Raw genomic sequence first — 53,898 nt, 5'->3', positions numbered from 1 at the left:
ACAAGGACTGCTGGGGGCCTGCCAAGCCTCCCAGCATACCTCAGGCTAGGGATAAGGGCCCCGGTATGGGGCCTCCCCAAACCCTATACCTGGCAAGAGCTAGCTGTTTCCTAATTTTTAGATTATTAGAGGAGCCATCTTGATTTCTGTAAATATGGGTGTGTACTGCAAAATTACTCCATTGGTATGGCTGTAGATTGCTTCTTACATTGTGCAGAAATGGAATTCAGGGGTTACAAGGTATGCTGTGCTGCAGAGCTTTTCGGGTGTGGGTCCTGGAGAGATTACAGTCCTTGGTGTCTGTAGGCTGGCTCAGCAGAAAAGAGGCAGAGAGCATGGCCGCTGTTCTTTATAAGTCTCTGGGTTCCCAATCACACGGCAGGAATTGGCCCCACCTTCATTGGGCGGGGACATCTTACCGGGTGTGGGTCCTAGAGAGATTACAGTCCTTGGTGTCTGTAGGCTGGCTCAGCAGAAAAGAGCAAGATTATTATTTTAATTTAATTTTATTTTTTTGGATTTTGGGTCACACCCGGCGGCGCTTTGGGGTGACTCCTGACTGTGTGCTCAGAAATCACTCCTGGCAGGCATGGGGGACCATCTGGGATGCCGGGATTCGAACCACCATCTGTCCTGGATTGGCTGCGTGCAAGGCAAAAGCCCTACCGTTATGCTATCTCTCCATCCTCCCCCATTTATTTATTTATTTGGTTTTTGAAGTAGAAATTCTTTTTGTTTTTGTTTTTGTTTTTGTTTTTGGGCCACACCCGGCGTTGCTCAGGGGTTACTCCTGGCTGTCTGCTCAGAAATAGCTCCTGGCAGGCACGGGGGACCATATGGGACACCGGCATTCGAACCAACCACCTTTGGTCCTGGATCGGCTGCTTGCAAGGCAAACGCCGCTGTGCTATCTCTCCGGGCCCTGAAGTAGAAATTCTTGAGATGCAAAGTAAGCAGCTCCCTTTCTAGGAATCTCTCCAGAGCTGGGCATGAGATTCAGAACCCCCAAACCCAAGGGTCCTTCTTTTCTCCAACACCCTGAGCTCCAAACCTCTCCTTTCTCCTTTCCTAGGAGCCTCGGTTCATCCCTTCTCGACCTGAACCCTCTGTCCTGGCCCCCTCACCCATGGATATCATCAGCATTCGGACCTTGGGCCTGGTCTTCGGCCTGATCGTCTTCGTCTTCATCTTCTGGGGCCAACTAGCCAGGTTGCAGAACCAGCTGCTGGCCCTGGGCACCCCACTTTGGGACTCCTCCTCCCAGGATCTCATCTGCCGGTCCCTCAACAGCTCCATTTCAGGGCCTGGGCCCTCCACTACATGCTCAGGAGTTTGGACCATCATTCCCTTAGGTCGCCTGGGGAACCAGATGGGCCAGTATGCCACCCTGCTCGCCCTGGCTCAGCTGCATGGACGCCAGGCCTTCATCTCCCCTAAAATGCACAAGATGCTGGCACCCATCTTCCGCATCCACCTGCCCGTGCTGTACCCAGAGGCCTACAAGAAGATGCCCTGGACCCACCTGCGGCTGCACGACTGGATGTCACCTGAGTACCAGAACCTGCAGGAGCCTTGGCTCAAGTTCTCGGGCTACACCTCTTCCTGGACCTTCTTCCATCACATCAGGGCACAGATCCTTCAAGAATTCACTTTGCATAGCCACCTGCGGGAGGCGGCCCAGACACAGCTCCGGGCCTTGAGGGTGCGTGGGGGCCGGCCTGAGACCTTCGTGGGTGTCCACGTGCGCCGCGGGGACTATGTGCGGGTGATGCCACGGCGTTGGCGGGGTGTAGTGGCCGATCGGGGCTACCTGCAGCAGGCCCTAGACTGGTTCCGAGCCCGTCACCCCAACCCGGTCTTCGTGGTGGCCAGCAACGACATGGCCTGGTGTCGACAGAACATTGACACATCCCAGGGCGACGTGGTGTTCGCGGGGGACGGCCGGGAAGGGTCCCCCGGGCCGGACCTGGCATTGCTCACCCAGTGCAACCACACCATCATGACCATCGGCACCTTCGGCTTCTGGGCCGCCTACTTGACCGGCGGTGACACGGTTTATCTGGCCAACTTCACCCTACCCGACTCCCCATTCCTCAAGGTCTTTAAGCCCAAGGCGGCCTTCCTGCCTGAATGGGTGGGCATCCCCGCTGACCTGTCCTCCCTTCATTAGAAATTCTTTTTGTTTTTTTTTTTTTGGGGGGGGGGGTCACACCCGGTGGCACTCAGGGGTTACTCCTGGCTCTAGGCTCAGAAATGGCTCCTGGCAGGCTCAGGGGACCATAGTGGGCACCAGGGATCAAATCGGGACCAGTTGCATAGTATGGCTCTGGCCCCAGAAAAGGATTTTTGGCTTTGTTGTGTATGTAAATTTTTATGGGATTATTATGTTACTGACCCTACCCTGATCGGTGATTGTGCCCTACCCTAGGGTGTGACCCGGCATTCTGCCCCCACCCTAGGGTAGTACCTGATTCTGCTCCCACCATTGGGTGGTATCTGATCCCACCATTGGGTGGTACCTGATTCTGGGGGATAAAAACAAGGGTCTGGGCCCGGAGAGATAGCACAGCGGTGTTTGCCTTGCAAGCAGCTGATCCAGGACCAAAGGTGGTTGGTCCGAATCCCGGTGTCCCATATGGTCCCCCGTGCCTGCCAGGAGCTATTTCTGAGCAGACAGCCAGGAGTAACCCCTGAGCACTGCCGGGTGTGGCCCAAACCCCCCTCCAAAAAAAAAAAAAAAAACAACAAGGGTCTGTGGAAGGCGAGGGGCTTTTGGCTGGAACTGATGCTGAGGCTTTGAACTTCAGTCTTGCCCACCGAATAAAGCTAATATTTCCACAAGCCTGACTGCGAGCTGTTTACCCGCCACTTCACCTCAGAACCACCGGCTGAGCAGGGTGGCAGACGCGTGCTCCGAGCTGGAGGGGAAAGACCTCATCCTCCATCCCTCCATCAGTCAACCTCTTCAGGGCTGACTTGCAACAGGCTTCAGTTTCAGGAGTGCCCAGATGAAAGTGTTTAAATAGTGTCTTTATTCCAGCCAGCTTGATTCTTACCCTTCATGCATTCAGGAAAGAACTGGGGGGGGGGGGGGGGGGATATCCCTTTTCTAGTCTTCTTAGGGAGTCAGGGACCATTTCTTTTCCAGATCCCAGAGGTGGGAGCGAGGAGGGAAGACTTAAACATCTATGGCACCAACCAGATTTTCTTGGAGCAGCGTGCTTGTGTGTGAAAGAGCATGAGGAACTACGGTGCAGAAATTCCATTAGGCTAAATTACTCAAATCTCACGCAATTATCAGTCTCAGATCCAGCAGTTGGAGCTTCTTCTTCTTCTTTTTTGTTTTGTTTTTGGTCACACCCGGCAGTGCTCAGGGTTTCCTCCTGGCTCTACGCCCAGAAATCGCTCCTAGCAGGCTTGGGAGACCCTATGGGATGCTGGGATTCGAACCACCGTCCTTCTGCATGCAAGGCAAACGTCCTACCTTCATCTCCGTGCTATCTCTCTGGTCCCTGGAGCTTCGTTTTTGAGTAGGAAGCACAGTGGTAGAGGGTTGCTGTGTCAAGTTTGCTCCTTGACTGGTAATCGATGGGTCCTCAAAGATCTCCCAGAAGGAGAAATTAATTCCCATTCCCCTATCCTCCAGGAAGGGAAGAGATCTTGGTAATATTTGTCTGCGGCAAATCATCCACACAGACAGGAGGGTAAAAGGACAAGAAGGTCGGTTGCAGAGTTCTACCTGTCAGCCTACTCTCACCTACCAAAAAACCTTGAGCTAGCTCGTTAGCTGCCCCAACAGACCCTGAGCACCTCGCTCCCCAACTGTTTATTAGGCTCTCAACAGCGCCCCCACCTGGAAGGTCGTAGGTGGGACAACAGGCAGAGATAATGAAATGCTTTCATATATAACAAGTCCCCCTTCTTTTGTAAAGCAATAATAATAAGACCCAAAAGTAAGTGACATTTTCTATAATCACAAAAGGAACAACTAAGCAAAAAGAAAAGGGCGGTTGTTTGCATAAGCGCATCACAGAGAAAAGTAAAATAAAACTTCTAACCTAAACATAGTGTCCAAAACCAGAAACATGCATTAAGGAATCAACTGCAAGCCCCAAAGATGATAGATCTATGATGTGCCAGATGAAGAATTCCAAGTAAGTTCTTCCTTGGAAGATCAAGTGGAGTATCCTGGATTCAATAATCAAAGATCTAGTAGGCGATGGAGAGCTCCTGAGGCAATCAAAAAGCCCAGTTGTAATCCAGAGGCAGAGATCCTTCGAAGAGATGCTAGAAAGGCTGTGTAGCAGGCGGGATGAAGCACATTTTCCATTCATGTCCAGGCTGACCAGGAAGCCCATATTTGGGGGCACTGAATTAGGCCCCTATTTAGGAGGAGGAGGCACACCCCCATGATCACTAGGGGGAGGGGCAACTGTAATGATTTATCAGTAGGTATCTGAAAGGTCTGAAAATTTATGTACAAAGTATGGCCGATTATTCATTGATGGGAGCTTAAGTCACAAATCAAAATAAAATGTTTCAGGCCGTGAATATAGATAAATAACTTGAGGCTCCACCCAAAATGGATAGAACCTTCTTTTGAATCTACTATATTTTTCCTATGATACACCCAAGCAAAAAACCATAAGAACAGATAAAAATATCACTTAGGAAATTTTTTTTTGTTTTTGTTTTTGAGTCACACCCGTCAGCTCTATACTCAGAAATCGCCCCTGGCAGGCACAGGGGACCATATGGGATGCCAGGATTCAAACCACTGTACTTCTGCATGAAAGGCAAACACCTTACCTCCATGCTATCTCTCTGGCTCCGTCTTAGGAAATTATTAACAGTACATCCAACCCACTAACCTAAAGTTAAGAAAGCAAAAACTTTAAAGTAACACATCAGTTCCTAAAAGTAAAATTAAAATGGGGAGGGGCCGGGCGGTGGCGCTAGAGGTAAGGTGCCTGCCTTGCCTGCGCTAGCCTAGGACAGACCGCGGTTCGATCCCCCGGCGTCCCATATGGTTCCCCAAGCCAGGAGCAACTTCTGAGCGCATAGCCAGGAGTAACCCCTGAGCGTCACCGGGTGTGGCCCAAAAACCAAAAAAAAAAAAAAAATGGGGAAGAACATTAATTACAATATTCAAAAGAAGGCTAGTATCCAATATAAATTCAAAGGATTACAGTCCTAAGAAAAATACTAAAGGGGCCCGGAGAGATAGCACAGCGGCGTTTGCCTTGCAAGCAGCCGATCCAGGACCCAAGGTGGTTGGTTCGAATCCCGGTGTCCCACATGGTCCCCCGTGCCTGCCAGGAGCTATTTCTGAGCAAACAGCCAGGAGTAACCCCTGAGCACCGCCGGGTGTGGCCCAAAAACCAAAAAAAAAAAAAAAAAAGAAAAAAAAAGAAAAAAAGAAAAATACAAAAGGTGAATTTTCTACAGAGTCCAATACCAATCTGTAACAATGAGGGGTCTGGAACTCTGAAAAGTCCTACCAAAGACAATTGAAGAGTCTGGAAAAGCAGGTCACAGCTTGGTACAGGATAAGAAACCCCAAAAGCCAAGGATTTCTTCCTATGGCCGAAATCAGGAGGCTTGTAGTTGCGGGTGAAGGAGGTGATTTGCATAGATGAAGGAATTCCTAAAAAATGAATATTAAGGACTAGGGGAGAGAGGGAAGCATAAGGAAGAAAGAATAAATCGGGGAAGAGAAAGTTAATTTAAAAGAACTACAGGGGGGGGCCGGGCGGTGGCGCTGGAGGTAAGGTGCCTGCCTTGCCTGCGCTAACCTAGGACGGACCGCGGTTCGATCCCCCGGCGTCCCATATGGTCCCCCAAGAAGCCAGGAGCAACTTCTGAGCGCATAGCCAGGAGTAACCCCTGAGCCTCACAGGGTGTGGCCCAAAAACCAAAAAAAAAAAAAAAGAACTACAGGGGCCGGGAAGGTGGCGCTAGAGGTAAGGTGTCTGCCTTGCAAGTGCTAGCGTAGGACGGACCGCAGTTCAATCCCAGTGTCCCATATGGTCCCCCCAAGCCAGGAGCGACTTCTGAGCGCATAGCCAGGAGTAACCCCTGAGTATCAAACGGGTGTGGCCCAAAAACCAGAAAAAAAAAAAAAAAAAGAACTACATACAAAATATACAAAATGAACAGGGGCCGGAGAGATAGCATGGAGGTAAGGCATTTACCTTTCATGCAGAAGGTCATCGGTTCGAATCCCGGCGTCCCATATGGTCCCCCGTGCATGCCAGGAGCAATTTCTGAGCACGGAGCCAGGAAAAAACCCCTGAGCATTGCCGGGTGTGAACCAAAAACTACAAAAAAAAAAAAAAAAAAAAAAAAAAAGAATTAACAAAATGAACAGACACGTAACAAGACAAATACAGAAATCACCAAAATCATGGCCACCAAACTCACTCATACTTACAAAAAAATTTTTTTAACCAAAAAGCTGATGAAATGGATCCAAAATAGAGCAAAAAAAAAAAAAAAATTTCAGCTGAATCGACACAAAGCACTTCAAGATATAATAGTCACCAGACTGGTTAGATGAATAACTTCAAATTTATAAAATATTTTTTTCCAGGGGTCGGAGAGATAGCATGGAGGTAAGGCGTTTGCCTTTCATGCAGAAGGTCATCAGTTCGAATCCCAGAGTCCCATATGGTCCCCCGTGCCTACCAGGAGCAATTTCTGAGTATGGAGCCTGGAGTAACCCCTGAGCACTGCCGGGTGTGACCCAAAAACCACAACAACAAAAAAAAATTTTTTTCCAAAAGCAGAGTAGAGCAGATCTAAAAGAGAATTTCTTGCACAATACAAACATAGAAAACAACACTATAAGTATTGAATGGTAACTCTATAATAATCAAACATAGATAAGGAGCATTGTGAAGGGAGTCCACCTAATAAGTATCGTCATGCCAAAATTAATGTATTCACTTTTGTTTTGAAATCTAAATTGAGGAAAATAAAGCAGTGATGTTAGAATAAAAGAATGAAAGTCGGAGGCCTGAGGGATTGCATGGAGGTAGACGTTTGCCTTGCATGCAGGAGGTCAGTGATTCGTGAGGGGTGTAAAGTGGGATGGAGAGATTCAGGAAAGGATTGAGGGAGAGCCTGAGAAAGTGGCTGGATGGAGAGATGGGAGATGGTTGGGTGCAGAGAGGCTGTTTAGCTTAGAAGCCACACATGATGGCTAGGGCCCTTAATAAAGCTGTTTGTCTTCTGACTGCTACTGATTGTTTGTGGATCATTTCCTCTCTGTTATCCTAAACCCTAAGACATCCCCCTGCTGGAAGGAATGCAGGCGTTTGGCCTGGCCCTGTCCAAAAAGGATCCACCATCATCCACTGCCATCCAGAACTCTTTTTTTTTTTTTTTTTTTTTTTTGGTTTTTTGGGCCACACCCGGTAACGCTCAGGGGTTACTCCTGGCTATGCGCTCAGAAGTTGCTCCTGGCTCGGGGGACCATATGGGACACCGGGGGATCGAACCGCGGTCTGTCCAAGGCTAGCGCAGGCAAGGCAGGCACCTTACCTTTAGCGCCACCACCCTGCCCCCAGAACTCTTTTTAATTTAATTAATACAATAGAGCGTTTGCTTTGCCTGCAGTCGATCCTGGATGGACGGTGGTTCAAACCCTAGCATCCCATATGGTCCCCTGAGCATGCCTGCCAGGGGCAATTTCTGAGCTCAGAGCCTGGAGTAACCCCTGAGCATCACCAGGTATGACAACTCCCCCCACCCCCCCAAAAAAAAATAAATAAACAGTAAAGGTGGAAGAGAAACCTGGGGGGAGAGTGTCTCAGCAACTACTAAACGAATGTCCTGTAAATTAAAGGCCCTGGGTTCTGGTCCCGGAGAGATAGCACAGCAGTGTTTGCCTTGCAAGCAGCTGATTCAGGACCTAAGGTTGTTGGTTCGAATCCCGGCGTCCTATATGGTCCCCCGTGCCTGCCAGGAGCTACTTCTGAGCAGACAGCCAGGAGTAACCCCTGAGCACCGCCGGGTGTGGCCCAAAAACCAAAAAAAAAAAAAAAAAAAAGGCCCTGGGTTCTATTCCTGAAACCGCCCATATGTGCTAGGGGCTGGTGGGAAGCTGAAAGCACTGAGCTCAAGTGGACGAGCGCAGCAGATCTGCCACCCACAACAATGCAATATCAAGGTGGGATGGGGTTGAGGTTGAACAATTTTTTTGGTGGGGGGTTCACACCCGGCAGCGATCAGGGGTTCCTCCTGGCTCTGCACTGAGAAATCACGCCTGGCAGGCTCGGGGGTGGGGGTGGGGACCATATGGGATGCTGGAATTCGAACCACCATCCGTACAGGATCAGCTGCTACTTGCAAGGCAAACGCCCCCACCGGCCCTGGGTTGAATAAGCTTGAACTACATTTCCCATGGAGCTTTGCGTCTGGTTTTTGCAATCTGGCCGGATCATTGTAGGGAATCCAGACCCCAGAGCCTTCTGGGAAATGTAGTTCCAAGTGGAGCAATCTCCGCACCGGGTTCCAGGTCCAAGAGCTACGTGTACAGGGTATCCTGTATTCGGCCAGAAGCCCGAATGAATAGATCCTGACTTCCGGGGAAGGTAGAAAGCCGAAGGTTAAAGATCTGAATGCTCCTGGCTCTGGATGTCGGCGTAGAAGACGAGGGAACAGCATCCCAGAGGTGCTGGAAAAGCGGCCGTCGGAAAAGAAGTCTGGCCTCTGTGACATCAGGGTAGTGGGCGGAGCTTATTGGTTTTGAGCCAATCAGGCTTCAGAGCCGGGCTTGTGGGCGGGGCTAAGAAAACCCTGGGGCTTCACCCTACTGTCCCCATGTGGGAAACTGGGCGGCGGAGGTGGCGGGTGATCAAGGTGACAGTCAGAAAGTTCCCGAAAGCTCGCCCCCGACCCCGCTGTCGCTGCAACGAAGAGCCTTCCTGGGAGCCGTGGGGGAGCGGAAGAACGACCCTCCGGGTTTGGGGTCCTTCCCGCAGCTGCCGGGACGCGCCTGGGGCCTCGGCTCTCGGGCGCCCCCTAGCGTTGGGGTAGATATCGACCTGTCATTGCAGCCCGGGGCCTGTTGTGCATCGTGGGGGGACCGCGCTCTCCCGGGTCTGGGGGGAGGCTTTCCTTCTGTCCGTCTAGCGCTCGCTTCCTCGCGGATCCGGGGACAGGACGGACGCCCCTCGAGCCTCATGGGCCCGCGGCTCCCGGCTCTTCTGATCGTGGTCCTGGCCGGCCGCCTGCTTCCAGCCCGGGGCTGCGTCATGTGCGATCCCAACGTGCGAAAGATGGTGGACCACTTAGAGACGACTTACCTGCCCGGTCACCTAGAAACCCAGTATCATGAAGACTTTTTGACCAGGGTCAAGCAGGCCTTGGAGGATTTCAAGGACCTGCCGATTGACGAGGATGCCTATATGGGGGTCATTGGTGAGGGCAGCGCCGACTCCTGGGTCCCGGGAACATCGGGAGGACTTCCGGATGCAGGGAAGAACACAACTAGAAAGAAGCCTTCTGGGTCCTGTCGTAGAGAAAGGCTGGGGGTGCAAGATTTGGGAGGTTCCCCAGGACTGGCAAGTGTGGTCCACTATTCCTTCGCCTGGCGAGTTACTGCAATAAAACTACAACTCCCAGAAGGCAACGGGCGGAGAAATCCCTTTACCAGGCTTAGGCTTGCCCAGTAGGCCTGCTGGGTATTGTAGTTTCGGAGACTAGTCGCGTGGTCAAAGCAGCTACACCAGTGGGGTTCTGTCTCCCTCCACAGACCAGCCTACCCTGGAAAAGGTATCCTGGAGTTTGATCAAGGATATCAAACGCATGACGGAAAGTGATGTAAAAGGTACAAATACGCAGAGGAGTAAAAAATTAATCCCCCAGGAAATGATCGATGGCCAGTGTCGCCTGTGCGGAACCCATAGGGGCTCTGGCGACAGAACCCCTGGGTTCAGAGCCCAGTTCTGTTAGTGGCCCTGTGAGCGATTTTGCAGCTTTTTCAACTCTACGTGGTGTGGCCAACAGCAGTCCATCCCTGTAGCAGCATTTCTTTTCTTTCTTTTCTTTCTTTCTTTCTTTCTTTCTTTCTTTCTTTCTTTCTTTCTTTCTTTCTTTCTTTCTTTCTTTCTTTCTTTCTTTCTTTCTTTCTTTCTTTCTTTCTTTCTTTCTTTCTTTCTTTCTTTCTCTTTCTTTCTTTCTTCTTTCTTTTTCTTCCTTCCTTCCTTCCTCCTTCCTTCCTCCCTTCCTTTCTTCCTTCCTTTCTTCCTTCCTTCCTTCCTTCCTTCCTCTTTCTTTCTTTCTTTCTTCTTCTTTCTTTCTTTCTTTCTTTCTTTCTTCTTTCTTTCTTTCTTTCTTTTCTTTCTTTCTTTCTCTCTTCCTTCCTTCCTTCTCCTTCTTCCTTCCTTCCTTCTCCTTCTTCCTTCCTTCCTTCCTTCCTTCCTTCCTTCCTTCCTTCCTTTCTTTCTTTCTTTCTTTCTTTCTTTCTTTCTTTCTTTCTTTCTTTCTTTCTTTCTTTCTTTCTTTCTTTCTTTCTTTCTTTCTTTCTCTCTCCCTCCCTCCCTCCCTCCCTCCCTCCCATCCATCCTTCCTTCCTTCCTTCCTTCCTTCCTTCCTTCCTTCCTTCCTTCCTTCCTTCCTTCCTTCCTTCCTTCCTTCCTTCCTTTTTTTCTCTGTCACTCCAGACTCTGTGCTTAAGGGGTCATTCCTGGCCATGCTTGGGGACTCTGTGAGATGCTGGTGATTGAACAGGATTGACTATGTGCAAGGCAAATGCCCTACCTGCTTTGCTATTACATTGATCCCCAGAACCTTTTTTTTTTCTTTTTGGGGGGTTGGGGCCACACCCGGTGGTGTTTGGGGCTTACTCCTGGCTCTGCCCTCAGAAATTGCTCCTAGCAGGCTCAGGGGACCCTATGGGATGCCGGGAATCAAACCTGGGGTTGGGGCTGGAGAGATAGCATGGTAGTAGAGCGTTTGCCTTGCATGCAGAAGGACGGTGGTTCGAATTCTGGCATCCCATAGGATCCCCTGAACCTGCCAGGGGCAATTTCTAAGCATAGAGCCAGGAGGAACCCCTGAATGCTGCCGGGTGTGACCCAAAAATCAAAACAAACAAACCTGAGGTTGTCCCGGGTCAGCAGTGTGTAAGGCAAATACCCTACTGCTATGCTATCTCTCTGGCCCCTCCAGAGCCTTTTCTTGTGATCATTCCGTCTTACTTCTGTACCTCACAGAAATACAAAAAGGAAATGCCAGGCTCCGCAGAACCAGTCAGACTTTCCATATTCTCATATCTGGGTGGGCTGGAGGGACCCATCTGCTCCCCCTTTTCCCTGCAGCAACCTGCTTCTTCCCAGGTGAACTCTTCGTGAAAGAGTTTTTATGGATGCTGAAGATGGAGAAGGACATCTTTGCTCGAGTTGTGGGTCGGTTTCAAAGACAAGGTAAAAGAAGATGGGAGTCCCAGACCCCACGGCCCTCTTTATAGCTACCCAGTCACTGTCCCCAGTTCTTTGCTTCTGAGGCTGGTCTGGTCCCTGCATCTCTTCCACTCTTCCTTCCAATCTGCAGACACCCGATCCTTGCCTCCTCAGCCCCCCAGAACCCCTTCTATTGCCCACCCCTTTCTCTTTTCCTTTGTCTTAGCGATTGATTCTCAGATTCCTATTTCTTTCTCCCGAGGCAGCTTTCTGTCCCAACAAATGTGGTGAGTCTGGATTGCAGAAGCTGGTCTTCGGTCCCTCATCCCTACCCCTACAGACGGCCCCATCTTTTTCTTCTTTCCCGTTGGGGTCTCAATATCTCTTCATGCTCCGCCGATGAGAGGCTCCAAATTTCATTTCGTACCTCTGATTTGCTGGGGAGTCTATTTTGTTTTTGTTTTTGTTTTTTTTTTTGGCCACACCCATTAGATGCTCAGGGGTTACTCCTAGCTAAGCACTCAGAAATTACCCCTGGCTTGGGGGGACCATATGGGATGCCGGGGAATCGAACCGCAGTCCTTCCTTTGTTAGCACTTGCAAGGCAGACACCTTACCTCTAGCGCCACCTCACCGGCCCCTGGGGAGTCTATTTTGGCCATGCCGAGCTGAGCTCTGGTCCCCCCACACCCTGACCTGCCCCATCTCTTGCTCCCTCTCTGTTTTTTTTTATTTTCGTTTTGGGGCCACACCGGCGGTACTCAGGGGTTACTCCTGCCTTTCCATTTAGGAATCACACTTGGTGGGGGCTCTGAGGAACATATGTGGTGCTGGGGGTTGAAGCTGGGTGGGCTGTGTGCAAGGCAAGGGCTCTCCTCATTGTGCTATGCTTCGGTTTTCCCCCCATGGCATGGCAATTGCCCCTCTCTTGAGGGACAAATACAGGCTTGACCTTGCCCCCTCAGGAACCATGTTGCAGACCTTGATTTGGTGCAGAACCTGCAAGAAGCAGGTTCACGCCTGTCACAAGTCCATGGATTGCGGGGGTGAGAGAGTGGGCCCAGCCCCAGGAGACAGGGCCGGAGGAGAGGCAGCACCTAGGGAGGGCAGAGCCAGCGGATAGGAGAAGGGGGCCCAGGAGTGGAGGTGACAGCACATGGAAGGGGAGGCGACAATCCTCCCTGGCCCGGGAAGGAGCATCTCAGTTCCTTGCTCCCCAGAACGACACATCAGCGTCCATCTCTTGGAAGATTTGGTCCTGAACTGCGAGCTGAACTGGCATCAAGCCTCTGAGGGTCTGACCACATACAGCTTCTACAGGGTGGGGCCCTCCAGCTCTCCTGCACCTCCCCCCTCCATCACCCACCGGCTACCCACCCACCTTCCTGGAACTCACTCCACCCCTGACCACCCTGGACTCCCAGTCTCCCATTCCGGAGGTCCCTCGATTTTCTCATCCCGGTACTCCCCCACCCCCTGAATCCCCCAGGCCGCTGTGACCCCTTGAGCTTGGGTCTAGGTTTGGGAGAACAACACTAAGACGTTGCTGTCCGAGGGGAAGGAGCCCACCCTTTCCAAGCCCATGGTGGGGCCAGAAGATGAAGGGAAATACAGCTGCGTGCTAGGATCCGTGCAAAACACCCCAGCCACGATCCTGCACTATAGAGTCAAAGGTCAGCGCAGAGAAATCTGGGTTTTCGAGAGAACTGCCAGTGGGCGTGGCTTTGGGGACAGGGCGTGGCCATTGATTAATGGGCGGGGTCACCTGTTGGGGCCTTTGGCCTAGGCTAGGGTTTGGCCAACCTGTTGGGGCTGGCTGTATGGGCGTGGCTTTGGACAGGGGTGTGGCCAGTGGGTGTGTTATGTGGGCGTGGCGTTAGGCCCAGGGGTGTGGCTACCTGTTGGGGTTGGCGTTGTGGGCGTGGCCTTTTGAAAGAGGTGTGGCCACCGTTTAGGGTGGGCCGTGTGGGCGTGGCGTTCGACCCAGGGGTGTGACTGCCTTGTTGGGGCTGGTGTTGTGGGCGTGGCCTTTGGGTGGGGTGTGGCCATCCTTTGTGGGTGTGGCAGTGGGCGTGGTATCTGGCCCAGGTTGTCACCCATGGGAGGAGTCGTGTGGGCGTGGCCTTTGGTCTAGGGGTGTGGTCATCTGCTAGGGGCGGGGCCTCCTGCTCTGTCAGACTGGAGGGAAGATCAGCTTTTCACCCCAGGAGGCTTGATTCTCCCCTGGAGGGTTCCAGAGCCAGTTGGGGGTGCGGAAGAGACCCTCCTCAGCAGCCCTCCCAGCATGGCTTTGTGCCCCCCATCAGTGTTGCCCAAAAGCCGCGAAGATGAGATTGTGCCAGCTGATGCGGATAAACGCATTACCAGCCGCCCGCTCCCTGGCTCCAACTCTCACATCATGGACCACACGCCGACCGAGTCCCTGACTCCGGAACCGAAGAAGTTGCAAAAATCCCTCATCACCATTCTGATCTGGACCTCCCTGGTGCTGATACTGGCCCTTGCGTTCATGTAAGCCGCCCGCTAAGAAGGCAGGGCTGGGAGAGGAGGATCTGGCCTGCCACTACACTGGAGGGGGTCTGGGAGCTACGGGCACCCCAATGCTGGGTTCCTTTTTGTTGTTTTGTTTTGGTTTTTGGGTCACACCGGCGGCGCTCAGGGGTTACTCCTAGCTCTGCGCTCAGAAATCGCTCCTGGCAGGCATGGGGGACCATATGGGATGCCTGGGTTCGAAGCACTGTCTGTCCTGAATCGGCTGTGTGCAAGGCAAACGCCCTACCACTGTGCTATCTGTCCAGCCCCTCAATGCTGGGTTTCTTTGGGGGAGATGGAGCTTAGGAAAAATCGGGGGTGGTGCTAACTTAGGCTAGTTTGCATGATTGCTAGATCCAATTGAGGGAGGGTGGGTGGGACGGGCTTGACTACCCACTGGCCAGGCTTGCAATCTTCCCCCCCCCCTTTTTTCATCCCCTCCCCATCCCCAGATTATTTTGCTTTCGTTTCACGGAGGTGGCTGAGTGGCTCCACTTCGCATTTGGGGCTGCCCCAAAGCAGAAGGTTCCAGAAGAAAAGGACCAGGACAACCTGGACGAAACAGTCGAGGACAGTGCCCAGGACAAGGCAGAGGTCAAGGACAAGACAGAGGTCAAGAACAAGGCAAAGGTCAAGGACAAGGCAGCGGTCAAGAACAAGTCAAAGATCATGGGCAAGGCAGAAGTTAAGGACAAAGCAGAGGTCCAAGACATGCCAGAGGTCAAAGACAACGTGGATGATGTGGGCAAGGACAAGGACCAGGGCACGGATGACATCTCTACAACAATTCAGGAGTAAAAGAGGAAATAAAAAAAAAAATCCCAGAATAAAGAGATCTGATTGTGGTCCTCCTCCCTGATTCTCATTTGGGTCCTTCGAGGCTTCTGGGGTTGGGGTCCGGCCTGCAGCGGCACCCCCAAGTCCCGGGCCCTGGAAAGAAGGGCACAACCGGAGTGGGTATAATTCCAGGACTGGGGCGTGGGGCAGGACCTGCCCTCCCCAGGTCTCCTCCCCCAGGCCTGGTCCCCTCACAGGACGCCCCCTCCCCGCTCTTCCTGACCGGTTTCCTCTCGCCTTTTCCTGTCCCCCACCCAGTGCTGGGAGCTGGGACACAGACGCAGGCTGAAGGAGGGAGCAGAGGGGTCAGAAATCAAGCCAGGCCGACGGAGCCAGGCCCCCCCTGGGAGCTGCCAGCACCCCAAGCAGGGTAAGGAAAGACTCAGGCTCCCTACACCCCAGACCCAGCCCCTGTCTTCACCCCCCTGGGGGGCGTCCACGTTCCCATTCTCACTCCCCACTGGCAGGTGAGAGTTTGAGTCCTAACTTCCCTCCCCAGAATTTGGCATCCCAGGTCCCCTTGGGCCCCCCCCATCCCCACCACTCAGGATTTAAAGTGTGGGGGGCTCCCCTACCCATCCTCAGGGCCATGCTATCTGGAGAACGGAAGGAGGGCGGAAGCCCCCGCTTTGGAAAACTCCATCTCCCCGTGGGCCTGTGGATCAATTCACCCCGAAAACAACTAGCCAAGTTGGGGCGGCGCTGGCCCAGTGCTGCCTCGGTCAAGTGAGTAGCCCCCTATCCCCCCTGCCCACCACCCCACTCCTCTCGCAAACAACCCTCTTGCTTCTTGAGCCCTAGCCCTGCTGTAGGAGTGCTGGGGGGAACCCCCACCCAGAAATCTTGGCCTTGTCTTGAAAGCCCAAAGGCAGCAGGCAGGCAGGCAGGCAGGCGGGAGGGGACACTGGCCCCAGGAATCCAGAGCCCAGTAGGGGGGAAATGGCCAGCCGGATGGACACAGGGTTGGGGTCACACAGATGGAGTCGTCTCTGATTCACTTTCCTTCCTCCGCCGCCCTGGCCACCTCTTGGGACTTCCTTCTGCGGGGTTCGCCTTTCTGTTGACTTAAGGGCCAGTGCTCTTGTGTGGTTTTACTTTTTATTTTTATGCATTAATTGTTTTTCGCAATTGTGTTTTTTGTTTTTGGTAATCATTAGCCGTCTCTCTTTCTCTCTCTCTTCTCCCCCCACCCCACAATCTCCGTTCCCCCCGCATCTCTGCTCATTCTGGGTCTCTCCCCGGGGGGCTTCGCACGCCACCCTCTGATCTCCCTCCCCCGACTGCGTCTGTCTCTGGGGACCCCCCAACCCACCCCTGCTGCCCGCCACCACGTCCCAGGTCGTCGTCGTCCGACACGGGGAGCCGCAGCAGCGAGCCGCTGCCCCCGCCGCCGCCGCACGTGGAGCTGCGGCGGGTGGGCGCGGTGAAGGCGGCCGGCGGCGCGTCGGGGAGCCGGGCCAAGCGCATCTCGCAGCTGTTCCGGGGCTCGGGCACCGGGGCCGGCGGCGCGGGGGCCCCGGGCTCGCCGGGGGGCGCGCAGCGCTGGGCCAGCGAGAAGAAGCTGCCCGAGCTGGCGGCGGGCGTGGTGCCCGAGCCCGCGCTGGCCACCCGCGCCACGGCGCCGCCGGGCGTGCTCAAGATCTTCGGCGCGGGGCTGGCGTCGGGCGCCAACTACAAGAGCGTGCTGGCCACGGCGCGCTCCACGGCGCGGGAGCTGGTGGCCGAGGCGCTGGAGCGCTACGGGCTGGCGGGCGGCCCCGGCGGCGGCGCGGGCGACAGCGGCTCCTGCGCGGACGGCTTCGCGCTGTGCGACGCGCTGGGCCGGCCGGCGGCGGGCGCGGGCGGCGGCGAGTGGCGGGCCGAGCACCTGCGCGTGCTGGGCGACCTGGAGCGGCCGCTGCTGGTGCAGGAGCTGTGGCGGGCGCGGCCCGGCTGGGCGCGGCGCTTCGAGCTGCGCGGCCGCGAGGAGGCGCGGCGCCTGGAGCAGGAAATCTTCGGGGCGGCGGACGGCGACGGTGAGCAGCCGCGAGCGGGCAGGGCCGGGCCGGGGGCGGGGCCGGCGGGAGGGGGGGACTGTGGGCGTGGTTTTGAGGGCGGACCAATGATCTGTCGATGGGCGTGTTTTGAGGGTGGGCCAATGGGATGTGTCAGTGGGAAGGCGTGGCGGCGGGCGTGGTTTGAGGACGGACCAATGAGCTTTGAGGCGGGGCCAGAGGAGGCCGTGGCTAGAGGGTGGACCAATGAGATGCCTGTGAGGCGTGGTCAGTGAGGTGGTTGAGGGTGAGCCAATGAGATGGTGCCCGTGGGGAGGAGTCAGTGGGAGGGCGGGGCTGTGGGCGTGGTTTTGAGGGTGGGCCAATGGGATGTGTCAGTGGGAAGGCGTGGCGGTGGGCGTGGTTTAAGGACGGACCAATGAGCTTTGAGGCGGGGCCAGAGGAGGCCGTGGCTAGAGGGTGGACCAATGAGATGCCTGTGAGGCGTGGTCAGTGAGGCGTTGTTGGAGGGTGAGCCAATGAGATGGTGCCCGTGGGGAGGAGTCGGTGGGAGGGTGTGGCGGTGGGCGTGGTGTGAGGGCGGGCCAATGAGATATCCGTGGGGCAGGGCCAGTAGGGTGGGGGGAAGTGGGCGTGCTTTGAGGATGGACCAATGAGTTGATGCCCGTGGGGAGGGGTCAGTGGGAGGACGTGGGCGTGGCGGTGGCGTGGTTTGAGAGTGGGTCAATGGGTCACCTATGAGGCAGGCCAGTGTAGGCGTGGTTGGGTCGACCAATGAGATGATGTCCATGGGGAGGAGTCGGTGGGAGGGTGTGGCTGTGGGCGTGGCCTTATGGTAGCCCAATGAGATGACGCCTTGGGGAGGGGCCAGTGGGGGCGTGGCTGTGGCCAATGAGATGGTTCCTGTGGGGCGCGGTTGTGGTTTGGGGGCATGGTCAATCTCCCTCCTGGGTGGGAGGTCTTTAGAGGTGTAATTTGCAAGGGGTGGAGCCAGTGAAAGGGCGTGGCTTGTATGTGGGCGGGGCTAGGAGAAGTTGGTGCTTGGTCGGTGCCAGAGGTAGGAAGGATCTGTGCTGAGGGATCCTTAGCTGAGCATGGGAACCCTCTGGGGAGACTGGACAAGACCACAGGGGGAAGATGGTGCCCTGAGAAGTCAACTTCTTCCCTTGGGGGAAGCCCAATGGGCGGGGTCGGTGATGCCTGGCAGAGCTTGGGGGAGAGTAGCCTGAAGTCGGAGGTGCAGGTGAGGCTGAGGTTGATGAAGGACCCTTGGTTGGAGGTCTTGCAACTGGAGGTCCAAGATCCAAGCTCAGCTGGAGGTTTCAAGGCAGACATCCGTGGATGGAGCCTAGAAAAGGAATGATCGGTGGGAACAAGGTCATGCACTGCTAGGCCAGAGCTTAAAATGGGGGGCAGTGGTTTTAAATTACGTGGGCTGTGAAGGTTAGATAGTGGGGGATAGAGGTTTGAGGGTGGCACCTGGGAAAGGAAGAGATATTCGTAGGGGTCAAAGCCCAGGCTCCCAAGGGTCTCCCCATCTTCCCAAACACTTCAGAACAAGCAGCTGGTTGTGATGGTGAAATAGTAGGAACAGGACAAGCCTGGATCAGTGAGAATGAGGGGCCACTCAGAGGGCCCCCAGTTTGCTTTTCTGTGATTGAGTCTTGTGGGCTTTGAACTTAGGCTTGGGTTTCAACCCATTTCGATGTCAGTTAAACTTAGCAAGATCCTAGGTGAAAATTCAATACGATGATGTGTATTGGGGCCTTGGGTCAATGGGTCACCTATGAGGTGGGCCAGTGAGGCCTTGGTTGTGGGCAAGTAAGGCCTTGGATGCAGCTGACCCGGGACAAACCTGTGTTGGATCCCCAGCATTCGATATGGTCCCCCAAGTCTGCCAGGGGTGATTTTATGTTTTGTTTTGTTTGTGATGCTCAGGGGTTACTCCTGGCTATGCGCTCAGAAATCGTTCTTGGCTTGGGGGACAATATAGGACATTGGGGAATTGAACCGTGGTTCTCCTAGGTTAGCTGCATACAAGGCAAATGCCCTACTGCTTGTGCCACTGCTCCGGCCCCTCAGGAGCGATTTCTAAGTGCAGAGCCAGGACTGACCCAAAAATAAAAACAAACAAGCAAAGAAAGATGCTGTGTTTCTATAGTGTTTAGCACACAACTCAGCACTTCGTAGTGGCTTGATTAAAAAAAAAAAAAGATGATGGGCCCGGAGAGATAGCACAACGGTGTTTGCCTTGCAAGCAGCCGATCCAGGAACAAAGGTGGTTGGTTCAAATCCCGGTGTCCCATATGGTCCCCGTGCCAGCCAGGAGCTATTTCTGAGCAGATAGCCAGGAGTAACCCCTGAGCACGCTGGGTGTAGCCCAAAAACAAAAAAAAAAAAAAAGATGATGATCATTTGGGGCTGGAGCAATGGCACTTGCCTTGCAAGCAGTTGACCTAGGTTATACCACATATGGTCCCCCCCCCCAAGCTGGTCAGAAATGACCCCTGAAATGCAGAGCCAGGAGTAAGCCTTGAGCACATCACCAAGACCAAAAATATATAAATAAATATTTAATAAAATAAATCCTCTTTATCTCTCCACCCCCTTAGGCACGGGCGGCCCCTCATGGCGGCCACAGAAAAACCGCTCCCGGGCAGCGTCTGGGGGGGCTGCGCTGGCCAGTCCCAGCCAGGTTTCGGGATCCGGGACCCCATCGGGGTCCAGTGGCAAAGAGCGCTCGGAAAACCTGTCCCTGCGACGCAGCGTCTCGGAGCTCAGCTTGCAGGGCCGGAGGCGGCGGCAGCAGGAGCGCAGGCAGCAGGCTCTTAGCATGGCTCCTGGGGCAGCCGACACCCAGATTGTCCCTGTGGACCCCAACGACTTTGACCAGTTAACCCAGTGCCTCATCCAAGCCCCCAACAACCGACCATACTTCCTGCTGCTCCAGGGCTACCAGGATGCTCAGGTAAGCAGAAGAGCTACCCCACCCCTTTATGGGGTGAAGGGTCCCAAATGAAACATCCTCCCAGAATCCTGAGTGACACAGGTGTATAGGACAGCTGGGAAGGTGGCAGACCTGGGTTCCATATCCCTGTATCTCATCTGGTCCCCTGAGCATCGTCAGCCGTGCTTCCTGAGTAGAGAGCCAGGAGTGACCCCTCAGTATCTCTGGGTATGGCCCAGTGCCTCCCCACCCCCCCAAAAAAAACACCCCTAAAAACAAGTGTGGGGAAGACTGGATGTAACATGGACAGAGTCTTGCCAGCGAGATGGTGGATGGTGGAGGAAGTTTGGTTAGATCTGGAATCTTGTTCTGGATAAACTTGTATTCTTTGGGAAGGAGTAATCCATATTTATTTTATTTTATTTTGGCTTTTTGGTGTCACATCCAGCAGTGCTTAGGGCTAACTCTGGGATTACTGTGCTCAGGGATTACTCATGGCAAGACTCAGAGAGCCATATGGGGTCCCAGAAATCAAACCCGGGTCAGCTGCTTGAAAAACAAGGGCCCTAAAAAAAAAAAAAGAAAGAAAAGAAAAAAGAAAAACAAGGGCCCTACATACTGTACTCTCACTCCAAATTTTTTTTTCTTAGTTTGGGGCCACACCTGTCAGTGCTCAGGCATTATGCTCCTGGCAGGCTTGGGGGACCTTTTGTTATGCCGGGAATTGAACTAGGGTCTGTCCTGGGTTGGTTACGTGCAAGGCAAATGCCCTACTGCTATGCTATTGCTCTGGCCCTCCAACCCAATATTTTAATGGATAAATGCACTTTTTTTTTTAGTTTTGGTTTTGGGGCCATAACTGGTGATGCTCAGGGATTACTCCTGGCTATTCAGTCAGAAATTGCCTCTGGCTTGAGGGACCATATAGGATGCCGGGGGATCGCCCTGTGCCACTGATCTGGCCTCATAAATCCACCTTTTATGTTTAGGGTTTTTTTTGTTTGTTTGTTTTTGGGGGGGCCTCACTGGCAGTGCTCAGGGTTTTCTCCTGCTTCTGTGCTCAGGGGTCATTTCTGGCGGTGTTCAGGGACCGTATAGGACACTGGGTATCAAATGTGGGTCAGCTGCATGCAAAGCGAATGCCATCCCCACCTATTGCTATTACTATGGCACCTCTGTTTAAGTTTTTAGGGGGCCAAACCTGGCAGTGCTCAGGGGTTACTCCTGGCTCTATGCCCAGAAATCACTCCTGGCAGACTTGGGGGATCATATGGGATGCCGGGATTTGAACCACTGTCCTGCATGCAAGGCAAATGCCCTACCTCCATGCTATCTGTCCAGCCCCCTATTTTTATATTTTTATTTTTGTTTTTTGGACCACATGCAGTGGCACTCAGGGGTTACTCCTGGCTCTGCACTTAGAAGTTGCTCCTGGCAGGCTTGGGGGGACCATATGGGATGCCAGGAATTGAACCAGGGTCCATCTGGGGTTGCATGCAAGGCAAATGCCCTACCTGATATGTTATCACTCTGGCCCCTCCCAGTCTACTTTAAAAAAAATGGTTGGGGCCGGTGAGATAGCACAGCTATCTCTGAGCACACCCTGAGTACCACCTGGTGTGACCCATAAAACAAAACAAAACAAAATTATGGTTTTCATTACAAGGACTGGTTGGGAGTCCTTGTAAACACATAAGTGAGTAGAATAAAAGTGATTAGGGATTAGGGTTCATGGGAATTGTTTCATTGTATAGTATTGTAAAATATTGGCAATTCTCATTTTTTCTGTGGGGTGGGTGGGCCATATCCAGGGGTGTTCAGGAGTCACTCCTAGGGATGTTTGGAATATCAAATTGAGGTTGGCTGCATACAAGACAAGTACATTAACCCTTACATTATCTCTCTAGTCCTGGAACAACTCAGTTTTGTTTTGTTTTGTTTTGTTTTGGTTTTGGTTTTCTTTTAGGGGTGCCACAACCAGCAATGCTCAGGGGTTTCTCCTGGCTCTGCACTCAGAAATCACCCCTGGCAGTGCTTAACTAGATTGGTTGCATGCAAGACAAGCACCCTGTTCCGTTATACTATGGCTCCAGTCCCAAGAACCACTCAATTTTGTTTGTAATTAGAGGGGGTCCCCTTTGAGGTGTCATACCCCTGTACCCCTCTGGCTAACACTGGCATAGAAGTGTTATAGCAACAGGCCTAGCCAGGATCATGGGAAAATTGCATGTGCTGCCAAAAGGCAGCTTGACGGGACCGTTTGATATAGAAGCCAGGAATGTGGTCACTTCTTGGCTGTGAATATGGGTAAGAGGTGAAGGCTGTTGGAAGAAGGGACTGGAGAGATAGTACGGGAGTTAATGCATTTAATCCCTGATTCAATCTCGGCACCGCATAGGTCTCAGCGCAGAGCCAGGATTAAGCTCCAAGCGTCACCAGGTGTGGCCCAAAAACCCAATTCTTAGACCAGGGCAATAGCACAGTGGGGAGGGCCTTTTCCTTGTATGCAACTGACCCAGGTTCGATCCCTGGCATCCCACAGTGCAGAGAGCCTGCCAGGGATAATAACAGAGCCAGGTATAACCCCTGAGCACTGCCAGGTGTGACCCGAAAATCAGAAACTGGGAAGAAGGGGGACAGATGAGGACTGTGAGGGGAGAGGGGAGGCACTGTCGGAGGTTGTCTGTATGTCTGCATCCACGAGTGTATGTGTGTGACCCCCAGAACCAAAAATAAATCCCCTATCCAATTTCCCCATAAAAGAGTCTTCCTTTTGGGGCAAGGGATAAGGGTAACTCATCCTTGGAAGTGATTTGCTTCTAATGGTTCAACCCTCCAGCCAATGTGGGCCAATGGGAATGTCTGATAAGGTTGATCAAAGGTTAGGATCTAGTCTGGAAGAGGGTCACCCACAGTGGGGAATGGGGAATTAGAAACATTTTTTGGTGGTGGGTGGGGAGTTCAAGAGAAATCTTGAAGAATGCAGCTGCGTTGAGGGCTGGAGTAATAGTACAGTGTTCAGAGCATTTGCCTTGCACATAGCTGTTCCAGTTTCAGTCGCCTAACACCCTCTACTGTCCCCTGAGCCTACCAGGAGTGATTTCTGAGCACAGAGCCAGGAGTAAAGCCTGAGCACCACCAAATGTGGCCCCAAAACCAAATTAAAAAATAAAGAAATGCATTGGGGACCCAGAGAGATAGCACAGCGGTGTTTGCCTGGCAAACAGCTGATCCAGGACCTATGGTGATTGTTCGAATCCCAGTGTCCCATATGGTCCCCCGTGCCTGCCAGGAGCTATTTCTGAGCAGACAGCCAGGAGTAACCCCTGAGCACCGCCGGGTGTGGCCCAAAAACCAAAAAAAGTAAAAAAGAAAAAAAAAAGAAGAAATGCATTGGAAGGGCTGATGCATTTGAAAGTCTCAATCAGACAGGGCTTCAAAAACAGGCGAGTAGGGCAGGAGGTGGGGTTAGGGAGAGCTCCCCCCCAGAAAGATTTCCAAGAAAGGGTTTGTTCTTGGCCTGGGAGGGTCATGGCTGAGGTTATCTTCTGGGAGTGAGGTAACCCATGACACTTGCATTCTCGGGTAAATCCAAGGTCGGAAGAGAAATTTGCCTTGAAAGAGTCCAAAGGGGGGGAAAGATGGTACGGTTCACTGGAAATAGATTTCCTGGAAAGCATTCTTGCTTTGAGGAGGGCGGGAACTGGCAGAGCCCATGGCAAAAATAAATAAATAAATAAAAGTGTGTGTGTGTGTGTGTGTGTGCGTGCCCTTGAGCTAGAGAGATAGCGGGTAGGACACATGCCATTAATGCATGTTCTATCTCTGGCACCACTTATGGTGCCCCAGTTCCACCATGTGTGGCTCAAAAATAAAAGGGGGGGTGTCCTTATAAGTTCCCAGTCTTCAAGATGATGTTAGGGGAAGTGAGTGAAGGTTCAGCACTTTGGAGAGTTCTCTTGGATCTGCTTAGAAGCATTCTATTATTTTTCTTGTGTTTTGGGGGGCACACTTGGCAATGCTCAGGGGTTACCCTAGCTCTGTTCAGGGAAACATAGGGGATGCTGGAAATCGAACCCGGGTCTGCCACTGTTCTATTGCTCTAGCACCTTAGGAAACATTCTTTTTTGGGGGAGACACACTTGGCAGCTCTCAGCCATTTCTCCTGGCTCTGTGCTGAGAAATTCCTCCTGGCAGACTCAAGGAACCCTGTGCGATGCCGGGGATCGAACCTGGGTTGATTGCATGCAAGGCAAACGCCCTCCTCACTGTGCTATGACTCTAGCCCCCGTCTCCTTGGGAAGCATTCTTAAATTTTTGGTGTTTGGGCCTCAGACTGCAGCGCCTCTGCCCTCAGAAATAGCTCCTGCGCTCTGAAATCGCTCCTGGCAGGCTCGGGGGACCATTTGGGATGCCAGGGATTGAACCCAGGTTTACCTACCTCAGTAAGAAAAACACCCTCCCCACTGTGCTATGGCTCCAAATCCTGACCCCTGGGGAAACATTCTTTTTTGTTTGTTTTGGCTGCACCTGGAGGCTCCTCTGTGCTCAGAAATCACTCCTGGCAGGTTCAGGGGACCATAGGGGATGCCAGGGATCAAACTCAGGTCAACCTCATGCAAGGCAAACGCCCTCCCTGCAGTGCAATCGCTCCAACCACCCTCCCACCCTTGGGAAACCTTCTTGAAGGGGGTCCTGGGCTTGTGGGGAGCCTCCCCAGAAGGATGCCCAGGTCCTGAGCCACTCCTAGAACGAACCCCTGTGCACCTCCTCCTTCCTCCAGGACTTCGTGGTGTATGTGATGACCCGGGAGCAGCACGTGTTCGGCCGTGGAGGCAACAACTCGGGCCGCAATGGGTCCCCGGCCCCATACGTGGACACCTTCCTCAGTGCCCCTGACATCCTGCCCCGCCACTGCACCGTGCGAGCAGGGCCTGAGCCCCCCGCTATGGTGCGCCCATCTCGGGGTGCCCCGGTCACGCACAATGGGTGCCTGCTGCTGCGGGAGGCCGAGCTGCACCCGGGCGATGTCCTGGGGCTGGGGGAGCATTTCCTCTTCATGTACAAGGATCCCCGCAATGGGGGCTCGGGGTCAGCGAGGCCCCCCTGGTTGCCCTCCAGGCCGGGGGCCGCACCCCCAGGCCCTGGCTGGGCCTTCTCGTGCCGCCTGTGTGGCCGAGGCCTGCAGGAGCGTGGGGAGGCCCTGGCAGCCTACCTGGACGGCCGGGAGCCCGTCTTGCGCTTCCGACCCCGCGAAGAGGAGGCACTTTTGGGGGAGATCGTGAGGGCTGCGGCTGCAGGAGCCGGGGAGCTGCCTCCCCTCGGGCCTGCCACTCTGCTGGCGCTGTGCGTGCAGCACTCGGCCCGGGAGCTGGAGCTGGGCCACCTGCCACGTCTGCTGGGCCGCCTGGCCCGTCTCATCAAGGAAGCTGTTTGGGTGAGAGTCACTCCCAAGACCCAGTTTGGGGGGCAGGTGGGAGAAAACTACATCTCCCAGGAATGCCTTTCCGAGGGCAGCAGGTGTCAAGGATGCCCGGAGGCCCATGGCTGCCATGTTGCTAGCCATGGTGGTACCAGGCCTTGAGAATTCTGCAGGAGGGATGAAGGCATTCTGGGAGATAGGGAGAGGTTCCCTGATGTGGGAGATGGTTGGGGCAAGGTTTGGGAGAGAGAGGTAGGTGATGGGGCCTCAAGTTTGGAGCTGTATTGGGGGAAGTCATTCATGGAGGTGAGGAAAACAGGGCCATTGGCTCTGTTGGCCAGAAACAACAGGTTAGATCTGTTTAGTGGGAGAAGCAGAGGAGGGAGGGAGAGGAGGCTTTCTTTTGTTGGTTTGATTCATAGTTTGACATTCAATTTTGATTCAAAGTTTTATTCAAGTTTGATTCAAAAGTTTGAAGGTTAAGGATGATGCTATAGTGGTAGAAGGGGCTAGCTTTGAACAGGAATGGGTTAGGAGACATGGGCCAGTGCAAAGCATAGGGTTGTGTGTTTTGAAAATTCACAAAGAGAACTTTCTCAGGCTAGGCTTAGACAACATTACTAAAGTGGACAAAACGATCAAAGAAGCACGTCTAGAAAAAGCTAATATCGCATTCCTAAGTTTTTCTCCCTAACTCACCTTGACTCTGGCCTTACTCTTTCACAGGAAAAGATTAAGGAAATTGGAGACCGTCAGCCCGAGAAGTAAGAGCGATATTGGGCAGAGTGGGTGGGCTGTGGGCTGGCCAGCTGCTGCATATGTGTTCCCTGCATGTCTGTCTGCATAAACTAACTTTCTCCCTTGGGGTTGGACTTTTGCTCTCTGAAATGATCCCCCACTGGCAAGATTTGAGGCCTGGTGGGAGTTGGGCCAGAGAGAGATCAAGGTCTCTTCCACTTTTCTTAGCCACCCTGAGGGGGTCCCAGAAGTGCCCTTGACCCCCGAGGCCGTGTCTGTGGAGCTACGCCCACTTATGCTGTGGATGGCCAACACCACGGAGCTGCTGAGTTTCGTGCAAGAGAAGGTCCTAGAGATGGAGAAGGAAGCCGACCAGGAGGGTGAGCACTGAGTCAGGCCCAGGCCCATCCAGGTCCCCTAGTATTTCCCCCTCATCTTGAGGACTGGGCATCTCCCTGCCAGCTTCTGGTTCTCCTTCTCACCCCTAGGCTTGTCCTCAGACCCGCAGCTCTGCAACGACTTGGAATTGTGTGATGAGGCCATGGCCCTCATGGATGAGGTTATCATGTGTACCTTCCAGCAGTCTGTCTACTACCTCACCAAGGTAGGTCTTGCTCCCTAACTTCCTGTTTGCCATGGCACCACTTCCGGTTCTGAAGACCTCACTGTAGCTGCCTTGCCATTGCTTCCGAGTTGCCCTCACCCGATTTGTTCAGCTTCTTTAAGGTCCTTTCCCCTTTCACACTATTCAGATACCGCTTCCTGTTTGAGGGGCCATCATTTCCTGTCTTTCTGGCTTCACTTCCTGTCTTGGCTCCTCATGTCTTGTGACAGGATATGCTCACATGCCTGGGGATTTGGCTATTTCCACTTTCTCCAGCTCTCGTTTTCTGAGTCCAGGCTTCATTCTCCGGTCTCTCCTGGCTAGAGGAATGAGGAGAGACAGTTTTGTTGCTGTAAGTTGAGGAAGATGCACTGTCAACCACATTCCCCTTTCCTCTAGGAGTTCAATGGTCATTCCATTTTCTGACCTACACAATCTTTTCTGTGGTCAAATCCTGCAGAAACGCTTCAATAATCTGGCCCTTGCCCTTTTGATATTATTTTATTGGTTTGGGGGCCACATCTGGCAGTTCTCAGGGATCACTCAGGGCAATTGAACCCAGGTGAATCACATGCAAGGCAAATGTCCTGCCAGCTGTGCTTTTACCCTGTTCCCTGATATTATTTCTTGTGAATTCTCAGGATTTTCTGGCTTTGTGTCATCCTGACTCCGAAGAATTTCATATTCCTTTTAAGCAGCCTTGATTTGTGACACTCTTTCCTCAAGGCCTCCCTTCCTGTGCATTGCTTCCAACTGTGCTTTTTCTTTCTTCTCTGGCTCTGACTTCATTTCCTGTCCTTGGTCTGATCTCACTTTCCACTGGCCTAGGGCCACACCACTCCCACTTCCTCACTCTCCATTCTTCTTCTTTCCTTTGAGAATTCGGGATAAATGATTCTTGATCAAAGTGGGCCTCAGTTCAGTATCCTTTGTCCTCCTTAAGCTCCCTCTGCTGAGAACTACAAGCTCCATAAGACACCAAAGATGGGCCTGTAAATATCCCAGAAACTCCTGGAAACTTCTAGAAAATTATATATATATATATATATATATATATATATATATATATATATATATATATATATCTGGGCAGTGAGGCAGAGTTAGGGGGATCAAACAAACTTCTAGAAACTTCTAGAAAATTTATATATATATATATATATATATATATATATATATATATATATATATATATATCTGGGCAGTAAGGCAGAGTTAGGGGGATCAAACAATAGTGTTGATGATTGACCCAGGAGGCTGATATTCAAAGCTTTGAGTCATCTTCCTGGCCTGGAAAAAGGCTTCTTAAGAATTTAAGTTGACTTAGGCCTGTTGAATGCTAGAAATCCCTCCGGAAAGTAGTTATTTGCATAACACACTTCAAGAGGCAAAATGGACTACAACTCCTAGAAGGTCTTGCTTCCTGTTCTCTGTCCTAGCACCCTGCAGCTTCCAAGGAATCCTAGCCAACACTTTGTTTTATTATGTCTTTACTTCCCCAGACTCTGTATTCAACGCTGCCTGCTCTCCTGGACAGTAACCCATTCACAGCCGGAGCTGAACTGCCAGGGCCTGGTGCCGAGCTGGGGGCCATGCCCCCAGGGTTGAGACCCACCCTAGGCGTATTCCAGGCTGCCCTGGAGCTGACCAGCCAGTGTGAGCTGCACCCCGACCTCGTGTCTCAGACATTCGGCTACTTGTTCTTCTTCTCCAATGCATCCCTCCTCAACTCACTAATGGAGCGGGGTGAGGAACAGACAGGGGAACTGGGTGGGGTTGTGTCAGATTTTCCGAGGCTCAGGGCTCATCTTTGGGGACACCCCCAGGTAATAAAGTTCCAGATTACCCCCCTCAACTGAGGAAAAAGGTCTATCCATGGCTCATCTCTTCCCCCCACCCCAGGTCAAGGCCGGCCTTTCTATCAGTGGTCCCGAGCTGTCCAGATCCGAACCAACCTGGACCTGGTGCTGGATTGGCTGCAGGGGGCAGGGCTGGGCGACATTGCCAACGAGTTCTTTCGGAAACTCTCCGTGGCTGTGAACCTGCTGTGTGTGCCCCGCACCTCCCTGCTCAAGGTGAACCCTAACTTCCCACATCTCACATGGGGCTTGCCAACCTCTGGGCATCTTCTGTTCCAGTTCATAGTGCCAATGTGGGTGTCAGGTGTCGGGGACCCCTACAAGGAAACTGGGAACTACAGTGGAACTTTTGCTTGTTTAGGAGGTCACACCCTACAGTTCTCATGGGTTACTCCTGGCTTTGTGCTCAGAAATCACTATTGGTAGGGAGGAGTGATAGCATAACAGGGAATGTTTTTTGCCTTGCATACTGTTTACCTGGGTTCCATCCTTGGCATCCCATATAGTCCCTGAAACTGCCAGGAGTGAATTCCCAAGTACAGAACCAGGAGTAATCTCTGAACACAGCTGGGTGTGACCAATAACAAAACAAAACAAAAAACCCAAACAAGGGCCCGGGGAGATAGCACAGCGGCCGTTTGCCTTGCAAGCAGCCGATCCAGGACCAAAAGTGATTGGTTCAAATCCCGGTGTCCCACATGGTCCCCCGTGCCTGCCAGGAGCTATTTCTGAGCAGACAGCCAGGAGTAACCCCTGAGCACTGCCGGGTGTGACCCAAAAACCAAAAACCAAAAAAACAAAAAAACCCAAACTAACAAAAAAGAATCACTCCTGATGGTGCTCAGGGAACCATATGGAATGCTGGGGATCAAACCCAGGTCGGTCTGTCCTATCCACTATACTATCTCTCTGGCCCCAGCTCTAGCCTTTTAGTGAAGAACATGCCTTTCCCCACAATAATTTAAATGACAACCAGAGCGAGCACAAAATACTCGGTCTTCTCGCTGAACCCTCCTCCTTAAAGAGGGTGCCCCTTTAGGGATCCTTCTGCTGATATAAAATCTCAATGCCTCTCCCAAACCCCTAGGCTACATGGAGCAGTCTGCGAGCTGATTATCCAACGCTGACCCCAGCTCAGCTCCATCATATGCTGAGCCACTACCAGCTGGGACCTGGCCGCGGGCCACCCCCTACCTGGGACCCTCCGCCTGCAGAGCGCGATGCAGTGGACACAGGCAAGACGGGGTGATGTGGGTATTGGGGCTTCCAGCTCCCTCAGAAGCTCAAAAGCTGCATCTCTGGCCCTTTCATCCTTTTTATTTTTTGGGTTTTTGGGTCACACCCTGCAGCGCTCAGGGGTTCCTCCTGGCTCTGCACTCAGAAATCAACCCTGGCAGTCTGGGAGACCATATGGGATGCTGGGTTTCAAACCACCGCCCTTCTGCATGCAAGGCAAATGCCCTACCTCCATGCTATCTTTCCAGCCCTAATTTTTTCTGTTTTTGCGGGCCACACCCGTTTGATGCTCAGGGGTTACTCCTGGCTAAGTGCTCAGAAATTGCCCCTAGCTTGGGGGAACCATATGGGACGCCGGGGGATCGAACCGCGGTCCTTCCTTGGCTAGCGCTTGCAAGGCAGACACCTTACCTCTAGCACCACCTTGCCGGCCCTCCAGCCCTAATTTTTTTTATTTATTTTATTTTATTTTATTTTATTTTATTTTATTTTGGTTTTGGGGTCACACCTGGTGGTGCTCAGAGGTTACTCCTGGCTCTGCGCTCAGAAATCACCCCTGGCAGGCTGGGAGACCATATGGGATGCCGGGATTTGAACCACTGTCTTTCTGCATGCAAGGCAAACGCCTTACCTCCATGCTATCTCTCAGGCCCCCTTTCATCCTTTTAATGAACATCTGAACCCCTCACCATCCTCCACCACCACCCCACTACATTTTAGCTCAACTTCCTAGCTATGCAGGGTTCCAGTCTCTTCCCCCTGCCCACTGTTTCCCAGCCCAGGGAGGGGCCTTTCCTAGCCTTTAGGACTACAACTCCCATGATGACCCGGGAACACCCAGAGTCGACTCAAGGGGGCTCCTGCCCCAAGGGCTTCTGGGAATTGAAGTTTCTTTTCTCCTTCGGCGCTCCTGCCCAGTCTCCACTTTTTGCAAACCTAACTTCGATCCGACTTGCTTCGGTTTCCTAGGCGACATCTTCGAGAGCTTCTCCTCCCACCCTCCCCTCATCCTGCCCTTGGGCAGCTCGCGCCTGCGCCTAACGGGCCCGGTGACGGACGACACCTTGCACCGCGAACTGCGCAGGCTCCGCCGGCTGCTCTGGGATCTTGAGCAGCAGGAACTTCCGGCCAATCACCGCCACGGGCCTCCGGTGACCACGCCCCCTTAGGAAGAGCCAATAGCAGACGAGCGCGCCAACCTTGAAAAAAGTCGCCGCGGGGATTGCTGGGATTTGTAGTTCTCTCCGGCGTGGACTCCTGGGAGTTGTAGTTTTCGCGTCGCCGAGGCTGGGACGGTGGTGGGCTGAGTGGGTTTGGGGTTTGAGCGGCGGGAGCAATAAAAGTGTTTGTTTGTTTGACATTTGGCGACGCCTTTGCTGGTGACACGCTAGTGCTTTGATTTTTTCCGAGGAAGGGCGCTCTGCAGGGTTTTGCCTTGCAAGCCTTGGGGCCTTGAGCTGCTGCCGAGCTGGGGAAAGTATTTATAACTCTTGGCCTCAGCTTGCCCTCCGGCCTGAAATCCAACCCGGAGCACTGGGCCCCCCACGCACCCTGGGACGGACGGAGTTCCCAGCATGCTTGATGTGCTTAAATCTCAGCATTTCGCTTCTTTTATGCCAATGGGGAGCAGACAGCTCTGCCACTGAGCCCCCTTGAACCCCCAAGTCCCAACTCCAAGCTTTCCTGCATCTCACCCAGAATCTGGCCTGGTTCCCAGCCCCCCCTCTAAATCTTACTCTGTCTGGTCAGGCGCACACACACACCCCAATCTTAACAAGCACCCTCCCCTGGACTCCAGACCCTGCCCCCTTCCAACACCCAGTTCCCACCCTCCTGTTACCCCACCTCGTACCCCAAGTACGTGCATGCAGGGGCTCGGGTCTGAACTTGTGGTTCCCTGAATTCGACTCCCTTGCTGCGTCAGGGAAAAAGCAGGCGACAGGTGGCACCTGCCGGCAGACCAGGGACGTGACCACCTGCCGCGGCTGGGGCTGCCCCGCGACCCCCTCTGCCCCGCACCTGCTGCCGTCAGTCGGCCCCGACCCCGCGGCCCCGGGACGCGGAGGAGGAGCGAGCCCCGAACCCTGCGATCCGCCCCGCCCCGGGCCCTCCCAGGCCCTGCGCCCGCCCCTCTCAGGGTCCCCGGCGGCGGGGCTCGGCCTCCACGCCCGCCCGGGTTCCGCAGAGGGCTCCCAGCACGCCCCCAGAAAGGGGGGTCCGAGGCGGGTCCAGCTGGCAGGGCGGAGTCAGCGACCTCCAGCCTAGATCCTGGCCTGGCCGGTCAGAGCACAGCTGCACGGAGCCCACCTGGTGAGATGACCCCCGGGACTGAGGGTTGGGGGTGAAGACAGGCCTGTCCCGACCCTGGTCACCTCTCTGGTCCCTCTCCCTTACTGCAAAGAGCCTGGTGGTGGACCCCTCCCCGTGCGATCCGGAGTAGGGGCCCAGGTCCTGGTGCTCCCAGGGGCCTGCCCCCAGGCTCCCCTTTGCCCTCCTGCCCACGTTGGCTTGTCAGCTCTGCCAGTTATGCCCGCCAGCCCTGCCCTTCCCCAGACCCAGCTTCTTCCTCTCCCTGCCTGCAAGAGGGGGTGCCAACAATCAGACCCAGAAGTCCAGACCCCCAATGCCTCCTCCCTCAGACTAGAAATCCAGATCACCTCCTCCCCTCAAACCAGGAGTTCAGACCCCAGGCCCTCCCACTTTTCCAAGAATTTGAGTCTGAAGCCCCTTCCATTCCCCAAATTCAGCCCTGTAACCCCTCAGGCTCGTTCCTCAATGTGTCACAGGTGGGGGACCTCCTGCCCAACCCCCTGGCCCCCTCCCCTGGACTTCCTGCCTTCCTCCCTGTCCAGGTCTCCATCCCACCCTTGCGATGACCCTGGCTGCTCCTTCTCAGCGTTCCCAAATCATTCGCTCCAAGTTCCGATCTGGTGAGAGAAGGCTTCTTTCGGGGTCTGCCAGGAAGAGATGTGGGCCTGGGAGGGGGGGGGAATCCTGGACATGCAGTCATTCCTGGAACCTGTGCAGAAGGGTGGGGGTGGGGGACCCATCGGGGCACGAGCAGTCCTGGTCCCAGATCCCTGGGGCAATGGGGGTGGCGCTGGAGATGGGCATGCATGGGCGGGTGCCACTATGCGTGCAGAGGAACAGGCTGCAGTGAGAACACTTAGAATGGGGGTGTCAAGGTGGCCGGAGCGAGGACAAAGAGTTGTCAAGTCTTCCAAGTGGCACAGGGAGTGGAGGGCACTTGCCTGGCACATAGCAGACCCAGATTCCACCCTTAGCACCGCGTAGGGACCTCCAAGCCCTGCCAGGAATGATTTCTGAGTACATAAGCCCTAACTAACCCCCCCAAAATCATAAAATAAACCAGTCTAAAGGGCTATGGAGTGAGCAGGTAGGGATGGGGGGGTTATTTCTGTATTGGAAGGGTATGAGGCTGAGCTTGCAGGCATGGCTGGGTAGGCACAGATGCACAAACCTTCTCCCTCCCCCAAATTGGAGAAGGGGTACCCTAGTGAGATCCAAGCTCTGAAATGGGAGGTCCCATGCAAAGCGTCCAAATGAGTGTATCTGTCTATGGTGCCCAGCCAGAACAAAAGAAGGGCACTTGGTCCCCGTGTCACAGACATTTGCTAGAACCAGGAGAAAGGCAATGTCAGAAGGGTGGGCGCCGGTTGGGAGTCCCAGAAGGGTGCAGGCGTGGGCAAGGAAATCCCAGTTACCAAGATGGCGATGGGGTTGGGCATGGGGTGGGCACAAGTGGGGGATGGGGCAGGTGGAGCTGGGGACAGGCCTGCACCCTGGCTGGCTGCCCCAAGCCCCAGAGCTCTCTCTGGCCCTCTTAGCTCGCTCGCTCGTTCGCTTGCTGGGTGCTGGCAGGGAGCGGGCGGGAGGCCCAGGAAAGGGAACCTCGGCCGCTGGCCCACTGCCTGGCTGCACGGGTGTGTAAGGGGGCTGGGCACTCCGTGACTGCCAGCAGCTCCCAGGGCCTGCCAGGCCTGGCTCCTGGACACCCCCTTCCCACCTTTCTCCTCCCACCTCTCTCCACAGTCCTGCAACTTCGGATCCACCGGCGGTATCAGGACCCGAGTAAGTGGGGAACCGTCCAAGGGAGGGAATAAATGCTTTTCTGGAGAACTACCAGAAATTCTGCCCTGGTTTCCCAGCCTCCAACCTTATGCCATTCCAGTTCCAGCCACTGAAAACCCTCCCGAAGGGGACTTTCCCTGACAATCCAGGCCCTCAGCCCTCTAGGAGCTGGACACTCCACCAGGACCCCCCTCAAGAACCCTGATCTTGCTCTGCAAACACACACACACACACACACACACACACACACACACACACACACACACAAGAAATCCTGAGTTCAGAGCCATAACACAGCAGGTAGGCTGATTGCCTTGCATACAGCCAACCCCGGTTTGATCCCCAGCATCCCATATGGTTCCTGAGCACTGCCAGGAGTGACTCCTGAGCACAAAGCCAGGAGTAATCATGGAGCGCAGTTGGGTTGTGGCCCCAACATTAAAGCAAAAACCAAACTGATAGAAACAGAAATCCTTTGTTTCTTTGTCTTAGGGACAAATTCCAACTTTCTCTCAATGTCCAAGTCTGGGGAGTGGAAAAAGAGCACAGGGTTAAGGCGTTTGCTTTGCATGTGGCCAACCTGGTTTGGAGCCATCTGGCACTGTTTAGAGTCTCTGAGCACTGCCAAGAGTGATCCCTGAGCACAGAGCCAGGAATAGCCCCTGAGCACCAGCGGGTGTGGTCCCAAACCCATCCTCCCCTCCCTTGAAATGTCTGGGTTCCCAGCTCTGTCCTTAGATCCAGTGACTCATGTCTTCAGTTTCACTTTTTGGGGGTCCATTCCACATAGAACATGGGTGGGGGGGGACACAGGGTCTCCAAGGTCCTAGTTGTTGTGTACAACCCTGTTCCTTTCTGCTTTGGGGGGGGGCCTTACAGAACTCTCAGCTCCAGACTTGGACCCCTGGATCTCTGCCTCAGGGCCCACACTAGCCCAGGCTCCAGCTGTGCCACCCAGTCCTGCCCCTTTCCTCCTCAGACCGGGGGTCCCCCCCCCTGAGGCAGAATATTGCCCATGGAGGTCTCTGAAGAAGGTGAGTTGAGTCTCCACTCCCGGCAGTGCCTGCGGGTGCCCTGGTCACCCCCCAAGTCTTCACAACAGCTGTCACTATGATGTCACCTGCTTTTTCAGGAGTCATCCAAGATCGGGCCTCACTGGAGGGAGCCGGAGCAGCAGGGGAACCTGACGTACCATCAGTATATATCCCCCGAGACCAGACCCCCACCCCGGGCACACCCCCAGGCTGAAAGGTCAACTCGGGGTCCCCCTGGGCCACTGCTATGGGAAGGGACAAAGTCACAACAGCCGGCTTCTAGGTATGAATCTTATTTCTGTCCCTCCTGAAAGTATGAGCCAACCCTGCCTGTCCCCCTCCAAATTCTCCCTTCTTCAAACCCAGAGCCTGAAACCCCAAAACTGGGATGCCAGTGTCTCTTCCTTCTGTTCTGGGACTCAGCCCCTGGCTCTGAGCCCAGGTCCCCCTGTCCTCTGCATGGACGCCCATCTTGTCTTTGTCCTGCAGGGATGCACAATTTGGGGTTCACAGGCGCTTGTGTCTTGTCACTCTCCAACGCTGCTAATGTGTCTCCTGCTCCCCCTCTCTCGGCCAGGATAAAGCCAGTCACGCTGCTGGGTCCCTCGCCACCCGGGGACCCCAATTCTTCGCACCCCCAACACAAGCTGGAACTTCAGACTCTGAAGTTGGAAGAACTGACAGTGAGTTTGCAAAGTCCCAGGTGGGGGAGGACCTTCTCCCAAAATTGGGAGGTGTTTCAGCTGCCTAACTTAGAATATCTTGGCTTCTGTCCCCTCGGAGATCCAGGTGGGGGTATCCCGCGTTTCCCTCGCCTCTAGGGTTCCCAACCCCGTCTCCCCGCCCCGCACCCAGGTCTCAGAGCTCCGGCAGCAGCTGCGCCTGCGGGGCCTCCCAGTGTCGGGCACCAAGTCGATGCTGCTAGAGCGCATGCGCGGGGGCACCCCGTCCCGCGAGCGCTCGAAGCCGCCTCGGCGGGACGACAGCCCCGCGGGGGGTTCCTGGCCTCGACTCCGGCCCAAGACGCTGGGAGCCGCCCGGCGGTCGGTGAGGGCGGGGCTCCTAGCGGGTGGGCCAATGAGAAGAGGAGAGAGGGGGACGGGGCGGAGCAACGGGAGATAGTAACCAATGAAAAGAGAGGGGCGTGGTCAAACAACAGTGGGCGGATCTTAAGGAAAGAAGTCAGTGAGAAGAGAGGTGGGCGTGGTTAAGAAATAGGGGCGTCGGGGCCGGGCGGTGGCGCTGGAGGTAAGGTGCCTGCCTTGCCTGCGCTAGCCTAGGACGGACCTCGGTTCGATCCCCCGGTGTCCCATATGGTCCCCCAAGAAGCCAGGAGCAACTTCTGAGCGCATAGCCAGGAGTAACCCCTGAGCGTCACAGGGTGTGGCCCAAAAACCAAAAAAAAAAAAAAAAGAAAGAAATAGGGGCGTGTCTTGAGAAAAGAAGCCAATGATTTAAAAAGGGGCGTGCTTACTCAACAGGGGGCTGGCCTTAAGAAAGTAGCCAATGAGAAGATAGGATATGGGCGTGGTTAAGCAATAATGGGCGGGTCTTAAAGGAAGACAAGCCAATGAGAGGCTAAGCTAGGCCCTTAGGAGGGCGGGGTCAAGCGCAACTTGGGGACGAAGCTCATTCATTGATGCTCTCTGGTCCTAGAGCAAGTCCAGAACCACGTCCGACTTGCTACCTGTTCCACGGACCGCGGAAAACTCGGTGACAGCTCCGGCTCCCGCTCCTCCAGCTCCACCGCGGGCTCCCAGTCCGTCCCCGGAGCCCAGGCCGCCCTCCGCTGCAGCCTCGAAGGCCCTGACCCTGGAGGAGGAGCTGCAGGAGGCAATCCGCAGGGCGCAGGTGAGGGGCGGGCAGGCCCCTGGGAGGTCTTGGGTTCCAGGGTCCCAGCCCCAGGTCCAAAGGTTTCATGAAGTTTCCTCTCTTCCATCCACAGTTGCTTCCAAACCAGGACATCGATGACATCCTGGAAGATCAGGTGGAGCCAGAGGGTAAGAGCCTTGGGGCTCCCCTTGGAGATTTGGGGCCTGAATTCAAAGGAGGAAGCAGTGGTTGGGGTTCCCCCAGCAGTAGGCTGGGGAAAAAGGGGGCTTGGGGCCTGACCCCCTGTCTTCAGCTTGCTCACTCTCTGTTCCTCTTCACCCCACCCTGCAGACCCTCTGCCCCCAATACCCCTAGATTTTCCAGGCTCCTTCGACGTCCTGTCTCCATCCTCCGACTCCGAAGGCCTGTCATCCGTCTTCTCTTCTTCGCTTCCATCCCCAGAGAACTCCTCATCCCCCTCTCCCAGGGGCCCCACAGACTCCTTGGACTGGCTGGAGGTTCTGAGCGGGGGACCCCCGCTGGGCTGTGGGCCCCCAGCCCCCAGCATCTTCTCGGCTGACTTGTCTGATTCCAGCGGCACCCGCTTGTGGGATGTGCTGGAGGATCGTTGGTGATGATGGACTTTTTTAGGGGGTGCCCAGGGACTGAGAGCTGGTGCTGATGTTGGGGGGGGGGTGTCTGAGGTGTAAAAACACCAGCAGACCCTCACTCCACCCCAAAGACGCAGAGGTCTCCATCTGGGCCTTGAACTGATGCATATAGGCCAGTCGCCTGGTTTTTGCCTGGGAGGGGGTGTCTTCCTGTGCACCCCTCCAAGGCTGTGTGGTTGGGGGCGGGTTGGGAGGTTTGTGCTACTCCTGTTTTAGCAAACATGTTCCCGTTGCTTGCACCTTCGCCTGTTCCTCCTGGACATCTTTGCCCCCTGACACTTCATTTCGTCCCCAAACAGATGACAGGGTGTTGCTTGCAGGTGCTACCAAATTGCAGGAAAGAGTGAAAAGGGGGGGGACCCCATAAATAGGAAAGAGGGAGTTATGCCCTTCATTTCCCCCACTGGGGTGAGAAAATCAGTAGGTCATATTCTTCTGAAAGCCCACCCAGGGACAGGGTCTACACACCAGGATTTATGACAAAGTGATATATAGCCTGTAGGGGCAAACAAGACAGTGAAAGAGAAGAGCAGAATGAGGGACTAGGAGGGAGTTTCTTTGCAATGTGGACAAGCCTGGTTCGATCCCTGACATCCCATTGGGTCCCCCGAGCCTGCCCGGAGTGATTCCTGAGTGCAGAGCCAAGAGTAAGCCCTGGGTAGCCAGAGTGGTGATGGAAGTGGTAGGACGTTTGCCTTGCATGCACTAACCTAGGACGGATCATGGTTCGATACCCCAGCATCGCATATGGTCCTCCAAGCCAGGAGCGATTTCTGAGTGCATAGCCAGGACTAATCCCTGAGTATCAGTGTCACTAAGTGTGGAACAAAAAAAGCAAAAAAAAAAAAAAAAAAAAAGTAAACTGTTGTGTTTGGCCTAAAATAATAAAACAAACAAAAAAAGAAAGGAGGGGCCGGGCGGTGGCGCTAAAGGTAAGGTGCCTGCCTTGCCTGCGCTAGCCTTGGACGGACCGCGGTTCGATCCCCCGGTGCCCATATGGTCTCCCAAGCCAGGAGCAACTTCTGAGCACATAGCCAGGAGTAACCCCTGAGCGTCACCGGGTGTGGCCCAAAAACCAAAAAAAAAAAAAAAAAAAAGAAAGGAAGGAAGGAAGAAACTGAGGTGCCACCATGAAGTAACTGTAACTGCAGGTTCATAGGCTCCACAAGCTTCCCCGATACCCATTAGGATTGCAGGCATCGTGGGGCACTGAAATGTCCAGTATAAACTCTCAAATCTATTTAACACCTTGACAAGTTGCTGGGCAGATGGGCCCTGCTAGCTGCCCAGTCATTTGCACTTTTTTTTGGGTGGGGGGAGGGAGGCTACATCTGATGGTGCTCAGGGCTTACTCCTGGCTCTGCACTCAGGAATTAACTTCTGTTTTTTTTTGTTTTGTTTTGTTTTGTTTTTTGTTTTTGTTTTTGGGCCACACCCGGTAACGCTCAGGGGTTACTCCTGGCTATGCGCTCAGAAGTTGCTCCTGGCTTGGGGGACCATATGGGCACCGGGGGATCGAACCACGGTCCGTCCAAGGCTAGCGCAGGCAAGGCAGGCACCTTACCTCTTGCGCCACCGCCCGGCCCCAGGAATTAACTTCTGGTGGGACCTAACTGGGAACCATGTGACATGCCTGTATGGAACCTGGTCGACTGAGTGCCCTCCTGCCTCCCCACTGGACTGTTGCTCCAGCTCTTGGGATTCTGCATTTCTTTCCATCTTCAGAGCCTCAGTGTTTCCCATATGGCAGCTCAGGGCTCCCCCAAAGCAAGCATCTTTAGCAGAGGTGGCTGAATGGGCAGCCTATCCACATGCTACCATCTTGGTTCAGTTTCCTGCACTGTATAAGGTCCCCTGAGCTTAAGCAGGAGGGACCTGGACTCCCAGAATCAGGAGTGGGTCCTTGGGTACAGGAAGGTGTGACCTACAGTGACACCAAGTCATTTCCTCACATTGTTTTGTTGTTTGTTTTTTGTTTTGGGGCCACACGAGGTGATGCTCAGGAGTTATTCCTGGCTACGTACTCAGAAATCACTCCTGGCTTGGGGGACCATCTGGGACACTGGGGGATGGAACCACGTTCTGTCCTAGGTCATCACGTGCAAGGCAAATGTCCTACCATTTGCACCACCACTCCGGCCTCACTTCTTACATTTTATTGGGTAATGGGAGCAAGGCCCGCCCAGGTGGAAAGAATATATGCAAACATGTCATGTGGGAGGGAGCATGCAAATATATCAGATGGGAGAGGCACATGCAAATATGGTAATGAGCTTATGGGTCCTGATTTGGACATTTGCTATGTGCCTCTGCAGTCACTGTGGGTTAGCAGGGAGGAAGTTAGCAAACTCCCAGAGACGTCGAGGCAGAGCTGACAAGAAGGTCTCAGGGTAACCAAAAATTAGCCAAGTTTCTTTTCTACTTTTTTTGGGGTGGGGGGTTGCCACACCTGACAATGCTTAGGACTACTACTGGCTTTGCACTAAAAACTGACGATAAAAAGTGAAAAAGTAGGGTCCATAGAGATAGCAAGGAGGTAGGGCATTTGTCTTGCATGCAGAAGGAAGGTAGTTCAAATCCTGGCATCCCATATAGTCTCCCGAGCCTGCCATGAGCGATTTCTGAGCATAGAGCCAGGAGTAACCCCAGAGCTTTGCCGGGTGTGACCCAAAACAAAACAAAATAAAACAAAACAAAAAAAGTGAAAAATAAATTTGTGGGCTGGAGCTCATGCTTGGCATGCAGGAGCCCTGGGTTTGATACCCGGTGCTATATGATCCCTTGAGCACTGCAAGGGGAACAAGTCCCCCAGAACCTCTGGGTGTGGCCCCCAAAAGTAAAGAAAACATGATTGCAAAAGGTCTGGTCAGTAGGCTAAGCACGTCGAGGCTAGCAGCTTCCAGAATGGCCTGGAAGATTCCAAGGGGAGCTGAGGCTGTGGTCAGCCTCGGTGAAGGACAGCTCTTCTTGTGCCAAACCAAACCCAAGCCAGTGACCTCTCACATGGCCATGCCCGTCTCCTCGTCTGCACCCACAGCCCCAGGCCACCCACAGACTGGTCCTGGCTTCGAGATGTGCCAGGGGCATGACTCTACTGTTTGCTCCTGTCGCCACTGCTGATGTTTTAACTTTGGTTGACAAGAAAGATCCTTGGGTGGGGGGAGGAAAACGACTCACTTTCCCTCCCTGGGCATCTGCCCAGCCAACCAGGCAGGGCCTTTCATCCCAGATGATGAGACGAGGACAGCGATAGGCTGGGTGTCAAGGGTATTTATTGGAGAGGCGGGATCTTGAAAATGCTGCTTTGGCTTCTTGGAAGGCCTTGGATTTGCAAAAGCAAAAAGGGGACCTTAGAGATAGCACAACGATAAGGCATTTGCCTTGCACGCAGCCGACCCAGGACAGACCCAGGTTTGATCCCTGGCAACCCATATGGTCCCCCAAGCCTGCCAGGAGCCATTTCTGAGCGCAGAGCCAGGAGTAACCCCTGAGTACTGCCGGGTGTGGCCCAAAAACCAAAGGAAAAAGAAAAGAAAGCCCAAGAGAGTGTCACCAGGCTGGGCGGTAAGGGTTTTCATGGCAGTGGGACAAAAGGTCACCAGGCTGAGACTCCTAGAAGCTGCCAGAAGCCCCAAGGGGTGAGGGTCCCCAGGGAAACAGAGGGAGCAGAGATCTGAAGGTGATAGCACAGCCATGGTGGGGGGGGGGGGACTATGAAGCATATTTGTAGGAGCAAAAATGGGTGGTCAGAGTTGAGGGGAAGAGAGTGGGGAAATGGGGGTTAAGGCTCTGACCAGTGCCATGTATTTTCCCAAGAGAAATGTAAACACATGTTCATAGAAAGATTTGGAAAGGGGAGGGAGGGAGGAAGAGGGAGGGAGGGAGGGAGGGAGAGAGAGGAGAGAGAGAGAGAGAGAGAGAGAGAGAGAGAGAGAGAGAGAGAGAGAGAGAGAGAGAGAGAGAGAGAGAGAGAGCTTGGGAAAAAAGAAAGTTTTTTTTTTTGTTTGTTTTTTGGGTCACACCCAGGAGTGCTCAGGGTTTTCTCCTGGTTCTACGCTAAGAAATCGCTCCTAGCAGGATCTGGGAACCATATGGGATGCCGGGATTCAAACCACTGTCCTCCTGCATGCAAGGCAAATGTCCTACTTCTAATGCTATCTCTCTGGCCTCTCATCTCCAATCCTAAATGTACCCTGCCAGCACCACCAGGAATAATTCTAGAGCACAGAGCTTCAGAAGGGAGTAGCCTCTTAACACCACCAACTGTGTTCCCAAAACCAAACCAAAGAAATAAATAGACTTGGACTCAGTGCTAGGACAGCGGGGAGGACATTTGTCTTGCATGTAGCCATCCTGGGTTCGATTCCTGGCATTCCAGATGGTCTCCCAACCCACCAGGAGTGAACTCTGAGTGCAGAGTAAGCCAGGAGTAAGCCCTGAGCATTGATGGGTGTGGCCAAAAAATAGAAAGAAAAAAAAAAAAAAGAAAACAGATTTGAACAGGAAGATTGCTTAGAGCATTATTTATGATGGACCTGAAACTGGAAATAACCCAGGTGGAGCACCCTATGGACATGGGGTGATCTCAGAGACATGAGGTCATGTGTAAGAAAGGAGGACTAAGGGCTGGAGTGATAGCACAGTGGTAAGGTGTTTGCCTTGCATGAGTCCGACCAGGGATGGACCTGAGTTCTATCCCCGGCATTCCATATGGTCCCCTGTGCCTGCCAGGAACAATTTCTGAGCGCAGAGCCAGGAGCAACCCCTGAGCACTACCGGGTATGACCCAAAACCAAAAAAAAAAAAATGGTGGGGCCTAAACACAGCACAGTGGGGAGGGCATTTGCCGTGCAATGTGGCCATCCTGGGTTTAATATCTGACATCCCATAGGGTCCCCTGAGCCCACTAGGAGTGATTCCTGAGTGCAAAGCCAGGAGCAATCCCTGAGCACTACCAGATATGGCCAAAAAAAAAAAAAAACCAACAAAACAACAACAGAGGGGCCGGAATGATAGCACAATGGTAAGGCATTTGCCTTGCATATGGCCAACACAGAATGGACCCTGGTTCGAATCCCAGCATCCTATATGGTCCCCTGAGCCCAAACGTAACCCCTGCGCACCGCTGGGTGTGACCCCCCAAAAAAATCAACAATAGAAAAACCCAAATGGCGTTTGATTTTGCCAAATCCTGGTGTGTCAGGAAAAATTTCTCACCTTATGTTCAGTGGCCCATATTCAAAGATGGGTGGATAAACTACAAGGCAAATGCTGAGCCCCCTTTCCTCTCTCTGACCCCCTTTATTATTATTATTATTATTATTATTTTATTTTTATTTATTTTATTTTTTTTTACTTTTTTGGCCACACCTGGTGGATGCTCAAGGATTACTCCTGGCTCTGTGCTCAGAAATTACCCCTGGCAGACTCAGAGGATGTCAGGGACTGAATTTGGGTCAGCCTCTGTAAAGATTAATGATAGCTCTCTTCACTGTGCTATTGCTCTGGCCCTTCGTCTGACCCCAGTGCTTTTTTAATTAGAGTACTTTGGTTTGCTGTTTTGGGGTCACACTGACAGTGCTCAAGGCATCCTCTGTGGTGCCCAAATTGAAGTGGGCCAGCTGAATGTGAGACAGACACTTTATCCACTCAGACAAGCCCTTTACCCTGTCTCCTAGCTCTGGGTGACAGAAAGATGTGACATTCATCCTCTGGCCATGGCAGAGAGGGTTGCTGGCTGGATTTGTCCCTTGTGGTCCTGCCCATGATGACGCCCGAGAACTGGGCCCCAGGTGGGGAGGCCATCTATCACTGCTTGAGCAGTGGGGACAGGTCAGCAGAATCTCACCCACTTGGGTAGGAAGATCCCCTCAGGCTTAAAGACCCTGAGGCTTAAAGACCCATTCCCTTGAGGAATGGGGAGTCGGGCAGGCTGAAGTTGGCCAGGTAGACTGCGTCACCGCTGGCCACATAGGCACCCCAGAAGCCAAAGTTGACAATGGTCATGAAGGTGTGGTTGCACTGGATGAGCAATGCCAAGTCCTGCCGAACCCTCTCAACCACCCACAAGGCCCGCAGCACCAGCTCGGCCACCTTGAGTTTTCCGGGAGCCTGGTGTGGGTAGCTCTGGGAGGGGGCCTGGATCTGGCCAACCATCTGCAGAAGTGAACTTGGGGACTCTAGTCTGGCCATATGCCACCCCAGGTGGAAGACGCCAGAGGTCACCAAGAGGAAGAGGACCAAGGAGGATGCAAGGCAGGGACAGCTGATGTCTGCACATGGCTGCAGCTGGGGAGGGGCAGCAGGGAGAGATTATGGGGGGGCCTCGGGGGCCTCCATCTCTCCGGGTCCTGGCCACTGAAACCAGGTCTGTCCTGCCTGTCTCTGCTGTTGTGTGGGGCATCTGTGCTGTGCTCATACGTGGGTAGGTTTGCAGTTGGAACCCTTTTGAGGGGGCCCATGGTGTTTGGGTCTGCGTGGGGTGCATGTAAGTATGTCAGGCATGTGTGTGTATGGTAGGTGCAGGGTGTGTGTACCGGGTCGAGGATCCATGCAAACAGGGCGGGTGACCGGGGTGCATGCTGTGTGGACAGGTGGGGTATAGACAGACATGTGTGTCTGAGCTAGAGGACTTGTTTCTTTTGAATGAACCTCTGTGGCAAGAGTGAACGTGAGTGTCTACCGCTAGGGATAACTGCTGAGCAGCTTCATTCATGGAGGAAGGAGGCACAGGGAGGCGCAGGGACCTCCAAACCCCCAAACCTAAAAACAACACAATAAACGTACCTGCTCATAAGTGAGCATATATAGACTTGGGTTTGAGGCTCAGAGGTGAGGACAAGCCGAGGAATCTAACCTAGGGGTCCAGCTTCTAGAAAAGTCCATCCTGGCCCACTGGTGGAACTCTAGGCCCCAGGAAGGGAGTTTGCCTGGCCCTGGGCCTTCCTTTCTGGGGGGTGGCACATGCACTGGAGACAGGAATTGCTCGGAGAAGCAGCCCCTCTCTTGGGGGACAGGAGGCTGTGTGACGGTGGGTCTGAGCCAGCACCTCTTTGCTCTCAAGTATTTGTACAAAAAAGGCCAAAAAGAGGGGGGTGTTTTGTTTCTGGCACCTTCCCAACTCTAATGAATGGAGTGTTTCCTTTGAAGCCATCCAGACTTAGCCCCGCCCAGTGGGCTGGCCCTTATAAGACCATGCCCACAAATGGGTGTGTCCACCGGAAAGTCCCGCCTCGTGGGCGGATCCTCCCAGGTTAAGCCACGCCCTATCAAAAGATACTTCCCGACTCAGTCCCCTCCCAATCCTGCCCCATCAGGGCTCCCAGTGTTAAGCCACTCAGTGGGCGGATTATTCTAGTCTAAGCCACGCCCCGGGGTGGAGCCTCTTAGGCTCAGCCACGCCCATGGGCGGATCCTTCCCAGCTCAGTCTCGCCCATCAGGGTTCCCAGCGCTAAATCACGCCCACTGGGCGGGGTTATTCCACTTGAGTCACACCCAGGGGCGGGTCTCAGGCTAGCTATGCCCAGGGGTGGATCCTCCCAGGCTAAGCCACGCCCCATGGGTGGATCTTTCCGGACTCAGTCCCCCAGTCCTGTCCCATTGGGGCTTCAGTGCTCCCCTCCTGGGGTTCACTTCTTCACTGGTTGGTCTCACAATAGGGTGGTAGGAGTGAAGATCTGGGAGTGCAATAGTCCCCAGGGTACTGCTAGGAGTGGCCCCAAACCTGAAAATTCAAAAATAAAAGAAATAAGAGGGGCCAGACCGATAGTATATGAGATGGTGCTGGCTTTGTTCACTGCCACTCAGGTTTGATTCCTGGTACCTTATAAGGTCCCCGAGCACAGAGCAAGTAGTAAGCCCTGAGTACCCCCAGATGTGGCCAAAAACCAAAGAATAATGCTTTAATAAAGAATATTCTGTGGGGCCGGAGAGATAGCATGGAGGTAAGGTGTCACACAGCCTCCTGCCCCCCAAGAGAGGAGCTGCTTCTCCGAGCAATTCCTGTCTCCAGTGCATGTGCCACTCCCCAGAAAGGAAGGCCCAGGGCCAGTATAGCAATTAAACATCTTTTTTGTTTGTTTGTTTGTTTGCCTGTTTGTTTTTGGGTCACACCCGACATCGCTCAGGGGTTACTCTTGGCTCTATGCTCAGAAATCGCTCCTGGCAGGCTTGAGGGACCATATGGGATGCTGGGATTCGAATTACCATCCTTCTGCATCTAAGGCAAACGCCTTACTGCTATGCTATTTCTCAGGCCCCGCAATTAAACTTCTTGCCTTACATACAGCAGGTCCAGAACTGCCAGGAGTGATTCCAAGTGCAGTGCTAGGAGTAACCCCAGAGAGCATTGTCAAGTGTGAGCTCAAAACAAAAAACAAGGGCCCGGAGAGATAGCACAGCGGTGTTTGCCTTGCAAGCAGCTGATACAGGACCAAAGGTGGTTGGTTCGAATCCCGGTGTCCCATATGGTCCCCCGTGCCTGCCAGGAGCTATTTCTGAGCAGACAGCCAGGAGTAACCCCTGAGCACCGCCGGGTGTGGCCCAAAAAAACAAAACAAAACAAAACAAAAAACAAAACAAAACAAAAAAACCAATCAAATCAAAAGTGCTGCTGGGGACCGGTGAGGTGGCAATAGAGGTTAGGTGGCAATAGAGGTTAGGTGTCTGCCTTGCAAGCGCTAGCCAAGGAAGGACAGCTGTTCGATCCCCTGGCGTCCCATATGGTCCCCCCCAAGCCAGGGGCAATTTCTGAGTGTAGAGCCAGGAATAAGCCCTGAGTGTCAGGCCCAACCCCCCCCCTCCCCAAAAGTGCTCAGGGCTGGAAAAAGAGCACAGCGATAAAGAAGCTTGCCCTGCATGCAGATGGACCTGGGTTGGACACCAGCACCTTATAATGTCTTCAAAGCCCACCAGGCTCACACAGAGTTCATCTGGATTTTTGGTGATGGTGGTTCTTTTTGGCCACATCCATCAGAGCCCAGGGGGTGCTTTGCCACTCTGGGGGTGCTTCAGACAGAAATGTAGGGCCAGATTCATAGCACAGCAGGGAGGATGCTTGCCTTGCACACAGATGACCCAGGTTTGATTCCAGGCATCCCATAGGATCCCTTGAGCCTGTCAGGAGTAATTTCTGAGCTTAGATCAGGACTAACCTCAAAGCACTACCAGATGTGGCCCCAAAACAAAAACAGACAAAAGTAAGACCAAACTTGAACTTAATCAAACCTACTCTATCAGTATTTTTTTCCTAAAGAAAACTACTGAGGGGCTGAAGAGATAGCATGGAGGTAAGGCATTCGCCTTGCATGCAGGTCAGTGGTTCGAATCCCGGCATCCCATATGGTTCCCCGAGCCTGCCAGGAGCGATTTCTGAGTGTAGAGCCAGGAGTAACCCCTGAGCGCTGCCGGGGTTAAATACAATTTAAAAAAAAAGAAAGAAAGAAAACTACTGAAGGGGCTGGAGCAATAGTATAGTATATAGTGGCCTTGCAGGCAGCTGACCCAGGTTTCATCCCCAGCATCCCATAGGGTCCCGTGAGTCCCTCCAGGAGTGATTTCTGAGCACAAAGCCATGATAAACTCAGAGCCACTCCAGTGCCAAACTCAGGTGTGGCACACACACACACACACACACACACACACACACACACTAAAACAACTGGCCAGTGGCCATGAGGTTGACAGACACCAAGTTCAGAAGTGAGGGGAGGGGCCCGGAGAGATAGCACAGCGGCGTTTGCCTTGCAAGCAGCTGATCCAGGACCAAAGGTGGTTGGTTCGAATCCCGGTGTCCCATATGGTCCCCCGTGCCTGCCAGGAGCTATTTCTGAGCAGACAGCCAGGAGTAACCCCTGAGCACCGCCGGGTGTGACCCAAAAACCAAAAAAAAAAAAAAAAAAAAAGAGGGGCCGGAGAGATAGCATGGAGGTAAGGCATTTGCCTTTCATGCAGAAGGTCATCAGTTCGAATCCCGGCATCCCATATGGTCCCCTGTGCTTGCCAGGAGCAATTTCTGAGCATGGAGCCAGGAGTAACCCCTGAGCACAGCCGGGTGAGACCCAAAAACCAAAAAAAAAAAAAAAAAAAAAAAGAAGTGAGGGGAGGGGATGGGGTCGGGGAATCGCTGCTTCCACAGGACCATTGGATCAGCATCCTGAATGTGTCGTAGCTGTTTGTCCAAGGCAGACAGCATAGTCTTCAGAGCAGGCCTGTCAACCCTCGGGGTCTCCCTCTGGAGCCCCCACACTGGCAGGAGTGTCTTTGTCCACTTTTCTACCCCCTCAACCCTTCATAGTTTGATCTCACCTGATCCTCCTGGCTGTCATATGAATTTTAGAGACTGTCATTCAGATATGGTGGCAGGAGGTGTGTATGTGTGTGTATGTCTGTGTCTGTGTGTGTCTCTGTGTGTGTAGTCCTTGCCTCACCACACTTGCAGAGCTTCTAGAAGCTTCTTCCCCCTCTGACTCAACTAGCCCCCCTTTCCAGGGATCCCTCTAATCTGTGTTAAACCGGCTTCTGCTTTTTAATCCTATCAACCAAGCCCTGGTGAAAGCGGGGTGACAGGGCAACTCAGATCAATGTAATGGCAGGGGTGGGGGGTGCACAACCAGTGGTACTCAGGGCTCTGTGCTCAGGGAATTCTCCTGATGGTACTCAGGGGAGCATTATATGGTTTCAGGGATGGAGCCTGGCTTGGAGGCTAGCAAACTCCTTACCCCGTGTGGCTATTGTCTGGCCCCAGAGATGGACTCTGAAACCAGTGCTCTGAGAGCTCCTGGATCTACCCAAGACAATCCTCTCCTGCTGCCCACTAAAGGGATTGCACAGAAGGCTTTTATGCCCAGGAAGCAGACTCCAGGAAGGTTCCTCTGCACCCACTTTCCACCTGGAAGCACTTTCCTCTTTGAGCTGGACCTCGAGCGCCCACTCTTGGCTAGCCTGGGAAGCAGCTGGACAAAGCCCTGTGGATCTGGGCTTGGTTCGTCCTTGGTGGGGAGGGACCCGAGTTCAATCCTTGGCATCCCATATGGTTCCCCGATCCTGTCAGGAGCGATTTACCGGGAGTGACCCCAAAACAAAACAAAAATTTCCCACCTTCTAGACTGGGACCTGACCCCTGGCCCCAGAGCCCCTCCTGAGATCTCCTCAGATCCCGCAGATGTCCAGGTCTGAGAGGTAGGTCCTGAGATCTGCAAAGATCCCTGAAGACCCCATACTGCTCCAAAATAGATTTGCCCCATTGGCTGGCAGGTTCCTTCTTCTGGCCTGGCCTGGCAGCAGCTCAAACAACCCACACCCTTCCCAGAAATGGGGATCCGGCCTTCGGGGCTCCGAATCACCGGCCACTTTGCAGATCTGGAAACCACTCCTGGCGAGTTCAGGGACCTTGTGGTATTTCAGGGATCGAACCCAGGTCGGCTGAATACAAGCACAGCTGGGAGGTGCCATTTTTTGTTTTTGTTTTTGTTTTTTTTTTTATTTTTGGGTCACACCGGCAGTGCTCAGGCATTACTCCTAGCTCTGCGCTCAGAAATCGCCCCTGGCAGGCTGGGGGAACCTTATGGGATGCCGGGAATCAAACTACTGTCCGTCCTGGGTCGGCTGCATGCATGGCAAATGCCTTACCGCTGTGCCATCGCTCCACCCTGAAAGGTGCCGTCCTTATGCCTAAAAAACTGGAGCTCGGACTCTGGCATCTGCTTTCAAGAAGGGAGTAGGGGGAGCACTGAGACCATGGGGCACACATCACACGGGTGATTGTGGGGGGGGGGTCAGGGTCCACAATTCTTTTCTTTTTTTTTTTTTTTTTTTTTTTGGTTTTTGGGCCACACCCGGCGGTGCTCAGGGGTTACTCCTGGCTGTCTGCTCAGAAATAGCTCCTGGCAGGCACGGGGACCATATGGGACACCGGGATTCGAACCAACCATCTTAGGTCCTGTATCGGCTGCTTGCAAGGCAAATGCCTCGTGCTATTTCTCTGGCCCTTATTTCTGGGAATTGTTTATTTCCCCGCTCTGGTGGCTCCCCAACACTGCCCAGACTTCAGTGATTAATCACAGCAAGTTTCTGGAACAAAGGAAGGAAGGAAAGGACCCATTCAGGAGCCTTTGATTTAAGAAAGTTCTAGAAGAAAATCAGGGGAGTTTAGGGGCCAGAGAAATAGCACAGTGGTAGGATGTTTGCCTTGCATGCAGCCAACCTGGAATAAACCTGAGTTTGATCCCAGCATCCCATAGGGTCCCCTGAGCCTGCCAGGGGCAATTTCTTTCTTTCTTTTTTTTTTCCTTCTTTCTTTTGGTTTTTGGACCACACCCGGTGACACTCAGGAGTTACTCCTGGCTATGCGCTCAGAAGTCGCTCCTGGCTTGGGGGACTATATGGGACACCAGGGGATCGAACCTCGGTCTGTCCTAGGCTAGCGCAGGCAAGGCAGACACCTTATCTCTAGTGCCACCACGCCGGCCTTGCCAGGGGCGATTTCTGAGCACAGAGCCAGGAGTAAACCCTGAGTACCGCCGGATGTGATCCCCCCCAAAAAAGAAAATCAGGGGAGTTGGTAAGGGTGGGAGGGTGTTTGGCTTGTATGCAGCTGACCCAGGTTTGATCTCCAAAATCCCATAGGGTCCTCCAAGCCTACTGGGAGTAACCCCTCTGAGCAGAGTCAGAAATAAGTCCTGAGTGCCAGGCTGGGTGTGAGGCATTAATTAATTAATTAATTAATTAATTGGGGTCAGGTGGCACTGAACTAACTGACCCATATTTCCTTTACAGCAGAATAGCCCAAATAGGAACAGCTCCTGTCGGGATTGGTTCTCATGGGCTTGTGCTTGGGACCCCCATGTTTCATTTTACTAGTTCCAATGCACGGCTTATGCTGCATCTGCCAGTCTCTAGAAGGAAGTTTCAGGGGCTAGAGCCACAGGGCAGCGGGTTTGATCCCCGGCCTCCCATATGCTCCCCCCATCCTTACCAGGAGTGATCCCTGAGCACAGAGACAGGAGTAACCCCTGAGCACACTCCCAAAAATCAAAACAGAAAGAAATAGAAAGAAATTCATTGCTTGGGCCCGGAGAGATAGCACAGCGGCGTTTACTTTGCAAGCAGCCGATCCATGACCTAAGGTGGTTGGTTCGAATCCCATATGTCCCATATGGTCCCCCGTGCCTGCCAAGAGCTATTTCTGAGCAGACAGCCAGGAGTAACCCCTGAACACCGCCAGGTGTGGCCCAAAAACCAAAAAAAAATAAATAAATAAATAAATAAAATAAAATTCATTGCTCACCTTGGGGGGAGCCTTAGGGTCTGAAACATTCCACTTTGTCCACTGATTGGGGGGGTCCCTTCCCCAAAACTCTTGCTCTGATTCTTCCTCTCAGCTCTGTTCTGCTCATATTGGGAGCAGCCCCCCGTCATTTGTGGAGGAGCAAGGTTGCGGCCCCCCACTAGTTAAGCAGGTTCCGAACAGGGAGTCTCTGAGAATCAGGCCCACTCTGCTCCCCCAGAGGTGCTCAAAGCCTCAGCAGGACCCTCCTGAGTTACATATGAGTCGGAAGTACCCGACAAGGTGATTTTTTTCTAGTCAAATCTACTTGGGGGGCCACGCCCCTGGAGCAAGAGAGGGGCGTGGGCTCTGAGCTCTGTCCTCAGTGGGGTCTCTGCTTTCTCCTATACCCCCAGAGCCTCTATTTCCGCCGCCTGTCTGCAAAGCATCCAAAATGTAAGTTTCCCTGGGGGGCTCTGGTCCTCCTGGAACCCAGAGCTGCAGGGGTCTGTCCTTAACCACCCCCACCCTTGCTGCTGGAAGGTTCCCGAAGTTAGGGCCTGGCTGGGGTCCCAGCTAACACTGCCCTCTCCCACACACGGTCGCCATGTGGCCAGGCTGAGTCCTGAGCGGGAGTTAGAGGGGCAGCCGTGGGGTGCGGGGTGGGTGTGAGTGGTGGGGGGAACACCTTGGACTGGGGAGCCCCCATGATTCTAGGTCAGTTTGCTCAGGGCTGCCGCCTCTGTCCCCCTGGGCTGGCCTGGGTCCTTAAGGAGGATCCCTGCCGGGAGAGGGGGAATCTGTGGGCTCTACTGAGCCCCCAACCTCGAGATGGTCCTCCCTGCTGCTCAGAACCCAGCTATCAACACAGACACTGTTCATCCTCCCTGTGGGAGCAGGTTCGGTTGAGGTTGAGGGTCTGGGGTGCATGCAAAGGAGATGGAGCAAGAAACCAGTTGGTTCCAGGGGATTCCCCCCAATATACTGATCTGACTTTGGTTCCGGGGCGCAGGAGCTCGCAGACGCTGTTCTGTGAAGGAAGGGGCAGCATGCTGGGGAAATGGAGTCCCAGAATCCCAGAAAGACTGTGCCAATTAACATGGGGTGCTGGGAGCAGGAAGTGGGCCCTCCCCACCCATTTCAGCAAGAGTAGTAGGGGCCGGATGCCAGGCTGGGCAAAATGGCGCCCTGGCCCCTGGCAGTGCCTGCTGGGGGGGGTGGTCTGCATTATAACCAGTGTAATGAGGAGACTGGGGTCCCTGAAATTAGGCGAACAGCAGGAGACCCCACCCTCCACCCCTAAGGACCCACAGCTCGGGTTCAAGCCAAGTTGGGATTCTGAGCTAGGGCAGAGAAGACCCTGATGGGGTCCCTCTCACGGGCTGGACTATAACTCCCACCATTCCATCCTGGTGCTGGACTTCGGGCCCCCTTGGTTTGGAGCTTGGGACAGACAAGTGGGGGGCAAGTTATGAGAAAGTCCCCAGAAACACAGTGCAGGGTCCTCACATCCCCCAGCTCTCAGGAACCTCAACATTGACTTTCCTGACCCCTGGGATTATCCCCCACCCCAATCCCAGCCCCTCCACACACACAGAAGAACCCCACCCAGGGATCTCAGCCCCCTCCAGGTCTTCAGCTATTTGGGTGGCTTTGCAATGGAGTGGGAAAGGGTTAAGGGGAGTGGAGACGAGTGGGGGGGCCCTCCCCTGAATGTGGAGAAAGAAGTTAGCCCCACATGGGAAAGGGCCTTCTCGGATCCCTGCCTTTGATCTGATCCCCTGATCCCATGGGCACCCCCTGCCTTACCCCAGGCTTGTCTTTGGGCTCCCTCCTAGGGGGGCATTTCTGAACTCACCCCCACCCCCTGACAACTCAGGGTGCCTGGCTGCTGCCCTGTATCCCCCTGTCTCTGCTCCTTCCTTTCTGCCTGGCCCTCCCGGACTCACAACTCAGGACAAGCATCCATCTTCCGTCTGCACCTCTGTCCGTCTGTGTTTCTCTTTCTTCTTCTGTCTTTCTGTCTGCCTCTGTTACTCTCTCTCTCTCTCTCTCTCTCTCTCTCTCTCTCTCTCTCTCTCTCTCTCTCTCTCTCTCTCTCTCTCTCTCTCTCTCTCTCTCTCTCTCTCTCTCTCCTCTCCCCTTTCCCCTCCCCTGTCGCTGTCCGGCCCTGATCCTCCCACCCCCACTGTGCCCTCTCTGTTTCTCCATCTGTCCCCCACATCCCCACGCCCCTGCCCCCCCATGCCCCACACCCCCTCCCCGACAGTGGCGGCCAGGACAGCTCTGAGGTGTTAAGCCTGGGCTCAGCTCTGCAGAATTCTCGATTTCACCCGCGTTCCTTCCCCTTTGGACTCTGTCACCAGTAAAGCTGACAGATGGAACCACTTTCCTCGATTCAAGCAGCCGGGGAGGGGCCTTGGGGTGTTGGGTGGAATGCAGAGGGTGGGTGTCCCTCAGAAGCTCACTTTGCTCCTGTCCTGTCCCCCACACCCAGGTTTTCCCCTGCTGGGACCATGCCCCAGACCTTGGTCTTCCTGCTGCTCCTGGCCAGAACCGTCGGGAACCCCTGCTACCACCCAGGGGGGCGACCCCGCTTCTGCCTCCCCCCAGTGACCCAGCTGGCTACCCTGGTGGCCTCCTGTCCCCAGGTCTGCACCCTCTCATCGGAAGGCAGCCTGGCACCCCAGAACCCTTGCAACAGCACCCTGACCCTGCAGTTGGGGGCCTCCTTCCTGCTGAGCTCTGTCAGCCTGCGCTTTTGCACCCCAGCACCCCCAAGCCTGGAGCTGTCCGCAGCCTGGGCCCCTGGAGGACCCCGCAGGTCACTTTGGCGCAGACCCTCTAGGCCTCGAGTACTGGGGGGCCCAGAGCACGTCACCTTCCGTGTCACTCCTGGCTCCAGCGCCCGGGTAGTGGCCAGCGACCTTCGACTGGAGCTGGGGGTCCCCGTAGGGCTGGCGGCCGCAGGGGTGAGGGGTCGCTGCCAGTGCCACGGCCACGCTGCCCGCTGTGCCCCCCGTGCCCGGCCTCCCCGCTGCCGCTGCCAACATCACACCGCCGGCCCTGGGTGCGAGAGCTGCCGCCCGTCCCATCGCGACTGGCCCTGGAGGCCCGCCACGCCCCAGCACCCCCACCCTTGCCTGCGTGAGTCTGGGGGGGTCACTGCCCTCACCCCACCACCACACTGCCAGCAAGAGCTGTCGCTTCCTCCAGGACTTGGCTCAGACCCAGAGCTGAGTGGGCTGCAGGGAGAGAGACTCACCAGAGATCTCAGAGAGACACATGCAGAGACATGCACAGAAACAGCCATGTGGTCCCTGCCCACACACAGAGAGACACACATATGTTCATGCATGAACGCACACACAGGCGTGGAGAGATACCATCAGTGCCTTGGTCTTTCCTTGCAGCCCCTCCATCCCTGTTTCTTTAGCCTGTTTTCTT

The 53,898-nt window shown here is 53.9% G+C and overlaps 5 protein-coding genes across 5 annotated transcripts in view; all 5 read left to right on the top strand.

Moving 5' to 3' along the window:
- Positions 1-2,170, top strand: part of FUT1 (fucosyltransferase 1 (H blood group)) — a 9,600-nt gene extending 7,430 nt beyond the window's left edge. Inside the window, exon 4 of the mRNA XM_049787558.1 lies at positions 1,329-2,170. Within this exon, the coding sequence (XP_049643515.1) occupies positions 1,329-2,170 (842 nt within the window). The remainder of the gene's footprint in view (positions 1-1,328) is intronic.
- A 7,018-nt stretch (positions 2,171-9,188) lies between these two features.
- Positions 9,189-14,738, top strand: IZUMO1 (izumo sperm-oocyte fusion 1). Its single transcript, XM_049787557.1, has 9 exons — positions 9,189-9,426; positions 9,761-9,835; positions 11,346-11,432; positions 11,675-11,695; positions 12,374-12,454; positions 12,629-12,729; positions 12,928-13,081; positions 13,715-13,919; positions 14,393-14,738. Exons 1-9 carry the CDS (start codon positions 9,189-9,191, stop codon positions 14,736-14,738), a joined length of 1,308 nt encoding a protein of 435 aa, XP_049643514.1.
- A 628-nt stretch (positions 14,739-15,366) lies between these two features.
- Positions 15,367-30,935, top strand: RASIP1 (Ras interacting protein 1). The gene is made up of 11 exons (XM_049786321.1): positions 15,367-15,503; positions 16,116-16,792; positions 19,384-19,739; positions 24,502-25,155; positions 25,867-25,904; positions 26,107-26,258; positions 26,367-26,482; positions 27,985-28,228; positions 28,385-28,557; positions 29,429-29,576; positions 30,547-30,935. The coding sequence occupies exons 1-11, from the start codon at positions 15,367-15,369 to the stop codon at positions 30,744-30,746; spliced, it is 2,895 nt and encodes a 964-aa protein (XP_049642278.1). The 3' UTR covers positions 30,747-30,935.
- A 792-nt stretch (positions 30,936-31,727) lies between these two features.
- MAMSTR (MEF2 activating motif and SAP domain containing transcriptional regulator) lies at positions 31,728-37,425 on the top strand. The gene is made up of 10 exons (XM_049786314.1): positions 31,728-31,887; positions 32,430-32,507; positions 33,631-33,669; positions 34,549-34,703; positions 34,802-34,986; positions 35,281-35,386; positions 35,559-35,750; positions 36,360-36,554; positions 36,649-36,703; positions 36,867-37,425. Exons 2-10 carry the CDS (start codon positions 32,450-32,452, stop codon positions 37,148-37,150), a joined length of 1,269 nt encoding a protein of 422 aa, XP_049642271.1. The 5' UTR covers positions 31,728-31,887; positions 32,430-32,449; the 3' UTR covers positions 37,151-37,425.
- A 15,542-nt stretch (positions 37,426-52,967) lies between these two features.
- Positions 52,968-53,898, top strand: part of NTN5 (netrin 5) — a 7,155-nt gene continuing 6,224 nt past the window's right edge. The window contains exon 1 of the mRNA XM_049787556.1: positions 52,968-53,598. Within this exon, the coding sequence (XP_049643513.1) occupies positions 52,968-53,598 (631 nt within the window). The remainder of the gene's footprint in view (positions 53,599-53,898) is intronic.

The sequence above is a fragment of the Suncus etruscus genome, chromosome 14 (assembly GCF_024139225.1).
Source record: "Suncus etruscus isolate mSunEtr1 chromosome 14, mSunEtr1.pri.cur, whole genome shotgun sequence".
NCBI classification, from domain to species: Eukaryota; Metazoa; Chordata; class Mammalia; order Eulipotyphla; family Soricidae; genus Suncus; species Suncus etruscus.
Note: the sequence above shows the minus strand (reverse complement) of the source record. Positions and strands in the feature narration are given on the sequence as shown.

Bases quoted from the DNA above. Each gene is read 5' to 3' on its own strand.
- IZUMO1 (XM_049787557.1), top strand. From the start codon at position 9,189: ATGGGCCCGCGGCTCCCGGCTCTTCTGATCGTGGTCCTGGCCGGCCGC. The intron at 12,730-12,927 runs GTGGGGCCCTCC...GCTTGGGTCTAG, and splicing joins CCACATACAGCTTCTACAGG to GTTTGGGAGAACAACACTAA. The intron at 13,920-14,392 runs GTAAGCCGCCCG...CCCCATCCCCAG, and splicing joins ATACTGGCCCTTGCGTTCAT to ATTATTTTGCTTTCGTTTCA.
- RASIP1 (XM_049786321.1), top strand. From the start codon at position 15,367: ATGCTATCTGGAGAACGGAAGGAGGGCGGAAGCCCCCGCTTTGGAAAA. The intron at 16,793-19,383 runs GTGAGCAGCCGC...CCACCCCCTTAG, and splicing joins CGGGGCGGCGGACGGCGACG to GCACGGGCGGCCCCTCATGG. The intron at 25,905-26,106 runs GTAAGAGCGATA...CACTTTTCTTAG, and splicing joins GGAGACCGTCAGCCCGAGAA to CCACCCTGAGGGGGTCCCAG.
- MAMSTR (XM_049786314.1), top strand. From the start codon at position 32,450: ATGACCCTGGCTGCTCCTTCTCAGCGTTCCCAAATCATTCGCTCCAAG. The intron at 34,704-34,801 runs GTGAGTTGAGTC...CTGCTTTTTCAG, and splicing joins CATGGAGGTCTCTGAAGAAG to GAGTCATCCAAGATCGGGCC. The intron at 34,987-35,280 runs GTATGAATCTTA...TCTCTCGGCCAG, and splicing joins TCACAACAGCCGGCTTCTAG to GATAAAGCCAGTCACGCTGC.